At 42.1% G+C, this 72,089-nt stretch overlaps 1 protein-coding gene across 2 annotated transcripts; it reads right to left on the bottom strand.

Annotated features, from left to right (window-relative positions):
* Positions 1-14,981: 14,981 nt before the first annotated feature.
* Positions 14,982-44,996, bottom strand: TRIM42 (tripartite motif containing 42). 2 transcript variants are annotated; one of them, XM_027091704.1, is made up of 6 exons: positions 44,455-44,977; positions 38,708-39,405; positions 33,497-34,320; positions 29,974-30,198; positions 25,061-25,124; positions 24,617-24,627 (listed from the first exon to the last, which is right to left on the bottom strand). In XM_027091704.1, the coding sequence occupies exons 1-5, from the start codon at positions 44,790-44,792 to the stop codon at positions 25,104-25,106; spliced, it is 2,106 nt and encodes a 701-aa protein (XP_026947505.1). In that variant the 5' UTR covers positions 44,793-44,977; the 3' UTR covers positions 24,617-24,627; positions 25,061-25,103. The 2 variants fall into 2 exon arrangements, with proteins under 2 accessions (XP_026947504.1, XP_026947505.1); XM_027091703.1 differs by lacking the exons at positions 24,617-24,627; positions 25,061-25,124 and adding an exon at positions 14,982-15,253 and having other exon boundaries at positions 44,455-44,996.
* Between the last annotated feature and the right edge of the window lie 27,093 nt (positions 44,997-72,089).

Below are 72,089 nucleotides of genomic sequence, written 5' to 3'. Positions count from 1 at the left end.
CAACTACTGAGCCCGTGCGCCACAACTTCTGAAGCCCGCACGCCTAGAGCCCGTGCTCTGCAACAAGAGAAGGCACCGCAATGAGAAGCCCGTGCACCGCAACGAAGAGTAGCCCCTGCTCACCGCAACTAGAGAAAGCCTGTGCGCAGCAACAAAGACCCAAGGCAGCCAAAATTTAAAAAAATTAAAAAGAAATCAGCAGGTGGATTCTCACCTGCAAACCCACAGAGTGCTGGGCTGATCCCAAGGGAAGGTGCCTCATTCATTTCTCTAAAGCTTAGCCATTCAATTTTGCCCACACAAGACCTCAGCTGCTTTTAAAGTGGGAAACAAACACTTGAGTTCAGGGTGCTAATGTCCGACACTGGACATCAGTGGCTCTTCTGTCACTGGGGGACAGGGGCCCAAAGCCTCTGCTGAGATGAGACAACAGCACAGAGGAAGAGCCTGTCTAGACCTTGTCACAGGGTCTTGGTTGGTGTCTCTGGGTCCAGGTGAGGACTTGGGCCCCTCTTTCAGTGTCTTTGTCCTGAAGGCCACCTGGATGACTTCACTCACCCTCCATGCCATCCCTCGGGTATCATCTGTCTCCTCTGAGACCCTTTCCCGATTCCCAGGGCGTCTCAGCCCTCCTCCCAACACGACCCAGCCTGCCCTGCACGTGCTGTGCCTTTTTCACTAGGTTTCTCTCCTGAGGGCGGGACAGTGCCCCCCTCATCTCTGTGTCCCCAGCACCCTCCCCATCCCCCCTCCCCCTACCAACCTCTCACCTTGCAGCTTCATTCTCAGACTAGCTGTTCGTGAGAAAAGGGCGCGGGGTGAAGGCAGAGCCCTCACCTATCACAGCCTCCAGGGCAAGGCTGCGTTCTGTCTCAACCTCTCTGTGCCACTTACAAGCTGTGTGATCTCGGGCAAGTTACTTAACCTCTCTGTGGCTCAGTTTCCTCACCAGTAAAATGGAGATAATAATAGTGCCTACGTCATAGGGTTTTGTGAAAAGTAAATGAGTTCGTACATGTAAAATGCTTGGTACGGTGCCTGGAATAGAGTCATAAATGTTAGCTCTTTTGGTTATAATTACTATTATTCATTTTCAGCTCAACAACATATATATGCTCCTCATTAACCACAGGATAAACTTAAAATTTGTTTTTCATTGACCCCTCTAATCTGGCCACAAATCCCCACTTAGGCTTATCACTCATTGGAGATGAAAAACACATCCCTGTGTATTTTTCCTTCTGACGCTTCTGGTCACCAAATGTGTGAGGGTTTTCCCACACCAGGCAATTGTGCATGACACCAGCTGGGTGTCCTTTAATTCACTTCAAATCTGACATTGTCTACCTGGAGTCAGCTTCAGATCCCACCAGGGAAGGGCTTGGTCCCACAAGACTGTCCCCACTTCAGACCTGTCACAATACCCAGGTCTTTACCTGCATTTCTGAGCCACTGGCTACACATCAGCGTTCCTAAAACCCCTCCTTGGATTTGATCATTTGCTAAAACAGCTCACAGAACTCAGGGAAACAATCACCTATGTTTACTAGTTTATTATATAATAAAGGATACAGTTGAACAGCCAGAGGAAGAGATACAATAGGTGAGGTCTGGGAGGGTCCCCAGCTCAGGAGCTTCTGTCCCCATGGAGATGGGGTGCACCACGCTCCAAGCACACGGATGTATTCACTAGCCCGGAAGCTCCTAGAACCTGTACTTTTGGGATTTTTATGGGGCGTCATCATGAAGGCATGATTGATTGTTAACTCCATTTCCAGACCCTCTCCCCTCTCTGGAGGATGGAAGGTGTGGTGCTGAAAAATTGCAAGCTTCCAGTCACGGTTTGGCCTTTCTGGTGACCAACCCCCATCCAAGAGCCACGTAGGAGCCCACCCAGAGTCACCTCAATAGAACAGAAGATGCTCTCATCCCTTAGGAAATTACAAGCGTTTTAGGAGCTCTGCATCAGAAACTGGGGTCAAAGGCTAAATGTTAGAACAAAAGATTCTCCTAGAGCCCCTATTTACAAGGGTTTTAGAAGTTCTGTATCAGGAACCGAGGGCAGAGACTAATGTATATATTTCTTTTTGTTTTACACTCATGCATTTGACACACTAGTCCAGCTTCTACCTCCTTCTTTGTGCTGTTCCACTGCCTACTTCTCGTTTCTCTGTCCCTTTAATTCCCTTCAACTTCTGTGACCCCAGCGATGTTGCGTGCCTTCCATGAAACTTGGTCTGGACACAGAGCCCAGTAGGGGTGGCCTTGACTTTCTCCCACTGCTTCAGCTGTGGAAGCCCATGGAGGGCAAAGCCTGCTCTGTCTGCTCCTCTATTTGGCTGGTGCAGTACTTGGTCAATTTTTATGGAGTGAATTTGTGGTCTACTTTGGTGTTCGGAAAGAAACTTCCTAGGCCTGGTTTTATTAAGATGAAAGACTCCCTTTATCTTGATTTTCTTGGAAGGCAAAAAAAAAAAAAAAAAAAAAAAAAAATCAAAGAAATAAACCCTGAAACATCTACAGTTTTATATAAAAGGCATTATTTCTGAGCTAAATGATTTTTTTCCTAAAGGAAAATTTAGAAATTGTAGCTCCTGGTGGAATTAAAGGAATGAAAATGTAGTCATGCATAGATTCGCAGCAGCTGAAGAACTCTGGGACTCTATTTTGCTACCTTGTACACTTCGGTAAAAAATTCAAGCTTCTGGGCTCGGTTCAGCTTTGCAGTAGCCCGTGTCCCTTGGGCTTCTCCCCAAATTGCATCTTTTCCTAGATTCAGTCAATTATTTGCCTTGGAGTGCATTCGTTTTTCTGAGAACTTCTACACAAGCTGACTCTTCCGGTTGTTCACTGGCAAAGAAATCCTTTGATTTCAAACCAGAATGTCCTCACAAATCATTTGGAACCCAGGGTGACAGGGAAATGTCCCACCTTATCCCTTCCATCACGTCAGCCCTTCCTTTCCTCCCTGTTCCTTTCCTGTCACAGAGCTGTGCCTCTTTATTTTTTATTGGAGTAGAGTTGATTTACAATGTTGTGTTGGTTTCAGGTGTACAGCAAAATGATTCAATTCTATGTGTATATATTCTTTTTTCAGATTCTTTTCATTATAGGTTATCACAAGATATTGAATACTGTTCCCTGTGCTATACAGTAGGTCCTTGTTGTTTATCTATTTTATATACAGTAGTGTATATCTGCTAATCCCAAACTCCTAATTTATCCTCACCCCTCGCCAACTTTCCCCTTTGGTCGCCATAAATTTGTTTTCTATGTCTGTGAGTCTGTTTGTTTTGCAAATAAGTTCATTTGTATCATTTAAAAAATACTTTGAATTTTATTTAATTTATGTTTTTATACAGCAGGTCCTTATTAGTCATCAATTTTATACACATCAGTGTAAACATGTCAATCCCAATCACCCAATTATCACACCCCCACCCCCACCACCCCCTCGCCACTCTCCCTCCTTGGTGTCCATATGTTTGTTCTCTACATCTGTGTCTCAATTTCTGCCCTGCAAACCAGTTCATCTGTACCATTTTTCTAGGTTCCACATATATGTGTTAATATATAATATTTGTTTTTCTCTTTCTGACTTACTTCACTCTGTATGACAGTCTCTAGATCCATCCACGTCTCAACAAATGAACCAATTTAGTTCCTTTTTATGGCTGAGTAGTATTCCATGGTATATATGTACCATACCTTTATCCATTCTTCTGTTGATGGGCATGTATGTGGCTTTCATGACCTGGATATTGTAAATAGTGCTGCAATGAATATTGGGGTGCATGTGTCTTTTTGAATTATGGTTTTCTCTGGGTATATGCCCAGTAGTGGGATTGCTGGGTCATATGGTAATTTAATTTTTAGTTTTTTAAGGAACCTCCATACTGTTCTCCATAATGGTTGTATCCATTTACATTCCCACCAACAGTGCAAGAGGGCTCCCTTTTCTCCACACCCTCTCCAGCATTTGTTGTTTGTAGATTTTCTGATGATGCCCATTCTAACTGGTGTGAGGTGATACCTCATTGTAGTTTTGATTTGCATTTCTCTAATAATTAGTGATGTTGAGGAGTTTTTCATGTGCTTCTTGGCCATCTGTATATCTTCTTTGGAGAAATGTCTATTTAGGTCTTCTGCCCAATTTTGGATTGGGTTGTTTGCTTTTTTAATGTGGAGTTGTATGAGCTGTTTATATATTTTGGAGATTAATATTTTGTCCATTGATTTGTTTGCAAATATTTTCTCCCATTCTGAGGGTTGTCTTGTGGTCCTGTTTATGGTTTCCTTTGCTGTGCAAAAGCTTTGAAGTTTCATTAGGTCCCATTTACTTATTTTTGTTTTTATTTCCATTACTCTAGGAGGTGGATCAAAAAAGATCTTGCTGTGATTTATGTCAAAGCATGTTCTTCTTATGTTTTCCTCTAAGAGTTTTATAGTTTCCAGTCTTACATTTAGGTCTCTAATTCATTTTGAGTTTATTTTTGTGTATGGTGTTAGGCAGTGTTCTAATTTCATTCTTTTACATGCAGCTGTCCAGTTTTCCCAGCACCACTTATTGAAGAGACGGTCTTTTCTCCATTGCATATCCTTGCCTCCTTTGTCATAGATTAGTTGACCATAGGCGTGTGGGTATATCTCTGGGCTTTCTACCTTGTTCCACTGATCTATGTTTCTGTTTTTGTGCCAGTACCATATTGTCTTGATTACTGTAGCTTTGTAGTGTACTCTGAAGTCAGGGAGTCTGATTCCTCCAGCTCCATTTTATTCCCTCAAGACTGCTTTGGCTATTCGGATCTTTTGTGTCTCCAAACAAACTTTAAGATTTTTTGTTCTAGTTCCATAAAAAATGCCATTGGTAATTTGATAGGGATTGCACAGAGCTTGTAGATTGCTTTGGATAGTAGAGTCATTTTCACAATATTGATTCTTCCAATCCAAGAACATGGTATACCTCTCCATCTGTTGGTATCATGTTTAATTTCTTTCATCAGTGTCTTATAGTTTTCTGAATACAGGTCTTTTGTCTCCCTAGGTAGGTTTATTCCTAGGTATTTTATTCTTTTTGTTGCAATGGTAAGTGGGAGTGTTTCCTTAATCTCTCTTTCAGATTTTTCATCATTAGTGTATAGGAATGCAAGAGATTTCTGTGCATTAATTTTGTATCCTGCAACTTTACCAAATTCATTGATTAGCTCTAATAGTTTTCTGGTGACATCTTTAGGATTCTCTATGTATAGTATCATGTCATCTGCAAACAGTGACAGTGTTACTTCTTCTTTTCCAATTTGTATTCCTTTTATTTCTTCTTCTTTCCTGATTTCCATGGCTAGGACTTCCAAAACTATGTTGAATAATAGTGGTGAGAGTGGACAACGTTGTCTTTTTCCTGATCTTAGAGAAAATGCTTTCCGTTTTTCACCATTGATAATGATGCTTGCTGTGGGTTTGTTGTATATGGCCTTTATTATGTTGAGGTAGATTCCCTCTATGCCCACTTTCTGGAGAGTTTTTATCATAAATAGGTGTTGAATTTTGTCAAAAGATTTTTCTGCATCTATTGAGATGATCATATGGCTTTTATTCTTCAATTCGTTAATATGGTGTATCACATTGATTGATTTACGTATATTGAAGAATCCTTGAATCCCTGGGATAAATCCCACTTGATCATGGTGTATGAGCCTTTTAATGTGTTGTTGGATTCTGTTTGCTAGTATTCTGTTGAGGATTTTTGCGTCTATATTCATCAGTGATATTGGTCTGTAATTTTCTTTTTTTGTAGTATCTTTGTCTGGTTTTGGTATCAGAGTGATGGTGGCCTCATAGAATGAGTTTAGGAGTGTTCCTTCCTCCGCAAATTTTTGGAAGCGTTTGAGAAGGATGGGTGTTAGTTCTTCTCTAAATGTTTGATAGAATTCACCTGTGAAGCCATCTGGTCCTGGAATTTTGTTTGTTGGAAGATTTTTAATCACAGTTTCAATTTCATTACTTGTGATTGGTCTGTTCATATTTTCTATTTCCTCCTGGTTCAGTCTTGGAAGGTTATACCTTTCTAAGAATTTGTCCATTTCTTCCAGGTTGTCCATTTTATTGGTGTAGAGTTGCTTGTAGCAGTCTCTTAGGATGCTTTGTATTTCTGTGGTGTCTGTTGTAACTTCTCCTTTTTCATTTCTAATTTTATTAATTTGAGTCCTCTCCCTTTTTTTCTTGATGAGTCTGGATAATGGTTTATCAATTTTGTTTATCTTCTCAAAGAACCAGCTTTTAGTTTTATTGATCCTTGCTATTGTTTTCTTTGTTTCTATTTCATTTATTTCTGCTCTGATCTTTATGATTTCTTTCCTTCTGCTAACTTTGGGTTTTGTTTGTTCTTCTTTCTCTAGTTCCTTTAGGTGTAAGGTTAGATTGTTTATTTGAGATTTTTCTTGTTTCTTGAGGTAGACTTGTATAGCTATAAACTTCCCTCTTAGAACTGCTTTTGCTGCATCCCATAGGTTTTGGATCGTCATTTTTTCATTGTCATGTGTCTGTAGGTATTTTTTGATTTCCTCTTTTATTTCTTCAGTGATCTCTTGGTTATTTAGTAACATATTATTTAGCCTCCATGTGTTTGTGTTTTTTATGTTTTTTCCCTATAATTCATTTCTAGTCTCATGGCCTTGTGGTCATAAATGATGTTTGATATGATTTCAATTTTCTTAAATTTACTGTGGCTTGATTTGTTACCCAAGATGTGATCTATCCTGGAGAATGTTCCATGTGCACTTGAGAAGAAAGTGTAATCTGCTGTTTCTGGATAGAATGTCCTATAAATATCAATTAAATCTATCTGGTCTATTGTGCCATTTAAAGCTTCTTTTTCCTTAATTATTCTCATTTTGGATTATCTGTCTATTGGTGTGAGGTGTTAAAGTCCTCCACTATTACTGTGTTACTGTCAATTTCCTCTTTTATAACTGTTAGCAGTTGCCTTATGTATTCAGGTGCTCCTATGTTGGGTGCATATATATTTATAATTGTTATATCTTCTTCTTGGGTTGATCCCTTGATCATTATGTAGTGTCCTTCTTGTGTCTTGTAACATTCTTTATTTTAAAGTCATTTTATCTGATACAAGTATTGCTATTCCAGCTTTCTTTTGATTTCCATTTGCATGGAATATCTTTTTCCATCCCCTCACTTTCAGTCTGTATGTGTCCCTAGTTCTGAAGTGGGTCTCTTGTAGATAGCATATTGATGGGTGTTGTTTTTGTATCCATTCAGCAAGCCTGTGTCTTTTGATTGGAGCATTTAATCCATTCACGTTTAAGGTAATTATTGATTTGTATGTTCCTATGACCATTTTCTTAATTGTTTTGGGTTTGTTTTTGTAGGTTCTTTTCTTCTCTTGTGTTTCCCACTTAGAGAAGTTCCTTTACCATTTGTTGTAGAGCTGGTTTGGTGGTGCTGAATTCTCTTAGGTTTTGCTTGTCTTTTGATTTCTCCATCGAATCTGAATGAGATCCTTGCTGGGTAGAGTAATCTTGGTTGTAGGTTCTTCCCTTTCATCACTTTAAGTATATCATGCCACTCCCTTCTGGCTTGTACATTTTCTGCTGAGAAATCAGCAGTTAACCTTATGGGAGTTCCCTTGCATGTTATTTGTCATTTTTCCCTTGTTGCTTTCGATCATTTTTCTTTGTCTTTAATTTTTGCCAATTTGATTACTATGTGTCTCGGCATGTTTCTCCTTGTGCTTATCCTGTATGGGACTCTCTGTGCTTCTTGGACTTGGGTGGCTATTTCCTTTCCCATGTTAGGGAAGTTTTTGACTATAATCTCTTCAAATATTTTCTCGGGTCCTTTCTCTCTCTCTTCTCCTTCTGGGACCCCTATAATGTGAATGTTGTTGCGTTTAATATTGTCCCAGAGGTCTCTTAGGCTGTCTTCATTTGTTTTCATTCTTTTTTCTTTATTTTATTCTGCAGCAGTGAATTGCACCATTCTGTCTTCCAGGTCACGTATCCGTTCTTCTGCCTCAATTACTCTGCTATTGATTCCTTCTAGTGTAGTTTTCATTTCAGTTATTGTATTGTTCATCTCTGTTTGTTTGTTCTTTAATTCTTCTAGGTCTTTGTTAAACATTTCTTACATCTTCTCGATCTTTGCCTCCATTCTTTTTCCGAGGTCCTCAATCATCTTCACTATCATTATTCTGAATTCTTTTTCTGGAAGGTTGCCTATCTCCACTTCATTTAGTTGTTTTTCTGGGGTTTTATCTTGTTCCTTCATCTGGTACATAGCCCACTGACTTTTCATCTTGTCTATCTTTCTGTGAATGTGGTTTTTGTTCCACAGGCTGCAGGATTGTAGCTCTTCTTGCTTCTGCTGTCTGCCCTCTGGTGGATGAGGCTATCTAAGAGGCTTGTGTAAGTTTCCTGATGGGAGGGACTGATGGTGGGTAGAGCTGACTGTTGCTCTGGTGGCAGAGCTCAGTAAAACTTTACTCCACTTGACTGCTGATGGGTGGGGCTGGGTTCCCTCCCTGTTGGTTGTTTGGCCTGAGGGAACCCAACACTGGAGCCTACCTGGGCTCTTTGGTGGGGCTAATGACAGACTCTGGGAGGGCTCATGCCAAGGAGTACTTCCCAGAACTTCTGCTGCCAGTGTCCTTGTCCCCACTGTGAATCACAGCCACCTCCCGCCTCTGCAGGAGATCCTCCAACACTAGCAGGTAGGTCTGGTTCAGTCTCCCCTGAGGTCACTGCTCCTTCCCCTGGGTTCCAATGCACACACTACTTTGTGTGTGCCCTCCAAGAGCGGAGTCTCTGTTTCCCACAGTCCTGTCGAAGTCCTGCAGTCAAATCCCACTAGGCTTCAAAATCTGATTGTCTAGGAATTCCTCCTCCCTTTGCCGGACCCCCAGGTTGAGAAGCCTGATGTGGGACTGAGAACCTTCACGCCAGTGGGTGGACTTCTGTGGTATAAGTGTTCTCCAGTCTGTGAGTCACCCACCCAGCAGTTATGGGATTTGATTTTACTGTGATTGCGCCCTTTGTACCGTCTCACTGTGGCTTTTCCTTTGTCTTTGGATGTGAGGTATTTTTTTGGTGAGTTCCAGTGTCTTCCTGTTGATGACTGTCCAGCAGCTAGTTGTGATTCTGGTGTTCTCACAGAAGGAGTGAGAGCATGTCCTTCTACTCCACTATTTTGGTTCCTAATCTCTCACTGATTCTTATTGAGGCCTTTCTTATATATTTTGCCACCAGGTGACTCCTAAACTGCTTGTTCCAAGTGGAAGGTAGTGTGGGACTGTCAAATGGGGGTCACATGCATGATGCCCTGCTTTTCCAGCTTCTAGGGGATGCTCGCATTATGTGTTCTGTGACCCCCTTCCAGGCAATGGTTGTGTCACTCCAACCTCTATCTTCACATCTCCTGCTTCTCCATTTGTATCATTTTTAAAGATTTCACATACAAGTGATATCATGATATTTGTCTTTGTCTGTCTGACTTACTTCACTTAGTACAGTATGATAATCTCTAGGTCCACACTTGTTGATGCAAATGGAATTATTTTGTTCTTTTTTATGGCTGAATAATATTCCATTCCATTAATATTTGATTACATACACGCATATATAGTACATTGTGTGTGTGTGTGTGTGTGTGTGTGTGTGTGTGTGTGTGTGTAAAATTTCACTGACCTTGGAATGGATGACATGGTTCAGATGCAGTGAATGTGGAGCACTTGTGTGCATATATGTGTGTGCCCATATGTGTGTGCATGAGTGTGAGTATATTAGTGTATATGTGTGTGTGTGTGCATGACACAGCTGAGTGTGTGGGTCTGGGTGCTGCTGAGAGTTTGTACCAGGAAGACATGGCAGTGGGCAGAAACAGGGGTACTTGTGGGTAGCAGTGCTCCTGCCAATTTGGGGTTCATATTATCTCTCCGTTCCCTGCATATACGCCTTTATTTATCTCAGAGCAGAGCAACTGTTGAAATGATATCAATAATTTAAATGATATCAACATTTCCCCACATACCCTGTTTTTCATTATCTCTCAAAGCAAAAAGAGAGACATATAGCACAGGGTAAACTCAGAGTTTAACAACTCAAATCAATGAGCATTTTCTGAGGACCTGTGGTGCCCAGCTCCCCATTCATTCCTGTCTCCCTGCCCTTTTGCAAGCCATCCTTGTGGTGCCCTTTCCTCTGGCCTGTGCCTTGTCCAATTCCTGCCCATTCTTCAAAGGCTAGCTCTGGTCCTACTGCAGCCAGGAACCATCTTCCCACAACTCAGGCCACCATCTAGTGGGTCCCAAATGTTTGCTGGTCTGGGAGAGCGCTGCTCCTCATGATCACCCAGAGGCTTTTAGGAAACACCAGTGCCCAGGCCCCTGTGCTGTATAATCTGATCAGTGGCTCTGGGGCGGGCCCAGGGCATCTATATTTTTAAAACACTCCATCAGTGATTCCAATGCTCACTTGGGGTGGGGGTAGCTCCAGAGACCAAGCAATATGCCCAGTTGCTTTTCAGTTGGCCTTGTGGTTAGGAAGCAACCTGAAGGTGGGAACTAGCTTTATGTCTCTCTGGTCTCTCCTGAAGAGCCTAGCTGAGCTGGGGACAGTTGATGTCATTAGCATTCTAGCAAATCACAGAATCACATTCACTGATGACTCGAGTTTGTGCCCCTAGCCCAGGCCTATCCTTTGGGTCCTAGTCTTACAAAATTGTGCCAATTATTAAGCTCGTGTCTCCCAGCCCCTACCCTGCCTTTCTGGACTCAGTCTCTGATGCTGAGGGTGGGGCTCTGCAGATATAGCTTTTTTTTTTTTTTTTTTTTGCCAACTGTCTCCTTGTGGTTCTGCTACTAGGGGACACCAGAGGAAGACTGGATGCCTTGAAGGGGGTGAAGGCAAGAGCTCCTTTCTCTCTTGCTCCCTTTTCTGGGTGGCATCACTGCCCTTCCCAGTGATAGTCCTTCCCAGCCTGTGGCAGTTTAGCTGTTACTGTCAGTTTCCAGATCTTTTCCCCACTCTCCTAGAACTGGCCTCCTGGAACTCTCCCAGAGACACCAGCACCAGTCTGGCAGTGACCCTCGCTCAGAGATCTGGGCCCCAGCTCAGCAGGGCTCCTCCTCTGAGCCTCTGGTTCTGATAACCCCATCCTCTTCCCTTCATTTCCCCAGTCCTAGGGGTGACAGTGGCTCCTAGGGGTGATAGTTGCCACCTCTGTGTTATCCCAGTGTCCCTTTTCTGTCCTGGGTCCTCCAACATCTATTGAACCAATTCTCATATTCAGTTCTCTCTGTTAAACGGACTGGTGTGTTTTCTGTTTTCCAGACTGAATCAGGCTGATACAATAACCAGCAGCTGCTGTTTGATTCTGCTCACTAGTCCCTCAAGTATCTCCATCCATCCAAGGCAGAACTCTAACATTTCCCCAAACCGAAACTTGTCCATTCTTTCCTGTTTGGATCCATCACCCACCTGGTGCTCAATTCAGAATCTTCGACACCATCCTTGATTACTCTCTCCTGCTCACTCATACACACCCCACTGGTCCGAAAGGGCTCTTGATTCCACCTCGAATCTGTCCCCTCAGCCCAGGTAACCACACTTGGGCTAACAGTCCTCCTGCCTTTTCTCTTGGCTCCCTGCAACTCACTGCCCATACAAAACCAAAAGTAACACTACTGAAATATAAATAGGGTTGTGACATTGCCTGGCTTGCAGCTTCCTGAGATGCATGACCTCTGTGATGGCCCACAAATTCTGCCAAGGCCACTTACCCACCCTTCTCTCCTCCTTGTTTCTTGCAATGCAGCCTCTGGGACTGTGTTCCTGTTTTTCTTCCTGCCACAGGACCTTGGCACCTGCTGCAGCTCTATCAAAAATGCTTTTCTCCTCTGCTTGTCACATGACTGGTTCCTCTCCTTTCTTAAGGAGACAGGTTTAAATTCACCTCTTGGGACCCCTTCACTGACAGCCTCTGTTTTAGTCCGTTTGGTTGGCTATAACAAAGTATCATAGACTGGGTGTCTTATAACAACAGAAATTTATTTCTCACAGTTTTAGGGGCTGGAAGTCCAAGATAGGGTGCCAGCATAATCAAGTTCTGGTTGAGGACCCTCTTCTGGGGTGCGGATGGCTGTCTTCTCATTGTGGTGGAAAGAGAGTGAGCTAACTCTCTGGCTTCATCTTATAAAGGCACTAATCCCATTCTTGAGGGCCCCACTCTCATGGCCTAATTACCTCCCAAGGTAATTAGGAAACACCATCACTTTGGGGTTAGGGTTTCAGCACATGAATTTTGGAGAACACAACATTCAGGCCATTGCACCCTCTTTAGAATCGATGCCTCCCAGCTCCATGCTCCTTTCCTCCCTAGCACTTTTAATCATTTCTAGTCATCTATATACTTATAGCTTTATCTGTCTTCCTCATTAGACTATAAAATATGTGGGGCAGGGACCATGCCTGTTGAATTTCCCACTGTGTTCCTTGCACCCAAGTCTCATTACAGGTGTGTTAAATGAATGAATGAATCTAGAGTGAATATAAAAAGAAAAAGAGAAAAAGTAAGAAGAGGAGAGGTGCCAGAAAACTACCATTTTCTTAGCTATCAACTGCACTAATATACTATAAGCTCTTTTCAAGTAGACACTGCACCTAATTATCTGTTCCTATAGCCATACACTGTTGTCTAAAGAAAGACTGATAGAGATGCTGAAATACGTAGATATACAGAGAGATTATGGCTGGACAGAGTGGTGTATATAGATGAATCTCTTTGTTATATTTGGCACATAAATATATATATATATATACACACACACACACACACAAACATATATGTACTACTGTGTACATGCAGAATTACAAATCACTATATTGTATGCCTGTAACTTACATAATATTGTACATTAACTATACTTAAATTAAAAAACTTTCCTCCTTAACAGTATTTTCCACTTTGTAACATGCTTTCGGGTATATTACTCATTTGAATTTGACAACAATCCGAAGAAGCAGGGAAAGAAACATTATTCTTATTTAATTAAAGATCAGCTCTAAAATACCTAATCAAACCACATCATCATATAGACAAAGAAACTGACATCCAGGGTGAGAGAGGGACTCACTCAAGGCCATGCAACTGGTTAGTAAAGATAAAGTGCTGGTATTACACCAGATCCTTGCCTCCCTTTTTATACCACAGGAAGGGTCCTGGAAGGGTACACTCTGTGTGAATCATAACCCCAGGGAACAAATGATGTGCAAGGCTTTCTGCATCATTAAGAAATTTCACCTTGTGTTTGGAAGAACAGCTCCGCTACCGCTTAAATGGGCCTCTCAGAGAATCCCGCTAATTTCTTGGTTGCTGAATGCAAGTTTACACCTTCTCTAGAGAGGCAGGATCAGGGTGCTGGTGCTTCTCTGATTCTGGCCATCCTACTTGGCTCTGTGAGTAGGTGTGATCATTGTAATGCAAAATTCATATCATTCTTTTTTTTTTTTTAGTTTAATTTCCTTTTAGTTTATCAGTAGTAAAATCCCTGCTGGCATGTCATTTAATTTGCTCCCCGTGCTAATGATGATTTTGAAGGCTTTTACAGAAATGATTATATGGTAATACCAAATCTGATGGTGGATTCAAGCCATCATTTATAGTAATAGGATCATAACGAAGCTCCCTCGGGTATTCCTTCTTGCAGTGCTGTTTGGGGGCGGGGCAGGAATCTGCTTGGCTTCATCTCACATTATTAGAAGATCATCACTAAGGATCCTTCACAGGGAATGGGGCTTTTCTGGCTCTGATGCTCAGCCTCCGGGCAAAATAATGGGTTGCAAAGCCATGGTCCTCCGGGTGAAGCCAGATGAGCTGGCCACACCTGCCACGGGGCAGCTCATGAAAAGGATGGGATTAGAGGAGGTGGAGACCACTGACCACCGGTCCCTTTCCATGCCCACTCCCACGTCTGTGTGTAGACCCTCATGGTGCAAACTGACCTGTCGGGGATGGGTTCACAGGAGGGTGACTCTGTGTGCCTGACTTCAAGCAGTAGTTCTTCTGTCTCTGGTATTAATGTGCAATGTGAGTTTCACTGAGCCAGCCACTGGGACAGAATGAATGAGATGCCATCTCTGTCCTAAAGACTGGGGACCAATGAAAGCTCCTGAGCATCACGGGCTGGAAGAGGTGTCTCTGTGGGGGATGGGGTGGGGGAGGAGGGCTCGGGGTTTAGTGAGAACCCAGGAGAGGAAGGAGGTATCATCCCCACTTAGACCACCTGGAGAATCAGCAAAGACTTCACACAAGTGGTTGAGCTAGGTCTTGAAAGACTGGTGGTATTTTCTAGGCAGCAGTGGGGTGGGGTTCAGGAGTGGGTCGTTCCAGGCAGATGGGGCCTTTTCAAGCTTGGGTACTTCACATTGTCTGAAGGGCCTGGCCAAGTTCAGTGAGGCTGGAGCTGACACACGACTCTGCCATTCTTTCCTGCCATGCTTCAAAGAACCATAGGAGGGTGCCTCCCACCAGCCCTTCTACTGCTCTTCCTTTGTCTGGGGATCAGAAAGAGTGAGAAGAGGGAGTACTCTCCTTCTTATGGCTCTGGGGCAGACCTCAGACTATGGGGTTAAAGTTATGGGAAGGCAAGTTCAGGCTCAATAACGAGGAAGCGCATTCTAACAACGTTGGCCTTTTCATATTAAAATAGTCTGCATAGTGAGGGAATGAGCTCCCCATCAATCAGTGACTTGCCCAAACACCGACAGCTAGTTAGACCAGGGTCAACATGCATACCCAGGGAGCCTGACTTCAAAGAGAGTGCCTTTTTAATTTTTTTCAACCAACGCTACCTCGTACAAAACACCACAGAATTCTGAGCCTAGGATTAGGTCCGAGCTCATGGAAACGTAGCCACTTGCTGACTTTTGTATCTTAGTTTCTATTTAATGAGCAAACAGCAAGCCATGACATCAGGCATTTCCTTTTATTAGCTCTTAGTAGACTTCTGCTGAAATGGCTCAGATGTCCCGGGAACATGGTCTACAACCTCGTTGAAGAATGTGGGGAGAAAGATACATATACACACGTGTGTGTGTCTACATGTGTCTATTCTGTGGTATGTCTCTGAGGTTGCTGCCTGCCCTGCGGGGGGCACTCAGAAGTGTTTCTGGAGGGCAATCCGGATATTCTTCAGCAGGCCCCACTTAGCTCGGCTCTTCCCACGCCCATCCGGTGTTACCACCTGCAATCAGAAGCAGAGAGCCATGGCACCAGCCACAAGGGAAGCAGCAGCTCCCAGGAGCCCGGCCCCGGCTGCGGGCCAGGCGCTACACACATCAGAGCATTAGCTCCTCATGTCGACAGCCACATGAGGCCGGTGCCATGGACCCCATTTTACCAATGAAAAAACAAAGGCACAGAAGAACCAGGTAGCTTTCCTGAAGTCCCGCAGCTAATATGTGGTGGGGTTGGGATTTCACAGACAAGGTCCCACTTTTTAAGACAGTTCAAGGACTGACTGCTGATTACCGTGTTGTGGTTGTGACCCCAGGTGGGCTTCACCAGAGATTAGCCCCAGGGGTCCTCCTGCCAGTCCCTAGAAATTGCTTCTGTCACAGCTCTTATCATTTGTAAATTTCACTGAATGTGTTTAATTAATTTTCTTACCAGACGGTGAGCACCTTAAATGGGGTGTGGAGGCAATGACAGTCTTTCCTCTCTGTAATCCCAACAGTGGTTATGGTACAGAGAAGTTTCTTAGAAAAGTGAATGAAAGGTGAATAGAACCATTATTTGTACATCTGCCAACTGTTTCTCTTTGCAGCATCATACTATCTCTGATCACAGTGAATAGTCAATGCTCCCTAGAAAAGGCAGCTTACATTGGGTAGCAGAACCCTCCTAGAGGTCTCACCAACTCAGCTTAGATGTGGAGCTCCGTGCCTTACCTTGAAGGCGGTGGACTTCTCCACAACTATGGTCTGGCACCATTCCTATTCCTTCCTAATACACATTTACTGAGAAGGCATTTAGGGAGTGAGGTTAAGATCCAGGTATGAGAGACAGCCCACAGGATCAATCAGGATTCATGGGGCAGATGGGGCTAGTGGTGCAGTTTGGATGAGGAAGAGCAATGTTTGTACAAAGTATATGCAAAGGCTTTTATGTTTGTTTTCAAAGGGAAAGGGCAAAAAATAGACACCGTTATTATTATGCTCTCTAGTTTTACAAAATTTACTTTTAGTTTTAGAGAAAACAGGGCTTCATGCAAGATAAAGATTATGTTATACCTACAATGTTAGATTATTCATTGCTGGATAAAAATGGACATAACACATAGAGATAATCCTGATAAGGGTGGTATAAATGTGTAAGATATACACACAGAGCTATCAAGGGGCAATGAGGAAGGAATAACAGTGTTATGGTGGGTTGGGAATTGACTCATAAAAATAGGGAATTGAAGTTCTGCCTTAAAGTATAGTCAGGATCTCCAGAGATAAAGACTTGAGTGGGACATGTGAATGGGGCAGTGGGGAATGAGGTGTGTCTGTGAATCAGAGGATCAGATGAAACAGGACAGAAGAAACAGAGAACAGAACTTGAGATACTAAAGAAATTGAAATGATAGTTGGCATTCCCTCCCCTGCCCAAAAGGCTCAGATGGTTTTTCAAATGAATTCTACCAAACTTTTAAGAAAGAGTTGTTCTAGAAAATAGAAAAAGAGCAATAGTTTCCTAGTTCATTTTTCAAGCTAGTAAAATATTGATTCCAGAACCAGACAAAAGAAATATAAGCAAAATATTATAGGTCTGGTTCACGAATGATGAGAGATGCAGTACTCCAAAACAAAATATGAGCTAACGAAAACCAAGTATATTAAAAAAATAATACATCATGATCACATAGGGTTTAGTCCATGAATGCAAGTAGAGTTTAACATCAGAAAAATCAGTGTCATTAATTTCATTAATGCCTAAAGGAGAAAAGTCATATGATTATCTCAAATAATACAAAAAATTCACAAAGTTGCACAAGCTCTCAGAAATTTAGAAGTAGAAACAATTTTCCTTAACTTAATAAGGTTTATATATAAAATTTACCACTGAATTATACACTTCAAAAGAGTGAATTTCTTAGTATGTGAACTATATTTTAATGAAACTTTTATAAAAAATGAAAAGTCAGAGCACTGTTAAAAAAAACTAAATCAAAAATCATCATAGCTCAATGGAGAAACATTAAGATCAGGAATAAGACAAGGATATTAACTCTCACAGCCACCATTTTCTGTAGGACCAAAAGCCCTGGCCAAAGCTATAAGGAAAGAAAAAGAAATAATGGTTCAAGACTTGTAAGGAAAGAGGTAAAACTATCATTATTTATAGACGATAGGATCATACGCCTGGAAAAACAAGCAGAATCAACAGAGAGACTCTCAGAATAATGAGATATTATTGATATTGCTGGAATCAAGATTATCCTACAAACACAGTAGTTTTTATTCTAAACCAGCAGTACATTAGAAAGTATAATCAGATATAAAAATAACATTAATAATATCAACTAAATCTGTAAAATATCTGGTTTAACCAGGAATATATAGTACCTCTATGGGAAGATTTTAAAACTCCATACTATTCTCCATAGTGGCTGTACCAATTCACATTCCCAACGGTGCAAGAGGGTTCCCTTTTCGCCACACACTCTCCAGCATTTATTGTTTATAGATTTTTTGATGATGGCCATTCTGACTGGTGTGAAATGATATCTCATTGTAGTTTTGATTTGCATTTCTCTAATGATTAATGACGTTGAGCATTCTTTCATGTGTTTGTTGGCAATCTGTATATCTTCTTTGGGGAAATGTCTATTTAGGTCTTCTGCTTATCTTTGGATTGGGCTGTTTGTTATTTTGATATTGAGCTGCATGAGCTGCTTGTAAATTTTGGAAATTAATCCTTTGTCAGTTGCTTCATTTGCAAATATTTTCTTCCATTCTGAGGGTTGTCTTTTCATCTTGTTTATGGTTTCTTTTGCTGTGCAAAAGCTTTTAAGTTTCATTAGGTCCCATTTTGTTTATTTTTGTTTTTATTTCCATTTCTCTAGGAGGTAGGTCAAAAAGGATCTTGCTGTGATTTATGTCATAGAGTGTTCTACGTATGATTTCCTCTAAGAGTTTTAAAGTGTCTGGCCTTACATTTAGGTATTTAATCCATTTTGAGTTAATTTTTGTGTATGGTGGTAGGGAGTGTTCTAATTTCATTCTTTTACATGTAGCTGTCCAGTTTTCCCAGCACAACTTATTGAAGAGACTGTCTTTTCTCCATTGTATATCCTTGCCTCCTTTATCAAAGATAAGGTGTCCATATGTGTGTGGGTTTATCTCTGGGCTTTCTATCCTGTTCCATTGATCTATATTTCTGTTTTTGTGCCAGTACCATACTCTCTTGACTACTGTAGCTTTGTAGTATAGTCTGAAGACAGGGAGTCTGATTCCTCCAGCTCCGTTTTTCTTTCTCAAGATTGCTTTGGCTATTTGGGGTCTTTTGTGTTTCCATACAAATTGTGAGACTTTTTGTTCTAGTTCTGTGAAAAATGCCAGTGGTAGTTTGATAGGGATTGCACTGAATCTATAGATTGGTTTGGGTAGTATAGTCATTTTCACAATGTTGATTCTTCCAAGCCAGGAACATGGTATACCTTTCCATCTATTTGTATCATCTTTAATTTCTTTCATCAGTGTCTTATAATTTTCCACATACAAGTCTTTTGTCTCCTTACGTAGGTTTATTCCTAGATATTTTATTCTTTTTGTTGCAATGGTAAATGGGAGTGTTTTCTTAATTTCACTTTCAGATTTTTCATCATTAGTGTATCGGAATGCAAGAGATTTCTGTGCATTAATTTTGTATCCTGCAACTTTACCAAATTCATTGATTAGCTCTAATAGTTTTCTGGTAGCATCTTTCGGATTCTCCATGTATAGTATCATGTCATCTACAAACAGTGGCAACTTTACTTCTTTTCCGACTTGGATTCCCTTCATTTCTTTTTCTTCTCTGATTGTTGTGGGTAAACTTCCAAAACTATGCTGAATAATAGTGGTGAGAGTGGGCAACCTTGTCTTGTTCCTGATCTTAGTGGAAATGGTTTCAGTTTTTCACCATTGAGGATGATGTTGGCTGTGGGTCTGTCATATATGGTCTTTATTATGTTGAGGTAAATTTCCTCTTTGCCTACTTTCTGGAGGGTTTTTATCATATATGGGTTTTGAATTTTGTCAAAAGCTTTCTCTGGATCTATTGAGATGATCATATGATTTTTATACTTCAATTTGTTAATATGGTGTATCACATTGATTGATTTCAGTATACTGAAGAATCCTTGCATTCCTGGGATAAACCCCACTTGATCATGGTGTATGATCCTTTTAATGTGCTGTTGGATTCTGTTTGCTAGTATTTTGTTGAGGATTTTTGCATCTATGTTCATCAGTGATATTGGCCTGTAGTTTTCTTTCTTTGTGACATTTTTGTCTGGTTTTGGTATCAGGGTGATGGTGGCCTTGTAGAATGAGTTTGGGAGTGTTACTCTCTCTGCTATATTTTGGAAGAGTTTGAGAAAGTTAGGTGTTAGCTCTTCTCTAAATGTTTGATAGAATGCACTATGAAGCCATCTGCTCCTTGGCTTTTTTTCTTGGAAGATTTTTAATCGCAGTTTCAATTTCAGTGCTTGTGATTGATCTGTTCATATTTTCTATTTCTTCCTGGTTCAGTCTCGGAAGGTTGTGCATTTCTAAGAATTTGCCCATTTCTTTCAGGTTGTCCATTTTATTGGCATATAGTTGCTTGTAGTAATCTCTCATGATCCTTTGTATTTGTGCAGTGTCAGTTGTTACTTCTCCTTTTTCATTTCTAATTCTATTGATTTGAGTCTTCTCCGTTTTTTTCTTGATGAGTCTGGCTAATGTTTTATCAATTTTGTTTATCTTCTCAAAGAATCAGCTTTTAGTTTTATTGCTCTTTGCTATCATTTCCTTCATTTCTTTTTCATTTACTTCTGATCTGATCTTTATGATTTCCTTCCTTCTGCTAACTTTGGGGTTTTTTTTTTTTTTTTGTTCTTCTTTCTCTAATTGCTTTAGCTGTAAGGTTAGGTTGTTTTTTTGAGATGTTTCTTGTTTCTTAAGGTAAGATTGTATTGCTATAAACTTCCCTGATAAAACTGCTTTTGCTGCATCCCATAGGTTTTGGGTCGTCATGTTTTCATTGTCATTTGTTTCTAGGTATTTTTTGATTTCCTTTGATTTCTTCAGTAATCTCTTGGTTATTAAGTAGTGTATTGTTTAGCCTCCATGTGTTTGTATTTTTTACAGATTTTTTCCTGTAATTGATATCTAGTCTCATAGCGTTGTGGTCGGAAAAGATACTTGATATGATTTCAATTTTCTTAAATTTACCAGGGCTTGATTTATGACCCAAGATATGATCTATCCTGGAGAATGTTCCATAAGTACTTGAGAAGAAAGTGTATTCTGTTGTTTTTGGATGGAATGTCCTATAAATATCAATTAAGTGCATCTTGTTTATTATATCATTTAAAGCTTGTGTTTCCTTATTTATTTTCATTTTGGATGATCTGTCCATTGGTGAAAGTGGAGTGTTCAAGTCCCCTACTATGATTGTGTTACTGTCGATTTCCCCTTTTATGGCTGTTAGTATTTGCCTTATGTATTGAAGGTGCTCCTATGTTGGGTGCATATATTTTACAATTGTTATATCTTCTTCTTGGATTGATCCCTTGATCATTATATAGTGTCCTTCTTTGTCTCTTGTAATAGTCTTTTTTTAAAGTCTATTTTGTCTGATATGAGAATTGCTACTCCAGCTTTCTTTTGATTTCCATCTGCATGGAATATCTTTCTCCATCCCCTCTCTTTCAGTCTGTATATGTCCCTAGGTCTGAAGTGGGTCTCTTGTAGACAGCATATATTGGGTCTTGTTTTTGTATGCATTCAGGCAGTCTATGTCTTTTGGTTGGAGCATTTAATCCATTTACATTTAAGGAAATTATCAATATGTATGCTCCTATTACCATTTTCTTAATTGTTTTGGGTTTGTTATTGTCTTTTCCTTCTCTTGTGCTTCCTGCCTAGAGAAGTTCCTTTAGCATTTACTATAAAGCTGATTTGGTGGTGCTGAATTATCTTAGCTTTTGCTTGCCTGTAAAGGTTTTAGTTTCTCTGTCAAATCTGAACGAGATTCTTGCTGGATAGAGTGATCTTGGTTGTAGGTTTTTCTCCTTTATCACTTTAAATATGTCCTGCCACTCCCTTCTGGCTTGCAGAGTTTCTGCTGAAAGGTCAGCTTTAACCGTATGGTGATTCCCTTGTATGTTATTTGTTGTTTTTCCCTTGCTACTTTTAATATTTTTTTCTTTGTATTTAACTTTTGATAGTTTGCTTAATATGTGTCTTGGCGTGTTTCTCCTTGGATTTTCCTGTATGGGACTCTCTGTGCTTCCTGGACTTGATTAACTATTTCCTTTCCCATATTAGGGAAGTTTTCAATTATAATCTCTTCAAATATTTTCTCGTCCCTTTCTTTTTCTCTTCTTCTTCTGGAACCCCTATAATTCGAATGTTGATGCGTTTAGTGTTGTCCCAGATGTCTCAGAGACTGTCCTCAATTCTTTTCATTTTTTTTTCTTTATTCTGATCTGCAGTAGTTATTTCCACTATTTTATCTTCCAGGTCACTTATTAGTTCTTCTGCCTCAGTTATTATGCTATTGGTCCCTTCTAGAGAATTTTTAATTTCATTTATTGTGTTGTTCATCACTGTTTGTTTGCTCTTTAGTTCTTCTAGGTCCTTGTTGAACGTTTCTTGTATTTTCTCCATTCTATTTCCAAGATGTGGGATCATCTTTACTATCATTATTCTGAATTCTTTTTCATGTAGACTGCCCATTTCCTCTTCATTTGTTAAGTCTGGTGGGTTTTTACCTTGCTCCTTCATCTGCTGTGTGTTTCTCTGTCCTCTCATTTGGTTAACTTACGGTGTTTGGGGTCTCCCTTTCATAGGCTGCAGGTTCGTAGTTCCCATTGTTTTTAGTGTCTGCCCCCAGCGGCTAAGGTTGGTTCTGTGGGTTGTGTAGGCTTCCTGGTGGAGGGGACTTGTGCCTGTGTTCTGGTGGGTGAGGCTGTATCTTGTCTTTCTGGTGGGCAGGTCCACGTCTGGTGGTGTGTCTTAGAGTATTTGTGGGCTTATTATGATTTTAGGCAGCCTCTCTGTTAATGGGTGGATTGTGTTCCTGTCTTGCTAGTTGTTTGGCATAGGGTGTCCTGCACTAGAGCTTGCTGGTCGTTGAGTGGAGCTGGGTCTTGGCATTGAGATGGAGATCTCTGGGAGATTATCGCCATTTGATATTAAGTGGAGCTGGGAGGTCTCTGGTGGACCAATGTTCTGAACTTGGCTCTCCCACTTCAGAGGCACAGCCCTCACACCTGGCTGGAGCACCAAGAGCCTGTCATCCACATGGCTCAGAATAAAAGGGAGAAAAAGAAAGAATGAAAGAAAGAAAGAAAGAAAGAAAGAAAGAAGAATATAAAATAAAATAAAGTTATTAAATTAAAAATAATTATTAAAATAATTTTTTAAAGTAATTTTTAAAAAAAAGAAAGAAAGAAAGAAAGAAGAGAGCAACCAAACCAAAACACAAATCCACCAATGAGAACAAGTGGTAAAAACTATACTAAAAAACAAAACAAAACAGAAAAACCAAATAAACAGAAAAAAGATGGACAGACAGAACTCTAGGACAAATGGTAAAAGCAAAGCTATACAGACAAAATCACACTAAGAAGCATAAACATACACACTCACAAAAAGAGGAAAAGGGGGAAAAAAAAAGTATCGTTGCTCCCAAAGTCCACCTCCTCAATTTGGGATGATTTGTTGTCTATTCATGTATTCCACAGATGCAGGGTACATCAAGTTGATTGTGGAGATTTAATCTGCTGCTACTGAGGCTGCTGGGAGAGATTTTCCTTTCTCTTCTTTGTTCGCACAGCTCTTGGGGTTCAGCTTTGGATTTGGACCCGCCTCTGCGTGTAGGTCGCTGGAGGGCGTCTGTTCTTTGCTCAGACAGGACGGGGTTAAAGTAGCCGCTGATTCGGGGGATCCGGCTCACTCAGGCCGGGGGTGGGGAGGGGTACGGATGCGGGGCGAGCAGAGGCCGACGTGACATTACAGCAGCATGAGGCCCACCGTGCATTCTCCCGGGGAAGTTGTCCCTGGATCCCGGGACCCTGGCAGTGGCGGGCTGCACAGCCTCCCTGGAAGGGAGGTGTGGAGAGTGACCTGTGCTTGCACACAGGCTTCTTGGTGGCGGCAGCAGCAGCCTGAGCGTCCCATGCCAGTCTCTGGGGTCCGCGCTGATAGCTGCGCCTTGCGCCTGTCCCTGGAGCTCCTTTAAGCAGCACTCTTAATCCCCTCTCCTCGCGCACCAGCAAACAAAGAGGCAAGAAAAAGTCTCTTGCCTCTTAGGCAGGTCCAGACTTTTCCCCGGACTCCCTCCCAGCTAGCCGTGGTGCACTAACCCCCTGCAGGCTGTGCTCACGCCGCAAACCCCAGTTCTCTCCCTGTGCTCTGACCGAAGCCCGAGCCTCAGCTCCCAGCCCCGGCCATCCCGGCGGGTGAGCAGACAAGCCTCTCGGGCTGGTGAGTGCTGGTCAGCACTGATCCTCTGTGCGGGAATCTCTCCGCTTTGCCCTCTGCACCCCTGTTGCTGCGCTCTCCTCCACACCTCTGAAGCTTCCCCCGCTCCTCCTCCCGCAGTCTCCGCCCACGAAGGGGCTTCCTAGTGTGTGGAAACCTTTCCTCCTTCACAGCTCCCTCCCACTGGTGCAGGTCCGTCCCTATTCTTTTGTCTCCTTTTTTTCTTTTTTCTTTTGCTCTACCCAGGTACGTGGGGAGTTTCTTGCCTTTTGCGAGGTCTGAAGTCTTCTGCCAGTGTTCAGCAGGTGTTCTGTAGGAGTTGTTCCACATGTAGATGTATTTCTGATGTATTTGTGGGAAGGTGATCTCCACGTCTTACTCTTCCGCCATCTTCAGAAATTCTCCATTTTAAGGATTTTTAAAACAAAACTTCAAAAGTTCAAACCATGAAAAAAATAATTGATGACTTTGACAACATCAAAATTGAAGATTTCTGCTGTTTCATGACATACACGATGAACAAAGTTATAGACAAATGTCAGAATGGAGAAGATATTATCAATGTCTAAAGCCATTATCTAGAATATATAAGGTCATACTACAAATCACCTAGGAAAAGAAAAATGCAATAGGAAAATGGGCAAAAGATATTTAGCAGGCTATTTACAGAAGAGGAAATCCTGAAAACAACCATACGAAATGAAATTTTAAACAATAAGGAGATAGCACTTTATACCTATTGGGCTAGCAAAATAGTAAAAGCTGGATCATGTCAAATGTAGGTGGGGCTTTAGATATGGGGTCCTCATTCATTCCTTATGGAAGAGTACATGCGTGCAGTCCAATCAAGTATGCACACACTCTACCCCCCAGCAATTTCACTCATGGTGTACATCTGATAAGGGCTGAATTGTGTCCTCCCAAAATTCATGTGTTGAAGTCCTATTCCCAGTACTTCAGAATGTGACTTATTTAGAGATAGTGCCTTTAAAGAGGCGATTAAGTTAAAATGAGGTCATTATGGAGGATCCTAATCCAATCTGACTTGTCCTTATAAGAAGAGGAAGTTTGGACACACCAGAGGTGTACTCACACAAGAAAGGGCCCTGTGAGGGCACAGGGAGAAGGCAGATGTCTGCAAGCCAAGGGGAGAAGCCTCAGAAGAAAGGAGACCCACCAAAACCTTGACCTAAGACTCCTGGCCTCCAGAACTGTGAGAAAATACATTTCTGTTGTTTATGCCACTGAGTCTGCAGCATTTTGATGTGGCAGCCCTAGCAAACTAATACAATGTCCCAGAGAAAGTCCCACGTCCCTATCCCACCCACAAAATGTCAGGAATGAGGCTGTTTACTGCAGCATTATTGGAGGTCACCTGGGTGTCCATCCTGGCTGAACAGACAGGTAAAACTTGGTGAACAAACGCACACTGTAAAGGATGAGGCAGCATTAGGAGTTAGGGACTAAATGTGCCCAGTGACATGGATGGATCATTAAAAACACAGTGTTCAGGGGAAAACGGTAAGACACAGTAAGTTATGTAACAATACTAGCATTTGTGCAAATTAATAACACATTCAAAACAATACACGCCATGTAAGAACACATAAAGGCAGCAAGATGCACATAAAACATATTAGAATGGATATCTAGGGAGGGTCACAGAAGGAAACAAATACATAAACAAGAAAAGGGCCTTGCATGCACCAGTACTGGTAAAGGACCATGAATTGAGGTGTCTGACTAATTCAACCTTCTGTGTATGAGGTTAAAAATGATAGGTCCAGCTTGAGCCTGAATTAGACTCATTCCAGGGTTCTAACCTATTGGCAGGGCAAGTAGGGAGGGACCAATAGGGTTCTATTTACGTGAACGATCAAGAGGCCTTTGGGAAAAGAATGAATTCTAAGGAGATGACTGCAAACCACTCTGATTTCGTTTCAGGGCATGGAGTCACGGTGAGTATGTGGGTAGGTGAGCGGGTAGTTTTGGGGTAGTTATTCCAAATGTGGACTAGTGTTGGTCACTCAAATTCCTCTAACCCCAACCCCTGAAGATGTGTGTCTCAGCCTAAGGTGGAGTGTCTGCAGTAGGGACAGAAGAAAAACCAGAGGGGGATTTCATGAAACTGAAGTAAGATGCCCAGGAAGGCCAAGCAGCCCTGCTCTGTGGCTGGAGTTCCAGCCTGAGTGTGGCCTGAGCAGGTAGGAAGAAGTACTGCAGATGCTCAGTTTATCTGGCAGGACCACTTCCTGAGCACACGTGAGGCACTGTTGGGGGGTGGGATCCAGCATAGACTGAGAAGGAATTTGAGAGGATGGGTGGGGTGAAGGGTGGGTGCCTTTCCTGAAGAGCTATAGGGAAAGACCCAGAACAGTACCAGTGTGTGAATATTCTGGGGCCTGAATGTTTACCTCCAAGGCTGATGTAACCTGGGACATCTGGTCTACCTCAGATTGTGGTAGGCAGAATAATGGCCCCCCAAGTCCATGTCCTCCTCCCAGGAACCGGTGAACATTTTATGTTACATGGCAAAGGGGGATTAAGGTTGCTAGTCAGCTGGCTTGAAGATAGGGAGATTATCCTGAATCATCAGGTGGAACCAGTATGATCCCAAGAGTTCCTCAAAGTCGAAGAGGAGGCAGAATCGAACTAGAGAGATGATGGTGTGAGAAGGACTCAGCCTAGCGTTATTGGCTTTGGATATGGAAGAAGAGGCCATGAGCCAAGGAATGTGGGCAGCTGCGTGAAGCCGGAAAAGGGGAGGAAATGAACTTTCCCCTAGAGCCTCCGGAAAGCACACAGCCCTGCTCACACCTTAGATTTCTGATCTCCGGAATTGTTAAGTTAATAGGTAAAATTGTATTGTGTAAGCTACTAATTTGTTACAGCGGCAACAGGAAACCAGTGCGCATGTGGAAAGTTAGATATTTCATAGGAAGACTTCCTGGAAGTTAGCAGAGATTTGCAGTCAGAGGGAGACATCAAGGTGAGGAGGCTGTTTTCAAAAATGGGGGCCGTGGTCATCAGGTAAACTGAGGTTTAGATGAAAAGCAGGAGGAGGAACTGAGGTCACAGGGTATGTGATTTGCCTAAAAACACATCTCCATTCCTTCAAAAAATATCAACAAGGCACTGGGGCATTAGAAGCTCTCAGCTGGGGACTTGGGAGCCAAGAGAGGTGAGGAAGGCCGGCACGATGTCCTCGCTGAGCTTGCCGCCTAGCAGACTGGGGGCTTGGACCCAGGTACACCCGCCCAAGTCCAAAGATCTTCCCAACGCATGATCTTGCCTCGCAAGAAAAATAAAAGTGCCGCTCTCACGGCTGTTGCTCTGACAACATTCTCCCAGAGAGTGGTGCCAGGTCCCTAAGGCTGAGCCCACTCTGCCTAGACTTTGCTGCATCTGATTATCTGATTATGGTACAGGGGACGAAGAGCTCCTGCCTTAGATGAGACCTAGGTTCCCACTCAACTCCTTTGAGTTACACGAGGCCAGACTCTTTTCCTCTCTGAGCCTCAGTTTCCTCATCTGTAAAATGGAGGCAATAACTCCCTGCCTTCCGAGCGGTTGGGATGATCAGTGATAATGAATATACAGTGTCTGACACAGAGTCAGCCTTCAATAAGTGAGACCTTTAAAAAGCATTAAAGTTAATTTTCATGCTTTGTCTATTAGACTACATATAAAATCCCTTAAAAAAAAATCAAGCGACAGACTATGAAAATCAAATATAAAAGGTGTTATTTCACTTCCTTTACAAAAGGATATATGGTGGAAATATTGCATTTTGGATAAGAAATGATTCTGCTGCCTTGTTACAGCATTTTAAATGAAACCTTTCAGGAATACCTGCTTAGAACTGATGCTGAAGGAAAAATACTTCGATTTTATAGGAAGGAGCTAAAGTCATTACTTTTATGAAGCTTTATAAATGTCATTCAAACACACCATCTTCTTTTCATTTGCTATTGAAGCCTTTACTTATGCAAATCATGACAAATGTGAAGGAAAGCCAAGCTTCCCCTGGAATGCTAATATAATCACAAAGAGGGAGGAAGAATTACTTCTGAAGGAAAAATCTATATTGCAGCTCTGTGAGTCAGATGAAAATGAAGCTTCCAGAAAACCTCATTAGTTAGTGCTCTGCTCATTAAGAAATTGTGTTAAAAAGCAAAGAAGCTGGAATGAGTTTCCTTCCCTTATAGGGAGCGCAAATTCATCACATAAACACAATTTCAGGGGGATTGTTATTTCTTGATTGATGGTAAAAAACACTTAACAGCTCTCAGGCATCTTATGGTACTTTGTAATTATTAATTTTATTTATTTAGACGTTCGTTCATAGATTCATTTGTTTGGTCACGTTTTCACTCATGTATTAATTCAATAACCATTAAGAACAATTAAGCTATGTGCACAGTGCTGGTAAAGCATTGTGGCAGAAGGAAAGATGAATTAGACGTGAATCTTGTTTTCAAGGGGTTCAAAATTTAAGATGGATGACAAAATATCTACCTGAGAAAGGCTGACACACTCCTGTCTCTCCACCCCCGTCCTTGGCCCTAGCATCTAAAAATGACTTAAGATACACACACAAAAAATATTAGTAACAGCACCGAGTGCGCCCTTCATGAGGAATTAAAAAAAAAATGAGAAGGCAGATGGAATTAGATTGAAGGAAAACTCCATAGTCAAAAGGACCTGCTGTCAAACATGGTAGCAACTGTGGGTGTTCCGTGCTCTGGAGAGAAGAGTATCAACAAGAATTGGTCTATGGGGCAACTGACGGACAGGGTACCTGGCTGGGGTCTAACACGAGGAGTAACCAGGCGACTTTCTCATCCCACGTCCTTCCCGTGTGAGTGTCTGACCTTCGTGGAGGGGGAGGGGATGCCCATGGGTGCCAGGCTCCAGAAGCAGAGCATCGGGATGGAGTAGAGAGCCCCCTCCGCCTGCCTCCAGGAGACTTGCTTCTGGTATAATGACAAAGAGCATAATCCTGCCCCACTCTACATCCTGCTTCCCTTTATCACCAGAGGTAGCAACCAATCAGATTCTCTTCTGCAAACATGTGACCAGAGCCCAAGGGCGTGAAGCTAGTCAGATTGTGTTGGTCGCACAGAGCATGGACCAGGAACCTCCAAAACCACATGCAAGCTGCATTTAGGGGAGGAGAAACAATGGGCTAGCTGAAAATGGTGCAGATTTAGAGAGAAGCAGAGATGGAAGGAGGGGCTGTGGGCGACACAGAGGGAGGGAATAGAGAGAGAGGGATTGATTGAGAGATTGAGAATAAACTGATGGCTTTCCAGTTTTTTTGGGTATCAGATGTACGTCCTGGCTGGAAGGGGTCTCATGAGACTCCCTTCTCTCTCGGGCTTTTCAATAGCCGAAATGAATGGATTTATTCTCTTTACTTCTAAAGAATCCCTGATTAAGACTTAATCTACTCTGATTCCTAAGAACACCATCATGGCTGTACAGTAAGATAGCTCTAGGCAGTCTTGACATTTTTCTTCCCTTTCTCCTTTGAATATCAATAAAATTATACCCATGAATGTATTTCCCCTGGGGATATAAAGCAGAATCAACCTTGCATCACAAAAAAGATAGGAATAATCTTGTCCCTTCCATTATTTGGAGTCCATCCTGGCTTACTCACTGGCTATTCCTTAACTTTCAAATAAACAACAAATAAATTTTTTTAGTATTATAAGTATATCCTAAATACTGCATGAGACATACTAACACTAAAAATTTATTCATTGCATGTGATATACTAACACTAAAAATTTATTCACTGCATTGTATAATTATAAATTTATAATTAAATTTAGATTAATTATAATTTATATTGCTTAAATCTGATACCCTATCCTTGCTTTGATTCACCACTGACGCTAATACTTAACTCTTTTTTTGTCCTTCTCACACCACAATTATTTGTTTGCTAGACCCTGAGCTCCGTGAAGGCAAGAATTACGTCTTATTTTCCTCGGAACTCTACATACTAACACAATACCTGGCACAAATGTTTTCTGAATCAAAGCAAACTGACGATTCTCATTTGCAAAGTTGGCTGAGGCCAGAGGCCCTCCCTGTGCCCTTGAGTTAATGAGTTTTCTGGGAGTAGAGAGGGAGGTCATATGGTGGGTTCCATGACCTCATGATCAATCCTAACAGAGCTGCATCCATAGTGGATGAAGAACTTCCAACTGAGAAATAAAGTGCCTGGTACCTTGCAGATGTCACTCCACTGCCCAGGACCGTTATCGTTGACGGCTCTCACTTTAAACAGATACTCGGTGTTGGGGGTCAGGTTGTGCAGCTCCAGGTTCTGCTGCGTTATATCCCGAATTTGTGCACAGAGCTCTGCCTGCACATTGTTAGGAGGGGAATTAATGAGTTCGTAGAATTCCATCTCAAAAGAGTCCACGTCTTCTATTGGGCATGTCCAGTAAACCTAGGAAGAAATGAACATGTCAGTGGGTTACTAGCACACACCATTCAGCTTTCTTTCCCATGAAGATCTGTGTCGTGGACTCTCTGGGGTGAGTTTAAGCTGACTCATCCCCTCTAGCTGCTGAAGACTTTGAATTAGACCTTGTGCAAGAGTCCTGAAAGGCTTCGTGATGAATCCTGACGTGAGGCTTTCAATGCGTTTCAAGAACAGAAGAATGCTCCTCTGGCTTCTGCTCCTGTCACTGTGGAGGTGAACTTGTCCTCCTGACACCACTAACCAAAGTGGCTACCATTTATTGAACACATATTATGCACCAGATTCTGTGTCAGACATTGCCTGCCTCGTTTAGTCCTCACGGTTCCCTAGGAGGGAGATTTCATTATCCCATTTTACAGTGGAGGCTCAGCAGGCTTACATTCAGCGATTCCAATGGAACCACAGACTACTAAAGTTGAACAGTGTATCTAGTTCAACTCTCTGTTTCATACACAAGGAAGTAGAGTCCCAAAGAGGTGAAGTGACTTATCCAACTCATGGAGAATATATGTTCACACTCAAAGCATAAAATGTCACCTCTTGGGAAGAGGTATATTAACAAGTGTCAATTAGCAGAGTGTGCCTGGCATATAAATATTTTATAATAATTGCATTTTTAAACAGATATTGCATGGTTTATTTAAATGTTAATAAATTTAAATGTTATTGTGTATAAAGTTAATTTATAATTACTCATAAGTATATAAATTTTAAAATTTGTATTGATTTGTATAATTTATAATTTTTTTATGAATTTACACTTTTAAAACTGTACATGTACGTGACTTGTTAATAAAAATTAACTTATCTTTTCTGATTATCAAAACATACTCATTTAAAATACATACCTGGAAAATACAGAAAAATTATAAGGAAAGAAAGAAAATAAACATCTCTTTTAATCCCACAATTCAGTTAATAATTCATTATATTTCTTTCCAATTTTGGAATATACACAAGCACACAAATACATATAATTTGGATTATTATTGCTCTGATTCCTGCTTTCTTTCACTTATTACATTTTATATATGTCCCTATATCATTAAAAATTCAGCAAAGGGCTTCCCTGGTGGCGCAGTGGTTGAGAGTCCGCCTGCCGGTGCCGGGGACGCGGGTTCGTGTCCCGGTCCGGGAGGATCCCACGTGCCGCGGAGTGGCTGGGTCCGTGAGCCATGGCTGCTGAGCCTGCGCGTCCGGAGCCTGTGCTCCGCAACGGGAGAGGCCACGGCAGTGAGAGGCCCGCGTACCGCAAAAAAAAAAAAAAAAAAAAAAAAAAAAAAAAAATTCAGCAAAGCACCATTTTAATAACTGCCCTATAAGTGATTTACTCCTTCTATAGCTGAACATTTAGGTTGTTTCTAATTTTACACTCTAATAAGTAATGATGCATTGAACACTTTGGGGCATGAATCTTCATTGAATTTTTAATCACTTCCTTGGGAACGAGTTCTAGAAATAAAGTTGAGTTTTTATGAAAAAACTCTTTAGGATTTTTAAGGTACAGAGTGACAAGTATAAGGCTAACTTAAAGAATATTTCCCATGCCAAAAGAACACTGTTAGTCAACCATCACTTGAGAGAGATGCCAACACAGATTTCGTCTCCTGCATTACTGAGTACTATGATTCCTGTGTGAATTACATCCCGTGATCCTGAAATACGGATCAATGATATTTTTACATCAAATACCACTGTTTGGCAGTAGGTTTAGGTGTCTTATCTTGAGAGTCAATAACTTGACTGGATTTTTTCTGTGTAGGGTCCTTTCTTGAGCTCATCAAGGGACCATTTATAGGTGGCATAGGGTGACTGTTCTCCAAGCCCAAGTACAGAGCAGGTATCACCAGTCCTTCCCCTACAGAGCAAGATCCCGCCCACCTCCCAAGTGGTCTGAGTTGTGTGAGATGAGACCTAATGCCATCCCTGATATAATATCACATACACTGCAGGTTTTGCTGATCTATGATCATTTGGAAATGTAGGTTCAGCTGCTCCGTTGCGGGCATCTGTTATGTGAAGGGCAGAGATACTTTTGCTGTGTCTGACAGCCTATGGGAGGGTATGTTGTACATGTTCTACCTTGCAACATAAGGTCATTCTTGGGGTCAATTATAAATGCCAAGACATAGATTATAATGTCTCAGGAGAATAGAAAAGTAAGGCTTGGTCAGAGTCTGGGTTTCATTTTCTTGTTTTTAGACCCTTGATACTAAATTGTGGTCTGCAGACCGGCAGCAATGCCAACATCTGGAAGTTTGTTAGAAGCGTAGAATCTCAGGCCCCACTGAGACCCACTGAAGCAGAATCTGCATTTTAACCAGATCCTCAGGTGCATATTAATGTTTGAGAACCACTAGTTTAGGATTCAAGGATGCTAAAAGTCTTTGTGAGTGTTCTCGGATCATGGAGACAAAAGATGGGCTCTGCCACATGGAAGCAGGCAGTGGGTTGGCTTGGGAGATATCCCTGTAGGATCCCAAGAGGAGGCAAGATATGCTCTGATAGAATATCTTTTTTCCTCCCTGGACTTTAATAAAACATTCTAGAAACAATTCAATTTAGGTTCAGCTGGATTTGAAAGGAATGTTGAGAGATGCGCCATTTGTTCATGTTAGGCCTAGAAGGTCAAAGAACAGCCATGTCCCCTGAAGCTGGGTGATGGTAGCTGTAGAGGTCTGTGAGACATCCACACACCTCCAATGCCACCCCCCACCCCCTTCCCCAAAAAGCTGAATCTCGGGAGATAAGGATTGGAATTCCATTGGGGATTATCCTTCTAATCTTTCCAAATCATGAAGAGTCTGGATAGTTTCTTTAGAAGAAGTAGCAGTTTAGAGGAATCACAGCTGATAGACAACGGAGCCTGCTTTTCTAATTCCAATTTCTGTGCTCCCTCTACTGCTACACGTTCTCCTCTGGAAAATATTACCCTCTCCAAGAAGTCTCTTCAAATTACTTTGTTTCCCAAATTGTGCTCTCTTTCAATAGAGAAGCTGCCTTTGAAGTGGAGTTGGGGCTTTCAGATGTACTTCTGGCTATGAGTTAAATACATTGTTTGGTTTAAAACAATCTTGGGCTACTTAAGATTTCGGGAGCTTATCCCTTTTGAATGGACTGACCACAAAGAGTTTAGAGGGACAGATTTGAGTGACTGGACCCTAGAGGTCAAACAAGTAAGTGCAACCTTTCCTGACTACCCCACTCCATTCCATAGCCCACACCCTCCTATCTTCCCTACAGGGCCCAGAGCCTTTCTTACCTTGGCAGCTCTCGGATACACCAGAGTCTGGTAGATAAGAATTGGGCCTGGAGTCTTCAGGGAGCTATCATTGAACGAGTACCAGTTGTGGAAGCTGCTGCTGTCCTGCACAGGCTGGTTTTCTACCCCTGCACTCCAGTAAGTATAGGGGCTGTCTGTGGGCTTGGCAGGTCCAGCGGACTGGGCTCGTCCGTAGGCCTCCAGACCCATCTCGGTCTTCTCACAGTTGGGGCCATTAAAGGACAATAGGGAGGAGCTCCGCTGGCATATCTGCTGGTTGCCGAAGCTGTGGGTGCTGCAAGTGACCTTCCTGGCAATCATCGTATCTGAGTGCAGGGGGTAGGGTGATGGCAGGGAGTTCCCCGAGGAACACACCTTCTTGGGCCCTGCGGGGAAGAGTTCGTGGATGGCATTGGAGAGCTCAGCAAAGTCCAAGGGCATGCAGTTCAAGGAGTGGAACCGGAGCTGTGGGTCTGGCCTGTAGGTATTCTGGATGCCGTCCTCGATCTGGTCCACCAGAATCTTGGCCGACTGCAGGAACGCCACTTGGCCTGTCTCCTTCAGGGCTTCCTTGGAGTAGGCGATCAGGCCACCCATCTCGTTCACTTTCATGGTGGTGACGTACACATAGTGTTCAATCTCCTTCTGCCTGGACACTTCCAGGTTCTCTATCTGCTCCATGATGGTTTTCTCTTTCTCCTGGAGAATGCTACGCAGCTTGAGGAATCCATTTCTGATCTCTTTGCGCTTTACCTCCTTGTCAGCTTTGAAGCTGTTTTTTAAAATGTTGAATTCCATGAGGTCATTATCAATTTCGTATCGGACTGCAAAACAACCAAGTGAGTTACTTCGGTTAAATTTTTCATTTCTCCAGATGTCAAAGCCAGTGGCAAACTGGAGCAAACTAACTTGGGCTCCAAAGATGTGGGTGGAAAGGGAGGGAAACCACTTGTTGCTGGGCTGAAAGATGCTAGCATAGGTTTATAAAATGAATGTGGCCTCTCTCCATACACCCCTCTCTTTCTCCTTGTGTAATACTTCCCTTGGGTAGGACAGCCATCCTTCCCTGGCATACTTCTATCTAGTAATCCCTGCAGCCTTGGGTCTAAAGTTGGGAGTTCAAGGCCACCTTTGATGTTAGTTTTCACCAGACTTCACTTGTCAGCAAGTTTTACTTGAGAAGAGATGATGTCACAAAGTGATGGATTTCCCCTGTGTGAAAACTTAAGCTTTTGCAGGGGTGGGAGAAAGAACTAAATTTCTGATGACTGCTTCTAAATACTGCCTTGCCTTGTTCATCAAAACCCAGCCCTAGACAATGGTGGCAGATCAGCAAAGTTCCCCTTCACTGTGTTTGCTCTTTAACATGTTCCTTTTCTCTGCTGGGGACTTTGACTCCCTTGGGTTCAGCTGGGCTCCCTCTCTTACTTACTCCCCACTTACTTTCCAGAAAGCATCTGCTGTTACACTTCAAGGAAAACCGAGTTTATCCTGCCGCCTCTCACGTGGCATTTGGATTTTAAGTTCACTCAGTCATTCAACAAACATGTGACACCTGTTCCATGTCACATGCTTTTCTAGGCTCTAGGGATACAGATATGAGTGTGAGAGGTCACTGATGTTCCAGGCACGCATAAACCCAACGATACTGCAGTGTGGAAGATGCTGGGGCAGGATGAGCATGTGGGCCACCTCTGTCTGTGAAATGGCAACTTCACAGTTGTCATTTATAGGGTCTTAGGCAATAGGCAGTGGTTTATAGGGTCTTTATAGGCATTAGGCAGTGATTTCAAGACACGTCAACCTTCTGTGGCCTATGCTAGAGGTAAGGTCCTCCCCATGAAAGGCTGACTCTGCAGTGATTTGATGGGCTATAATCCTCTCCAAATTTTACTCAGCAGTGGGGGTGACCAAGTCATGTTTCTTAACATAGCCCTGGGTCCACAGTAAGTTGGATCTCTGTGGGTGGTGGCACAGAGATGTGCATTACAATAAGAGAAACCCTCGGGTTCTGGCAGACCATGAGAACAGGACCACAGCTGTCTCAGTTACCACCATGACTAGGATGTGTAGAAGTGCTAGAATGGTGTTTGTTGAGTGAAAGCCATTCTGTCCTGTTTTCTAACATCTTTGGGGTGAACGTCAGCAGTGTTGCTCTCTGGCCTGCTTTCTGAAGCCCCCATTTCCTCTGCTCACCTCCTCCCTCACACTGGCCCAGAAGGGATGGGGAGGCAATACAGATGGGGGCTGAACAGGAGACTGTCAGGATGTGATTGCAGTGGTGCTGAGAAATGCTCCCTGCCCTCTCCACGTGCAAGCCCTGCTGTGACTTAGGGCCCCTGAAATTCCACGTTATACATTAATTCCTTTGACTCTTCAATAGTTACTCACTGTTAGAAGAAATCTGAATAGGAAATTCCTTGCTTTATTAGGGATTAGTTAGTCTCCTTAGAGCTGAGTCTGGAGAGGTAGGATAAAAATGTCTTAGATGAGGGGGAAGATGCCCCTTACAAATAAGGCAGTTTTGCAAGAGCTGGTCTTAGAACAAAGTCAAAGCAAGGTCTCTTTCAGGCACTATATTTAAAACTAGCTACTATTTTTTTTTTTTTTTTTTTGAGGTACGTGGGCCTCTCACTGTTGCGGCCTCTCCCATTGCGGAGCACAGGCTCCGGACGCGCAGGCTCAGCGGCCATGGCTCACGGGCCCAGCCGCTCCGCGGCACGTGGGATCTTCCCTTACTGGGGCACGAACCCGCGTCCCCTGCATCGGCAGGCAGACTCTCAACCACTGCAGCACCAGGGAAGCCCAAAACTAGCTACTCTTTATTAAATGTTTATATAGATCCAATCCATACATTATCATGTATCACACATATGGATCATATCTATATATTATCATACATTACATATAACTTCAGAAGAGGAAGATGTTGTTTCCATTTATAGATGAAGACACTAAGGCTCAGAGAGGTTAAGTGACTGCCCAGTGTCACACAGCAAGTAACTAGAAGGACCCAGGGCCTGTCCCTAATTCTATTTGTCTAACTCCAGAGCCTATGTTCTTAATTGCTCCAGTTGCCCTTCTCAGTCTTCTGTGACATCAGAATCACCTGGGGTACTTAAAAAGGAATCCAGCCAAGCTCAGGCCGCGGGTTCCGCCTTAAGAAAACCCTCTAGGAACCAATGGGGGCTTCCATTGGCCTGGCAACGTGGCTCCTGTAGGCTTTCTTTAATATAGGGGCTTCCCTGGTGCTGGTCCCAAATTGAATAAGTGTCAATTGACAAACAATGTTTCTAGGCATGGAGCAATTGAGAAACCAAGTTATTCCTGAAATATTCATGCTGGTGAGAGGCCCTGGGGGACATATTTAGCAAAGTCTGCCCCGACCCACTTCTATGTCCAATGGGACCTTCCTGTGCAGCTCAGCGGAAAGCTGCCTCCTTGTCGATCTGTTCAGACCTGTTTGTATGGACACTGACATTTCTGACAGGGGAGAGGCTGGGTTGATCTGGAGCACGCTGGTCATTTGACTCTAGGCCACCACGTAGGGAAACAGACCACAGGTGTGGTGGTGGTTCCCATTGTTTTTCAATCTCTTTATCTTTAGATTCTGGTCACTGTTTAGCAGAATAGGTTGTCAAATGAATGTTGTGGAATTAACATGGACTTCGGAGTCAGAGAGACCGGCTCTGCCATTTACTAGGGGACTTGTGCCAGTTCCTTCTTGGAATCCCAGTTGTCTATCCTGGGGTTGGGGTGGAATATTAGTGCCTGTACTGTAGGATTATGGAGAGGATTAGACATAAGTCCTCTAAAAGGCCCCGGTAAAATAGGCCTCTGTTCAAGGAAGCTATTCCCAGGGGCAAAGAGCCTAAAAGGATCCCTGAGATCCTCATGTCTAAGCTGGTGGATATACACCCAGAAATTATTGGGCTCTTTGCCGAACCCTGTGAAATATCACTGTACTGGGTTCCATCACGAAAACCTGAGTCAGTTTCCCTTATAGAAACTATAACTATATTATATGTAGCCAACATAAAATAACCATGAGCAGGCGTGCAGAGGAAAAGTGAGCTGTTGACTACAACATTACTGGCTATTTCTGGGTTTTCCCATTATTATGTATTTGCTATCAGTTCCTTTACTGTGCTGCTTGCAACTTCAAGGGAAATTTAAAACTGAGGTAACTCTCAGCATCGACTTAATTCTTTTCCCCTTTAAATTGGGAAGATACTGAAGAAATCCATCTTTAGGGACAAAACACCTTAGAAAGGCTCACAGAACTTCAGGATACTACAGGGTCAATCTCTTCCTTCTCCAAAGGAGGACATGAGGCCCAAGGTCATGAAAATTATAACCAAGATTATAGAATCTTTATGTACTTATTATGGGCTAGATCGTTTTTTGCATGCTTCAGTTAGAGTATCTCATTTAATCCTCACAACCACCCAATGAGGAAAGAACAAATTGTTCAGGGAAGAACAAATCTGACGTCGTATTAGATCTGTTCCTTTTGCTTTAACCTTTGTGCTTTGTTAACATGTGGTTAGTCCTGCAGGCTCTGCACCTTTTGTAAAAGAATGTTGCCTATAGCCTGAAATATACGGGATAGCCCATTCTCAAGGCTCTCATCTTTAAAAGTCCATTCACATAGAGATAAAAAGTTGCAGAACAGAGAATAACATTTGTCTTGTTGGAGGTTTGCAGGAACATCGTGACCTGACCTATGTGGACAGCTGCAAGAACAAAGGATACAGACACCAAGAAGCTTGCAGCAACCAACCTGACCCCTCCCTCACCTTGCTTTTAAAAGTGCCTTGCTGAACCCCCTCCCAGAGCTTGGGGTTTTGGGGGACAGGAGCCACCTGTCTCCTTGCCTGACCCTGCAATAAATCTTTCTCTGGTCCAAACTCCAACCTATTGTCAGTTTGTTTGGCCCCACTGTGTGCCGGGCACACGAACTTGCATTGGGTAACACCATTATCCCCATTTTATAGATGAGAAAACCAAGGCACAGGGAGGTTAAGTGGCTGGCGGTAGTTGCCAGATGTGGATTCCAGGCCACTGACTTGCAGCCTGGCTCAGTGTCTCCCAGGGCTTGGACTGCCCCACCAGGTGGAGGTAAGGCTCTCTCTAAACAGATCCTCCCAAATCACCTTCCCCATCAGTTCCTGAGCTAGGAGTGCTGGAGGGAGAAGAGGGGACCAGGACCTGCTTTGAACTTCGCAATGGCGCTGAAGAGCGCGGCAGCCCTCTCGGAGCAGGCATCGATGAGGCTGATGGTGTCATGGTCATTGTGTAGGGCAGTCTTGCAGAAGCTGCAGAGCAACGCGTGGTCGTTCCGGCAGTACTCAATGACGCGGCTGGACGGGTGGTGGATGCAGATCTTCTCGTCCTGGTCCTCGGTGCTGGTGTCCACGAACACGTGGTCCTGCATGGCCACGTCCGAGTGGAAGGTCTTGAGGCACTCGTTGCACAGGTTGAGGCGGCAGGTGATGCAGCGCTTGTAGGCGATGCTCTGGCTGCGGCAGACCTGGCAGACGATAGGCCCGCTGGAGCGGTCGAAGCGCCACCTGAGGTAGCCATGCTGCTGCATGTAGCGCTTGGTGAGGCGTCCGCGCAGGTAGTTCTCGGGCAGCAGCATCTTGTGGCTGTAGGGCATGCAGTGTGAGCGGTTGCACACGGGGCAGATGAGGATGAAGAAGTTCTCGGTGACCTCGGCGTGCTTCTGCAGCTGCCGCAGGCACTTCTCGCACAGGCTGTGGTGGCAGGGTAGTATGAAGGAGTGCAGGCGCAGCTGGCTGCAGATGGGGCACAACAGGTGGCTGACCAGGTTGCTTTTCTCGGGCATCATCTTCACCTTATCCAGTTGCGTGTCGCTGCTCCCGATGCGCAGGGCCATCTTGGAGCTGCAAGGGGAAGCAAACACGGGACCTCAGGAGGAGAGCTCCGTTTCTCCACCTCGGAAGGAACCGGTGTGTCACTGAGCTGCTTTGTGGTGTGATGGGGAGGGGCATGGCTGTGCCAGGGTGGGGTGGGGAGCGGGTGGATGGTGCCTGGGTTCTAAACCCCCCTCCACCATCCTTTAGCTGGGCGACACCAGGTAAGTTAATTAACCTCTCTCTGCCTCTCTCCTCGTTATAAAATTAGTACTCGCCTGATAGAGTTTCTTGAGAAAATTAAAATTGATTTGAATACCTGCATGGCCTTAGAGCAGTCCCTGGAACACAGTAAGTGCGATACAACTGCTTGTTAATTTTTGAGCAAGAGAAAAACAGTCCAGAGGGGCTGGCACTGTCAGCTGGGTCTTGGGGTTCTGTTGGCCCTGGATAATATCACAGAACACCCACAGCAGACAAGGCCATTCTGGGACTGTGATGGAGCAAAACAGAAACAAGACCACTTCTTCATGTTTGAACTCAGACAAAAGCAAGAACATTGTCCAAACCACAAAAATGATCAAACATCCCCTGTCCTGGTTAAGGACAGTGACTGCTGCTTTTTCACCAGTTGCAGCATCAGGCTCAACTCTGTTCTTCCCACCTTCTAGGCAAGATTTATTAAGATACCTAATAGGAGATTTACCCCTGCGTCCTCACCTAACATGCGCCTAAATCCTGTAATAACTTAGTGATGCCTTCTTACGGAGACACCTCACACTTGCTCGTGGTGTATCTCTCAGTTGTTGCACTGGGCCAGTAAATCCAGTCTCCTCTGGGCACTGACATTACTATTGTGTGTGAGATGGAACATAGAAGAAGGTGGGCAAAGTGTTCTTCACAGGACACCAGGAGGTTAGTTGCCTGGCCAAGCCCAGCCCCCGTGTGTTCTGATCACCAGACCTCAACTATGACCTAAGGGGCTAGGTGTTAGGGGCGGGTTGCACATGGTGAAATGCACTGCTTTAGAGTTGCACTTTTGAGATAAGTTTCTTCACCTCTCTCACCCTCAGTAAATCAAAGCTCACAATACTACTTCCTTCATGAGGATTTTAAAGTCCCCATGAGATAATCCACGATAAGTGCTTAACTCCCTGGACATAGTAAGCATTCAATGAATGGCCACTATAGTGACTCCCCTCTGTTCCTAGCCAGCTCATGTCCACAGCAGGGGAAAACAGTGGTCAAGTCTATGAAAAATATGTGCTTGTACGGTGTGTGTGTGTGTGTGTGTGTGTTGAATCTTTCTCTAATATCTGAGGTTGATTTCATATATTGTAAGAACTATGGATGAAGTAAGTGCATACTTGTAAACTTTCAAGTGCATGTTCTAAGAAGCTACAATCAGGGCAAAAGCAGTTTATGAAAATAAATGAATTAGCCATGGGGATGGAGGTATAAAACATACTTATTTGGACCTAGAGTCTGTCATACAGCATGAAGTAAGTCAGAAAGAGGAAAACAAATATTGTATGTTAACACATATATATGGGATCTAAAAAAAACAATGGTTCTGAAGAACCTAGGGGCAGGACAGGAATAAAGACACAGATGTAGAGAATGGACTTGAGGACATGGGGAGGGGGAAGGGTAAGCTGGGACGAAGTGAGAGAGTGGCATGGACATATATACACTACCAAATGTAAAATAGATAGCTAGTGGGAAGCAGCTTTGTAGCACAGGGAGATCAGCTCGGTGCTTTGTGACCACCTAGAGGGGTGGGATAGGGAGGGTGGGAGGGAGACGCAAGAGGGAAGGGATGTGGGGATATATGTATATGTATAGCTGATTCACTTTGTTATACAGCAGAAACTAACACACATTGTAAAGCAATTATACTCCAATAAAGATGTTTAAAAAGAAAACATACTGATTTTGTGACTATTCCTATCCCTTCTTCTCTGTTTGTATTAGCGATGTCTAGGGGTTGCGTTTGGCATTCTGCCTGTGTTCTCTTTTGCGTTCTTGCAGTCCCTATAAGCCTCTGGATCCTTCCCCATTCCCTTGGCCAGGGACCCAGGTCTCAGAGCCCAGGCAGTCAAGGGTGATACCCGAACATGTTGGAAGGGAGTGGCACCATGGGGACAGTGCCGGTTATGGAGACGCGGGCACCTGGATAGCTCATCCCTTAGAGATCTGCATGCTGGTGTCCAAGCCTGCCAGACTCAATGTTCTCAGTTCTGCTCCTTCTCTGCTTTCCCAGCCTCTCTGCTTTCTCCTGCTCCAGCTTTGGAGGGGTCATCTGGAGGGGGGAGGGCAGATGTATACATGAGAGCTGGGTGGATTTCTCTAGTTTCATAAGGTGGGGCTATGAGAATCAGTGTGTAATATAAGGGGAGACAGCACGAGAAATCAGAAAGAAGGAGGGAGAGAGGAGGGTGCTGGGGAAAGAGAAAGACAGAACAGGGAGAAGAGACAGGTGTTAATGGCCCAGGGAGTTGGGGTGAAGGTGAAAAAGGAAGTGAGAAAAAGAGATGAGTAAAGGCAAAGGGGGATGAATGAGATCAGACTGAGGCAGGATGAGGAAAATGCTGAGAAGGAAGCAGTGACGAGGAACAGGGGAGGCGGTGGGCCAGACACCAGGAGAGAGGCCAGGTGGAAGATAAGCCTCAGCGGACCCAGCACCAACCCCCTGACACTTGCAATAGCATCTCTGAGCAACATCAAAAATCCTCAGGCTTGGACTTGGGCATTCAGTGGTCATGATTCCACGCCACAACCATCACCAAGCCCAGCAGCCTTGTCTTTTTGTTGAGATAACTGGCCTCTGCTCCTCTGTACCGTGGCAGCCTCCTCCCAAATTTAGGCCTGTTCCCCTTGTACTTGGGTTCCCATATATCACCTGGCAAGTCTTCTGGCTTCCCTTCTTTTTCCCTCCAGGCCATTCTGCACTTTAGCACCACCTGGGGGCAGGAGAGTTTTTTAAAAATTCTGATGCCCAGGACATACCTGAAGCCAATGAAATCAGAATGTCTGGGGGTGGGGGCCAGGCATCAGTAGTTTTTAAAGATCCCCAGGTGATTCTAATGCAAAACAAGGTTTGGGAGCTACTGGTCTAAGCATCTCCAAAGCACCAGTGTCATCCTTCCCCTGTTGAAATGGGCTTGGTGACTCTTCATTGCTGATGTGCAGGAAATGGGGCAGTTGAGAGGAGAGAGGGGTGTGAGAGTTACTTTCTGCACCTTAGAACTTCTGCACTTGAATCCAGAACCCCTGGGTTCTCTGTTCATGCAAACACCATGCGAGGTCCATGAACTGAGAGTAATTTTTATTAACCAGCTACAAAGGGCTGAACTGTGAGAGAGATCATATCCTTCCCCTGAATTCACGGAGCGTTTGCTCACAAAATTGTTTTTCCAGCCTCGAAAGGCTTCCAACCTGCCTCTCATCTTTCCGCCTCTCCAAGTGCTGTCATCTTAGAATGCTGAGTTTTGGTCTTTCCCCTCTAAGAAGTCTGCCTCTGCTATTCCAGATGCCCCTCATGTGTGACATGAAGAGACCGCCCTGGTCAGGGCAGGAAGAGGCTATGCAGTGCCTGACACAGAGGGTTAATGCCCTAAGTGAGAAATTGTGACCCTCAGTGCCATGACTTCTGGGTAGGAACAAAGAGAAGGCTGGCAGGAGCTCATGGCCACCTGGGGTACTTACACAGGCCATAGGGGTCGAAAGCGGCCTGTGGAAGTTACTCTTTTCCAATGAGTGTTGCAGATATCAAGCGTTCAGAGGAGGAAGGGCAATTTATATTTTTATATCACATAACAGATTTCAAAGCAATATTAAGCCCCTGAATCATCGCAGGTACCATACTGTCTATTTTGCAGGACAGCATTTTAATTTAAGCATACAGACTCTAGGTTCAAATTCTGACTGCATCTTACTAGTTGTGTGATCTTGGGCCACTGAACCTCTCAAATGCTCAGTTTCTTCACTGGTGTGATGGGCATGAGGTAGGGGTTACCTGGGGTCACGCACGTGGTTCCCGGCAAGTTGCTTACACACTAAGTATTAGCTATTAGTATTTTGTAGAGGTGAGAGTGGTGGGGTTCCGGAGAGCTCAGCACTCACTCACACAGCTGAGGGAGCTTGGGTTTGGAACTCAGGTCTATACTGATTAGTGACTGTTTAGGACACGTACACTTAATTGCTACAAAGTGTAGTTTTTTTTTTTTCTTGCAGTTGAGGTAAATTTTATTGCTACATTTTGAAACACAAAAAATATTTAAAATAATAGCACCATTGAATATACGTTTTTACTGTTACATCAAGTGCAAAACAGACTTTATAGTATTTTTAGCTCTTTTTTTCTTCTAGTTTTATTGAGATGTAATTGACATATAGCACTGTATAAGTTTAAGGTGTACAACATAATGATTTGATTTACAAATACCACACAGTGATTATCACAGTAAGTTTAATGAACATCTATCAACTCGTACAGATACAAAATTAAAGAAATAGAAAAAAATAAAAAATTAAAAAAAATTTTCTTGGGCTAAGAACTCAGGATTTATTCTCTTAACTTTCATATGTAACTGACAGCAGCGTTCATTATATATATCCTGTGGTACATCACATCCCTAGTAACCTATCTATCATAACTGGAAGTCTGTGCCTTTTGGCTGACCTCATCCAATGCCCCACCCCTACCCCCTGCCTCTGGTAATCACACATCTGATCTTTTCCTATGAGTTTTTTTGTTTTTGAAGAGTAATTGACCTACAGCACTATGTTAGTTCCCGTTACACAACGTGTAGTGAGTTGCTATTTCTATACATTTCAAAAAGAATATCGCGATGTCTAGTTACCAACTCTCACCATACAATGACTGTGTGATATATTTGCACCAAGACATATTGTAACGAGAGTTAATTGCTCCCAAGTTCCTGGCCTCCCTTTTTCAGATAAAGAGGTGGAATTGGGGCGGGGCTGCTGACCTGCCCTGTCCCCACAGCTGGCAGGGGCCCCCCGCCCCCAGTTTTCCTGAGCCCCGGCGGCCCGCGTCGGGCGCGCGGCACTTACAAGGTAGGGATGCTGGGGAGGCGGCTCCTGCGGAACGTGATGGCGGCATAGCGGCAGCAGCGGCTCTCATAGTACTGGCACTTGCGGTTGCTGCTGGTTGTACAGCAACACTTACAGTCGGGGTCATTGGCCCAGGAGCAGCAGCAGAAGTGGCAGTTGGGGCTCTCGGAGAAGGTGCAGTGGCAGCATTGGCAGTCGCGCTCATCCTTGTAAGGACAGGGAAAGCAGGTGCAGTTCCGCTCCGAGGTGAAGAGGAACTGGAAGCACAGACAGGAGCATAAGCGGGGACACCTCTGCCATGTGAAACATGGAGCGCAAAGACACGTGGCAGTCTCCATGGCGCCTACACGATTGCCACCCGCTCCCTGGAGCTCTTGGTGCCTCCTCTACCAGGATCCTGCTGTCCGTTCTCCCGTGGAGGGGTCCCTCCTCCCCTGGATGAGGCAGTCAGCTTGGAGGTTTCAAGAGGTTGGCTGTCGTGAGGCCTTCACAGGCGGTGTCCCTGCTAGGAATCTCACGGGCTGGCATTTACATAGATCAGTTCCAGGCCATTTGCTTATGTCACAATCCCTGTCTCCCCACCATATCTCACCACACAGGATAAGAGGGAGGGTGGGATCTGGGGGGTAGTGGCAGGTGGGCTGACAGATACTCCCTGTTTCCAGAGGACCAGCTCCAGAGGAGTGTCAATGAAGAGAGCATCCTGTCCTGTATCACACTTTGGGTTATTGGCTGGATTTCCGAAGCTATTTCTCTTTGCTTGGTCCTTTTCCTGCAACTTGGGCAAGTTGACTTCAGGGTATGTCTTCATGGGCTGAAAGCCTGGGTATGATGCATTGGAAAATACAGACTGACATGATATTCCTCTCCTTGGGCTTTTTTTTGTATTGATAGAACCTTTATTTGATGAACAAAGTGCAGTGTTTACAAACAATAATACCACATATAAAGGGAATCACCATTTGGAGAAAGAATTAAAGGAAAAACAGATATAGGTTCTTTAAAGCACTTCTGTCAGTAGTGATTGAGTTTGTCAGTTGCTGCATAGTCACTGCTGATTTTTATGAGGCTTCAGGCGTTAGTCACTGTGAATATTTCTTGGCATTTTTTGCAGCCTCATGGGGTTAGACTGAGCCTCAAGCTCTGTTTCCTACGCCCCTGCACTCTTCCCCAGTTCTATCTCACTGTATCCCTTTTATTAAGAGGCTGGAACTCTACATGAGACTCTTTATCTCTTCTTTTAGTATATGCTCAGCATCTCTAGAAATGACCTTCTATTTTAGGAGAGAATTTTGCTTTCCACTTTATGCAGCTTGCAAAGATCGAAAGAGCAGAAATTTCATTATCATACCATATATATAATATGAACACTGTCTTATTTTTTCCAGAAAGAAGCAGAGGTGGGAGCTGAATTTGGCTGTAGGAATTTATTGCATAATATATTCTCTCTTCCTATGATTATCAACTTTATAATAAGAAAGAACATTCACTGAGTGCTAACTGTTCCAGCCACACTTTGATTTTAGATTCCTACAGATGAGAATTTTGGATCATAGGCTATATACTTTATTTATGTATTTATTTATAATTACTAAATTGCTTACTTAAATGAATGTGACAGTTCATACTGACAGCAGTGGTGTATGAGAGACACTTTTTCCACACATGCTTTCTCAAACAGAGTTTTATCAATATTCCTATCTGTTCTCTAGACACAGAGGTTTGAGTTTCACTCCTGAATTTATTTTCATCATTGGTCTGTGCAAGACTTCCTCTTTTTAAAAGAAAAATAAAATTTTTATTAAGATATAATTCACTATTTAAAAAAATTATTTATTTTAATTAATTAATTTTTAAAATTTTGGCTGTGTTGGGTCTTTGTTGCTGCGCGAGAGCTTTTCTCTAGTTGCAGCGAGCGGGGGTACTCTTCGTTGCGGTGCGCAGGCTTCTCATTGAGGTGGCTTCTCTTGTTGCACAGCTTGTGGGCTTGTGGGCTTCAGTAGCTGTGGCTCTCGGGCTCTAGAGCACAGGCTCAGTAGCTGTGGCACACGGGCTTAGCTGCTCTGCGGTATGTGGGATCTTCCTGCACCAGGGCTCGAACCCGTGTCCCCTGCATTGGCAGGTGGATTCTTAACCACTGCACCACCAGGGAAGTCCCATAATTCATTGACTATTAAACCCACTGTTTTAAAGTGAACAGTTCAATGGTTTTTAATATATTATATAATATATTATAATATTAATTATAATATATTATTAATATATTATATATATTATATTTTAATATAATATATTATATATAAAATATATTGTGAATATATTTTAATATATTCACAATTCACAAGATTGTGTAACTATCACCAAGATTTATTTCCAGAACATTTTCATCACCCCAAAAATACACACTGTACTCATTAGCTATCATTCTCTATACAGAGACTGTGCCCCATCCCCACAGTCTCTGGCAGATATTAATCTATTTTCTGTGTCTATAGATTTGTCTATTCTGGACATTTCATATAAATGGAATCATATAATATGTGGTCGTTTGAATCTGGTTTCTTTCATTTAACTTAATGTTTTCAAGGTTCACGCATGTATCGATATTTCCCTTTTTTATGACTGAATAATACCTTTATAATAATACATTTGGATTGTTTCCACTTTTTGGCCAATATGAATAATGTTACTGTGAACATTTGTGTACAAGTTTTTGTATGAACATGTGTTTTCATTTCTCTTGAGTGTATACCTAGCAGTGGAATTGCTGGGTTATATGGTAACTCTATGTTTAACTTTTTGAGGAAATTCCAAACTGTTTCCAAAACAGCTGCACCATCTTACATTTTTACATTCCCACCAACAATATTATGAGGGTTACAATTCCTCTACATCCTTACCAAAACTTGTTATCATTTTTAAAAAATAATAATTATTATAGTCATCATGGTGGGTATGAAGTGGAATCTCATTGTGGTTTAGACTTGAATTTCCCTGATGACTAATGATGTTGAGAACATTTTGATGTGCTTATTGGCCATTTGTATATCTTCTTTGGAGAAATGTCTACTCAAATCCTTTGTCCATTTTATTTTATTTATTTTTTAAATTAATTAATTAATTAATTTTTGGCTGCATTGGGTCTTCGTTGCTGCACATGGGCTTTCTCTAGTTGCGGTGAGTGGGCTCTAGTTCGTTGCAGTGCGTGGGCTTCTCATTGCAGTGGCTTCTCTTGTTGTGGAGCATGGGCTCTAGGCACATGGGCTTCAGTAGTTGTGGCTCGTGGGCTCTAGGGCACAGGCTCCATAGTTGTGGTGCATGGGCTTATTTGCTCCGCGGCACGTGGGATCTTCCCTGACCAGGGCTCGAACCTGTGTCCCCTGCACAGGCAGGCAGATTCTTAACCACTTTGCCACGAGGGAAGTCCCCCTTTGCCCATTTCAAAATTGAGTTGTCTTTTTTATTGTTGAGTTGTAACAGAGTTCTTTGAATAATATAGATACTACACCATTACCAGATATATGATTTGTAAATATTTTTTTCCATTCTGTTTTTAGTGTTTTCACTTTTTTTCACAGTGTCCTTTTTAAAAATTGTTTTCTTTTTTTGCGGTACGCAGGCCTCTCACTGTTGTGGCCTCTTCCGTTGCAGAGCACAGGCTCTGGACGCGCAGGCTTGGTGGCCATGGCTCACAGGCCCAGCTGCTCCACGGCATGTGAGATCCTCCCAGACCGGGGCACGAACCCATGTCCCCTGCATTGGCAGGTGGACTCCCAACCACCGCACCACCAGGGAAGCCAAAAAAAATTTTTATTGGAGTATAGTTGATTTACAATATTGTGTTAGTTTCAGGTGTACAGCAAGTTCATAGTGTCCTTTGAAGGACAAAAGCTTTAATTTTGATGAAGTCTAATTTATCTATATTTTTGTTGTTATTGCTTGCTCTTTTGGTGTCATTTACGAAACCTTTGCCTAATGCAAGATCATGAAGATTTATACCTATGTTCTCTCTTAACACTTTATAGTTTGAGCTATTACACTTAGATCTTTGATCCATTTTGAATTAATTTTTAAATTTGATTTGAGAAAATCCATTGACCACAGATGTACAGTTTACTACTGGACTCTATTCTATTCCTTTGATGTATATGTCTATCCTTATGTTGACCACACTGTTTTGACATTGCAGCTTTGTAGTAGGTTTTAAAATTGGGAAATGTGAGCTCTCCACATTCTTTTTTCTTGTAAAGATTATCTTGGATCTTCTGAACCTCATGTATTTCAGTATAAATTTTAGGATCAGCTTTTCTATTTTTTCACAAGAGGCCATTAGAATCTTGACAGGGATTGCATTTAATCTTTAGATGACTCTGGGGAGTACTGCCATCTTAACAATATTAAGTTTTCCAATCCTTGAACACAGGATGCTCTTCCATTTATTTAGGTCTTTTAAGATTTCTGTCAACAATGTTTTTTAGTTTTCAGTGTACAAATCTGGCACTTATATGGTTAAGTTTATTCCTAAGTATCTTTTTTGGATACTACTGTAAATGAAATTGTTTCTTAATTTTATTTTTGTACCGTTCATTGTTAGTGCATAGAAATATAACTGATTTTTCTATATTGGTCTTGTATCCCGCAATGTTGATGAATTCGTTATTAGCTCTAATCTTTAAAAACATTTTTAAAATTTTTTTAAACTTCATGCCATCTGTGAATAGAGATACTTTTAAATGATGTTTTTGAATATGACACCAAAAGCATAGGCAACAAAAGCACAAATAGATGAGTGGGACTACATCAAACTAAAAACTTCTGCACAGCAAAGGGAATAATCAATAGCATGAAGAGGCAACCTATGAAATGGGAGAAAATATTTGCAAACCATATATTTGATAAGGGGTTAATTTCTAAAATATATGAAGAACTCATACAACTCAAGAACAAAAAAAAGACCCAGATCGTCCAACTAAAAAGTGGGCAAAAGACCCTAATGAACGTTCTTTTTCCAAAGAAGACATACAGACAGTCAACAGGTACATAAAAAGGTGCTCGACATCACTGATCGTCAGGTAAATGCCAATTAAATCCACAATGAGATATCACCTCAGGAAGTGGAGAAAAGGGAAGCCTTGTGCACTGTTGGTGGGACTGTGAAATGTTACAGCCACTGTCAAAACAGTATGGCAGTTTCTCAAAATATTAAAAATAGAACTAACATATGATCCAGAAATCCCACTTCTGGTTATATAGCTAAAGGAAAAGAAATCAGTATCTTGAAGAGATGTCTGCCCTCCTATGTTCATTGCAGCATTAGTCACAATAGTCAAGATATGGAAAAAACTTAAGTGTTCACTGAAAAAAGTGGAAAAAGAAAATGTGATCCGCACACACACACTCGTACTGGAATATTCAGTCATAAAAAAGGAAATCCTGCCATTTGTGCGACAACATGGGTGAGCCTGCAGGATATTATGCTATGTGAAATAAGTCAGGCAGAGAAAGACAATTATTGCATTATCTCACTTATATGTGGATTCTGAAAAAAGAAGTCAAACTCATAGAAACAGAGAGTAGAATGGTGGTTTCCATGAGGGTTGGGGGATATGGACAGATGTTGGTTAGGGAGTACAACCTCCATTTATAAGGTGTATAAGTTCTAGGGATCTTATGTACAGCATGGTGAATAGAGTTAATATTATAGACTTGAAATTCGCTAAAAGAGTAGATCTTAAGCATTCTCACCATACCAAAGGTTATGGATGTATTAATTAACTTGATTGTAGTAATCGTTTCACAGTTTATATGTATATCAAGTCATCAAGTTGCATACTTTAAATATATACAATTTTACCTCTTAATTATTCCTCATGTAAAGCTGGGGAAAAAAAAATCAACATACAAAAATCAATGACCAAATGTCATGAAGAACCTAGGGGTAAGACAGGAATAAAGACACAGACTTACTGGAGAATGGACTTGAGGATGTGGGGAGGGGGAAGGGTGAGCTGTGATGAAGCGCAAGAGAGGCATGGACATATACACTACCAAACGTAAAATAGATAGCTAGTGGGAATCAGCTGCATAGCACAGGGAGATCAGCTCGGTGCTTTGTGACCGCCTGGAGGGGTGGGATAGGGAAGGTGGGAGGGAGGGAGACACAAGAGGGAAGAGATTTGGGAACATATGTATATGTATAACTGATTCACTTTGTTATACAGCAGAAACTAACACACCATTGTAAAGCAATTATACCCCAATAAAGATGTTAAAAAAAATCAATGACCATATACACAAACAAAAACAGAAGATGTAAAAGGAAAAAATACCCATTTACATTCACAAACAAAACAAAAGCAAAAACCAAAGTATATAGGTATAAACTTGACCAGAAAAGTTCAAAATCTATATCAGGAAAGCTCTAAAATACCCTTGAAAGACTTAAATGTAGACTTGAGCAAATGGAAATATGTACCATATTTATGGATAGGAAAACTCAACATCTTAAAGATGTCAGTCTCCCTAAATTAACACATTCAATGCAATTCTGATAAAAATAGAATTTTTTTCTGATGCTAGAAATGTTGATTACAATGTTTACTTAAAGAACAAATAAGCAAGAATAGTCAGGAAAATTCTGATGGAGAATAGAAATAAGGGGTGTACTTGTACTAAATATTTTTTAAAAATTTAATGCCTCTATAATTAAACAGCATTGGTGTTGGTGAAGAAATAGACTGACACTGAAAGATAAATAGAAAAATACAAATAGACCAAATTGCATATGGAAATTTAATATGTATATAAAGGCAGCATCTCAGGTCAATGGGGAAAAAACAAGGTACTTAAGCTATGTGGTTAGGAGGACTAGACAGTCTTCTGTAAAAAAATAAAATTTAATCCATTCTTCACACCAAGATAAATGCTGAGTGGATAAGAGATTTAAATGTGGTGAAAAACTAAATCATATAAATAATAAAAGGAAACATGGATTAATGGCTTTGTAACTTGGGAGTGGGGAAAACCTTCCTAATTATGACAAAAATGCAAAAGCAATAAAGGAGAAGACTGATACATTTGATTATGTAAATAAAAATATTTTAAAGGACTGAAACAAAACACAAACAAAAAAGTGAAACAAAACCCTCACAAAAGTACCCAACCCACCCACCATTAACAAAGTAGAAAGACAATGAAAAATTGAAAGCAATGTGTAAACTATGGGCAAAGATTTGATATCTTTAACATCTAAGGAGCTTCTAAATATTGTAGATGGAAAAGATCAGGTTTCCTTCAGAAAAATGAGCTAAAAATATGAAGTTTAGAGTAAAAATGTTATTAGCCTTTAATCAATATAAAGGTTCTTACCTTTGTTCATCATAAGTGAAATGCAAAATAAATCAACACTGAGATACCATTTTCCACCCATCGGATTACCAAAATTGCAAAAAATTGAGAACATACTCTCTTGGCAAAGCTCTAGATGAACAGAAGTTCTCATATATTATTGGTGAGAATGTTACAAATGGCACAAACACTAGGGAGGGGAATTTGACATAATTCTCGAAATCTCATCTACCTGTTAACTCAGCAATTCCAGTTCTAAGACTTTCTCCCAAAGATATACTGACAAAAATACAGTAAAGATTCATTCATGGTGTTATTTATTACAGCACTATTTGTAATAGCACAAGACTAGAAACAATCCAAATGTCCATCATCGAGGAATTGATAAACTGAAGTACATCCACACAGTGGTATCTGATGCAGTTATATAAAAGAATGAGAAAAGACCTCTGTTGATTGTTTGAAAATGATTTCCAAGGTATTCTTCTCAATGCAAAAAGGTGTAGAAATGTGCATATCATATCCTACCATTCATCTCAGAAAAGGTCTTAAGTCATTGGTTTATCCTGACATATGAGATAGAAGGATAAACCAAAAATTTAGATTTATGAGGGAGTGCAAGAACAAGGTTCAGGGGAAAATATATCTTAATTTATAGAACTGATTTAGAAACCACTTAAATATTTTAAATAATTATAGCACAAAATTAAACTAAAAAGAGCAATCCTAATACTAAAAGCAAAATGAAAAAATGAGCCTGTGACTTGAGTTGGTGGCATAGCCATACAAAGAGGAATTACCTTGTTAGTTTATTTTTTTATTAAATTTTTTTTTAACATATTTATTGGAGTATAATTGCTTTACAATGGTGTGTTAGTTTCTGCTTTCTAACAAAGTGAATCAGTTATCCATATACATACATCCCCGTATCTCCTCCCTCTTGCGTCTCCCTCCCTCCCACCCTTCCTATCCCTCCCCTCTTGGTGGTCACAGAGCACTGAGCTGATCTCCCTGTGCTATGCGGCTGCTTCCCTGTGCTATACTAGCTATACTAGCTATCTATTTTACATTTGGTAGTATATATAAGTCCATGCCACTCTCTCACTTTGTCCCAGCTTATCCTTCCTCCTCCTCGTGTCCTCAAGTCCATTCTCTAAGTTAGTTTAAAACACGGTAATTTGATTGTACATTCCCAGTGGGGTTTACCCCTAAGTAGAAGCAAAACAAAGCAAAGAGAAATCTTATGTTCCTTCAGTAATCATATTGTTAATGGTAGTGTTGGTATTGTTATTCTGAAAGGGTTAAGAAGAACAGCATGCCAGCAGGGCAGGGGAAGGAGTGACAGCTCAGGTATAAAGGAATGAGACCAAATGAGTGGGTATAGTGATGCTGTGGTGCACCGTCCAGGTATCCTTGTTAAGTCTGAGATACTCACTCCTCTTGTTGTCTGGAGTGTTGGCTGCTCGCAGCGCACACCTGAATCTTTCTCTGGAAATTGCTTTCAGTGAAGGAGAGCTGCCTTGCTAAAGATTACACCCCTATTCAGGGAGCAGTCCTGCCTAAATTGGGACCACTTTAAAGGGCCATCCCAGCTACTGAGGAAGTCCTATTAGAATGGCTGAGGAGTCCAGTTGTAACTATATTACAGTTTAGCTCTTCCCGCTGCACAATCCTGTTTTCTTCACTCCCTAAGAACCCTCCCCAATAAACCACTTGTGCATAAATCTCCACCTAGTAGTTTGTTTCTTGGGAAACCTGGCCCAAGAGATGGGTATGGGAGTCATTCTGGCTTATAAGCCCCATCCCCATATAAGCCAATATGTTTTGTTTCCTCCCAGGGGAATAACTTCCAGGGGTCCTAGCAAGGGGCATGCACAGTTACAAGAATGCACTGCATTCAGAGAAGCTCAAACTATGGATTTCCCCTAGGTATTTATTTATAGTTAATTCATAGTCCTCCAGGCAAGGTGTAGTTTACTAACTAGAAGTCATTTCGTAAGCAAGGTTGCCTGGTAACATAGATGACTTCCACCTTTATTATGTTTCCAGGGGAACAGAGCTAGGAAGTTAACTCAAGGTCATTTTTTTCATAGAGAAAGAGAAAGAGTTTGTTAACCCTTCATTCATTTAAAAACCTATGAATTCATAAAGATAACCAAAATAAAATAAAAATCCCAATGATCCTCTCTTAGAGGATACTAGGAAACTAACTTGTTACTTTGAAACCTTGTAATAAAGGGAGAGAATTTATTTAGACTGTCGTATGAACTATGCTTCAGGATAATGAGTTGATAAAGGGAATTTTCTCTTTATAGAAGTATCCCAGCTAATAAATGAAGAGGGATGGAATTGAATTATTATCCATTGCAACTCCTACTGAAAGATGAATCTAGACAATATCACCAGGGACTGCTAATAGATGACTATATTAAACAGTAAATGTAGGGACTTCCCTGGTGGCACAGTGGTTAAAATTCCCCCTGCCAATGCAGGGGACTCGGGTTCTAGTCCTGGTTCGGGAAGATCCCACATGCCACGGAGCAACAAAGCCCGTGTGCCACAACTACCGAGCCTGTGTGTCACAACTACTGAAGCCCACGCACCTAGAGCCCATGCTCTGCAACAAAAGGCACTGCAATGAGATGCCCGCGAAATGCAATGAAGAGTAGCCCCTGCCCGCCGCAAATAGAGAAAGCCCTCGCACAGCAACAGAGACCCAACGACCCAGGAACTACTAATAGAGCCAAACCAGAGATCACCAGACATTGTTGGGTCATTATTTAAAAAAAAAAAAACCTCATTATTTAAAAAAAAAAAAGACAAAAACTCTACCTGTGCATTTTTGTGTACTATGTGTATATGAGAAGGAGACCAGAGGGGTGTTGACATGGGTTCCTTGGGGTCGGGGGAGTGGGAAAGTGTTTGGGTGGATGGTGGAGAGATGAGACTGCCGAAAAACGCTGGTAAAAATATGAGGAAGCTATGACGTGGCCCCTGTCACTGGCAGGTGGGCTCTATAGCACGAGCATGGGTTGTGGGATCAGGCTGCGTTCCGGTTCAGCTTTGCCCCTTACCAGGGTGTCAACGTGGAGAGTTCAACAGTGTTCATGGAGCACTTCCTGTGTGCCTGGCTGGCCTAAGAGCTGGTGATACAGCAGTAAAGATGCAGTTCCTGTCCCTTGGAAGCTGTCATGCTAATGAGGGAAGGAGAAAGGTCGACATGTATAAGTTGCACAGGGTGCAATGGGCATATTGCTTACCTTTTATGAACCTCAGTTTCCTTATTCATAAAATGAGTTACGACATCTGCTTCACAGGGTAACTATGAGGTTTAAATAGGTACAACATGAGTCTCACTGCACCATCTTGGGCCACAGTCTTCTGCAACCTGCTGGTATTTCCTCCAGGGGCGGGAAGATGAGCACTGAGAGTGGGTAAGGTGGGGCAGGGGCTTCGGTCAGGGAAAGTCAGTCTGAGAGCTTAAGACAGAAGAGTGAGGTAGAACTGTATGATGGTTTCTTGAGAACACAGAAAAAAGGAGCCAAATGAGTGCATTTATCCTTCACTTGAAATCATTCACTTCATGCTTACTACCTTATACAGCAGTGAACACAATAGACCAAGATCTGTGCCCCTTCAGAGGTAATTATCCAAAAAGCAGAGACAGACAATAGACATTAAAAGGAATAAATGAGTAAATTCTGTGATACATTAAAGTTCTATGGGAAAGAGGAAAAGCAGAGCAGGGGAAGTGTATTAGTTAGCTAGGGCTGCTGAACAAAATATCACAGACTGGGTGGCATAAACAGCAGAAATGTATTGTCTCACAGGTCTGGAGGCTGGAGGTCTGGGATCAAGACCAGGCTCCCCTGCAGGCTCTAGGGGAGGATTTGTACCAGGCACCTCTCCTAGCTTCTGGTAGTTCCCTGGTAGTTCCTGTGGCATCTTAACTTCAGTCTTCACGTGACATTCTCCCTCTCTGCATGTGTCTCAATGTCCAAATTTTACCTTTTTATAAGGAGACCAGTCACATTAGACTGAGGCCACCCTATTCCAGTATGACCTCATCCTAACTAATTACACTGACAATGACCCTATTTCTAAATAAGATCAGATTTGGAGTTATTGGGGGTTGGGATTTTAACATGGATTTACAGAACAGGAAGGGAGATTGACGTGTCCAAGGGGTTGAGCAGCCTGCAGTGTTAAATAGGGAACCTTGTTGAGAGGGGGACACTGGAGAGAAGGTTTGAAGGAGGTAGGGAGTGAGCCATGTAGATATCTGGAGAAAAGAAGGGTGTCCCAAGTAGAGGGGACAACCAGTGCAAAGGCACCTTGGCAGGAAGGTGCTTGAGACTTTCCAGGAGCAGCAGGAAGGCAGAATGGCTGCAGCAGAGAGTATGTGGAGTGAACCAGGAGATGAAGTCAGATGGGATCAGGCCCAGATCATGCAGCCCTTGGAGGCCCGTGAAGGACTTTGGCTTTTATCAGATATCGGTGGTTCTGGGCAGAGTGGCTATGTTGATAGGACACTGTGGATGGGTGGGGAAGTGGTTAGGAAGTCGTGGCTGTGACCCAGGTGGGAGATGACTGAGATAAGACTGGCATCCTCTACACCCACCCCACTGTTCTCCATTCCCCATCACTCATCTTAATCTCTATCGGTTCTTTAATCCTTGAAGAATGTGAGCTGGTAGTGGCTTAAAGAAATGTTTTGAATGGTTGTCCAATGAATCCTAGGTTTTGGAGGCAGTGCCTTGGGGCCATGTGAGGGTGCAGGAAATCCTAAATGGAGGAACTCCAAGGTATTCCCACCCATTCCCCCTGCCTCTGCTTCATTGCCCACTTTATCCAGAAAATTCAATATCTATGGTTTGTATAGAGGGGCTCATTAAAGAGTTTTATTTAAAAGCAAGAAGATTCCTGCTTCTTAAAAATTACCCATTGTCTTACAGCATTTCTCCTGTCTGAGATATTTTAAAACCCTCTAACTCCAAAGAAATGAATCTCTAATGGTGGAATTTTAGATCATGGTTCTGCTTGTTTTGCTACAAATAGATTTTTTTACTTCATCAAATAATAATGATGATGACAATGATAACTAATATTAATTGAGGGCTAAACTTGCCCGTGTTTAGGATCCTGCCTAGGATTATAAAGAATGAAGCTATTCATAGTCATAGATTCGTGAAGTCATTCATGTTGGAGCCTGGAGAGCTCATAACAATATTCTAGTTCCAACCCTCTCTTTTTATTTACAAATAACTGAGAGAAATGTTGACTTGGTCGAGGTCATCCAAGAACAGCTGGGTCTAGAATCCAAGCGACCTATATCCCAGGTCCCCAATTTTCCCATCACATCCTGCTGGAAGGCAGGTGTCCTCAGACTAGGATAAGGAGTGCCATATCACAGCTGTTGAAACAAAGGGTAGACAGGAAATGAGTGCTGAAGACATTTGGTGTGACATTTACCGTCCCTGGGAGTTCAGGTTTATAAGCTCCACCACATTTAAGAGCCTTTTAAAATCTCTAATTGCTCATTTATCTGATGTTACAAAAACAGTCTCCACAGATACAAACTGGTAGGTAAACAGCTTGTTGAGAATTTATTTAAAGTGATAAACTAACATAATGCATCTTCTCTTCAGAGAATTGTCAAAAGCACAGGATTGTACCACAGTTTGTAGTAATATTTCTTCTGGAATCATTATTGGCTGTGGCCTCCTAATTTGCTGGGAGAATATTTCATTTCTTGATCCACGAGCTACTGCACTGTAAATAAACCTGCCAGTTCCCGTGGGGACAGGTGGATCAGAGTAACCTGGTGAAGGTTAAAGAGGATAATTTGGGGGTTGGCCAGATCTGGGTGTGAGTTCTGTCTGCCCCTTAGATCTGTCTTACTTGGGGTAAGCACTTTAGTTCTCAATGCCTCATTTTTCTCTTTGGTTAAATGGGAATTATAATATCTACCTCATAGGCAGGTTGTGGGAATTAAGGGAGTAAAGGCTATAGGGCATCCTCTGCCATGCCTGGCTCTAGTAGGTGCTAAATAGTGATCCACTCTATTGGGAGGCAGAATAGAGATGTGACTTGAAGGCCAAGTGTAGTCCTTGGACCAGCAGCCTCAGCACACTTCCAGTTGGGGGCTTTGGAGTCAGTCTGGTTGGGTTCAAGTTCCAGTGTGGTTACTAATTAGCTACGTGGCTTCGGATAAAATCACTTTCTCAAAGTTGCTGTTTGTTCATCTGTGAAATGGGAAGGATACCATAGGAAGACCCAATTTATGGGTCATTTTTATATATCAGTGAGATGCTGCAGAGTCTCTCGCCATGTCTGGCATGTGAGAAATCACTTTTAGGATTTTCTAGAGCCTGCCGTCCATAAGCAGCAAGCCTGTGGTAAATAAAAGTAATATGACAATTTGGGATAAGGAAAGCTATTTCCATGCACCTGCTTCCAACCAAGGTATTAGATGTCCAGACCACAACCTACCACCTGTTTGTCTCAGTACTAAATCTTATTAGCGGTTAGCACACTTAGGGAGCAGAAGAGGGGAGGGGAGAAGAGGGCTGGCAGCTGGCTCGAGCATCTGATAAGAGGGTCATACCAGCAGGATTGGAACAGACCTGACGGTCATCTGCTCCAGCCACTGTTGATACAGCAACACTCCACCAGCAACCTCGACTCAGGCATCCTCAGCCTTTCCTCGTACTTCTCTGGTGTTGGGAAGCTTCTTCCTTCTGTCTGAGGAAGCCCATTTCAGTTCAATTTGGGAGATCTCTAGTTCTTGGGAAGCTCTTGAGTCAATATGCAGTAAGACTCAAGGAAACAGAGTCAGTTTGGAACTGCTCAAGACTGAATATTTGTGTGCCCGCCAAAGTTCATGTGTGGAAACCTAATCTCCAGTGGGATGGTATTTGGAAATGGGGTCTTTGGGAGGTGATTAGATCATGAGAGTGGAGCTCTCATGAGTGGGATTAGTGGCCTTAAAAAAGAGACCCAGGGCTTCCCTGGTGGCGCAGTGGTTGAGAGTCCGCCTGCCGATGCAGGGGACACGGGTTCGTGCTCCGGTCCAGGAAGATCCCACATGCCGTGGAGCGGCTGGGCCCGTGAGCCATGGCCGCTGGGCCTGTGCGTCCGGAGCCTGTGCTCCGCAACGGGAGAGGCCACAACAGTGAGAGGCCCGTGTACTGCAAAAAGAGACCCAAAGATTTCTTTGCCCCTTCTGCCATGTGGGGACCCAGCAAGAAGACTTCCATCAATAAACCAGGAATGAGTCCTCACCAGATCCCAAATCTGTACCTTGATTTTGAACTTCCCAGCCTCCAGAACTGTGACAAGATAAATTTTTTTTGTTTAAGCCACTCTGCCAGTGGCAGTGTGAATGGACTAAGACAGGAGCTATATCTCAGGGTTGGGAACAAGGTTCTTCAACGTATTACTTTCTTCTTATGAAATCATTTTGGTTGATTTTTATTCATTAACCAATTTGGGGGACATTTATACTCCCAAATGGTAGACACATTTTTTTTTCTATGACATATTCACATGTTTAATTCGCAGTAAAAGATTTTTGAATTCCACAGGAAAATAAGTAGTTTCCTGATTGGATTAAGTAAACAACCTATTTAATTTGTATTAGCTCCAAGCTACATTCAAAACCTCATATGTCTCTTGTGCTAATTATATGACAGGGAACATTAGCCTTATTATTCAGAACTCTCATTTTATGACTGCCCTGAGTTAGCTTAACAGTAACTGGTCAATGTCATCTGCTTGAACAATCTGAATCCTTGCCCCCCAGCGAATCCTGTCTTCACTGGGTAGAAAGGGTTCAGTAGTTGGGTTCCAGCCATCAACACTCCCTGTAGCAACCAAATTTCCCCTCAATAGTTAGGATTAATCATCCCAGGCAGAAGAGTAATCCACTTCTTTGCTTGTTGAATCACTAGCACGCAGAGTCCAACTTGACCAGTTCTCAATCTTGACTTTCAATTCAAAGGACTTCCAGTGGCAAGTCATCCAGTGGCAAGACTTCCCTCTTGGATCTAAAACTTGTAAAACTAGTAGAGCCCAAAGGTATAGAGACAGCAAGTAAAAATTCTGCAAGTGGATTGTCAGGTGTAATCATGAGAAGGGCTACTGCAATTTTCACCTTGTGATTCTCAGACACAGGTACACTAGCTCTAGGGAAAACTACCACATATTGGATATAGGTTCAAAAACACCCTTTAGGAGGGTACCCCAATCTTGCAAGGTATTGTTTCCCAACTGGCTCTGTGCTGAGTCCTCAGAAGGCTGTTCTCTGATTCTATGAGTCCAGTTGCTTCTAGGTGATGGGGTAGATGGTAGGACGGGTTGGAATTCCATGAGTGTGAGCCAGTGCTGTACTTCTTTTGCCGTGAAAATGAGTTATTTGGTCAGAAGCAGTGTTGTGAGGGGTAATGAGACAGTGAATAAACATTTAAGTTCACGGATGGCTGTGCGCTCAGTAGGGCTGGTCCATATTCAGTAGAAGGACCTATTTCAGTGAAGTCAGACCGTTGCTCCTCTAGGATGGAAGGGCGGCACGGTAATCACTGTACCACCAGGTGACTGGATGGCTCCCCAGGGAGTGGTGCCAGGTTGGGCTTCCAGCATTGATCTCTGCTATTGGCAGGCCACCACTCAGCAGTGGTTAGGCAGGTTAGAATTGGTGGGGGAGGTCCATTTTGAGCTCACCTATAGTCTCCATCCCTGTCACTACATTCAGGAGCTCGTTGAGCAAGCACTGTGGTGACTGGGGCAAGAGGTTGACTGACATCAACAGATTCTATTTTGTCCCCCTGATAATAACAACCTCCTTTGAATGAGCAATCAGATAGATACACATATCCAGATGTTATGTCCATTTTTAGAGGTCCATCCACACACTTTCCCTCCAGACTTCCTGGTCACCAATTCTTTTCTTTCAAAACACTGACCTTATAGCCAAACCTTTAGCCACTGTCTCTGAATCAATGTAGGCTCTAACCTTCTGTGAGTTGATTCATCAGGCTTCATCCTGCCCAACCTAGAGTACTTGCAGCTATCTAGATACATTAATTCTTCAGTAGGTTGTCAACCTTTTTCAATCCGAGGCATGCTGTGATCAATTATCCATTGCCCAAAGTCCCATGGAGTCAAAACTTTGATAGCGACTGTATCTAAGTTTCCCAGCATGCTGGTTACACCAGCCTTGTTCCTGGTGATTAACTTCTACCACCTGGTCTCTCTGCTATTTCCAGATCCCATTATTTCCATTAAAATAATGGAGCCATTAAAATGGCGATGGTATTGCACGTCTTATGTTAACTTTATTCCTGAAAGAATAAGTTTGTTGACTGCACTGTAACTGAAAATTTAAATTTCATTTTCCATTTGTTTTCTGCTGAACTTGATTTTAGTATATTGAATTCGTATGCTATGAACTTGCTAAATTCACTTATTAATCCTAATAATTTCATTGTAGATTTCTTAAGATTTTCTACACCATCATGTCATCTGTGCATAAATACTTTACTTTTTCCTTTCCATATTTTTTCTTACTTATTGTAATGGCTGGGAATTCCAGTTCAATGCTGAACAGAGGTGGTGATAGTGGACATGCTTGCTTTGTTCCCAATCATAGGGGAAAATTATTCTATCTTTTATCCTTGAGAGTGATGTTGACTGTAGTTTTATTGATATTGATTGTAGTTTTAAAATTATATTCCTTTTATAAATTCCTTCTGTTCATAGTTTTAAAATTATTAATGGATGTTACTTTATCAAATAATTTTCTGCTTTTATTGAGACAATCAAATGGTATTTTAAAAAATGTTCTTAATTCACAAATGAGACCATCTATCCTTTGAGTTTTCAATGCAGGAAATTTTTTTTTTTTAATACAGATTCAATGTCTCTGATAGTTACAGGGCTATCTATATTATATATTAAGTCTTGTCAGTTTTGGTAGGCTGTGTTTCTAAAGGAACTTATCTACGTTTTTAACTTGTTGAATATATTGGCATAATATTCATAATCTCTTATTATTTAGTATTTACAAGATTTGTGGTGATGTTTGCGCTTCAATTTCTGAAATTGGCATTTTGTATTTGTTTCTATTTTTTCTTGTCATTCTTACTAGGGATTTTTAAATTTATTAATAAAAAACCCTTGGTTTTATTGATGTTACTCACGATTTGTTTTCAATTTTATTCATTTCTATTCTTATTTTTTATTGTATAGTGGTCAAGAATGTATAAGATTTCAATTTTTTGAAATGTCTTAAGCCTTATATGATCCAACATAAGGTCTAGATTGGAGAACATCCCATGTTCATTCTTCAGTTGTCTATAAATATTAATTAGTCCAAGGCACTTGATAATGTTCTTATCATCTGGATTTTTAGTGATTTTTTTGACTAGTTCTTCTCTAAATTACTCAGGTGTGTTGAAAATTTCCAACTATGATTGTGGTTTTATCTGTTTATTTCTTTAGTTCTGTCAGATTTTGCTTTATTTTGGAAGCTCAGATATTAGGCACATACACATATATTAGTGCCTAATGAATTGGTTCTTTTAGCTCTCTTTTTTCTGTAATAGGTATATTTATTTATTTATTTTTATTTTTGGCTGTGTTGGGTCTTTGTTGCCGCGTGTGGGCTTTCTCTAGCTGCGCAGTGAGCGGGGGCTACTCTTTGTTGTGGTGCGTGGCCTTCTCATTGCAGTGGCTTCTCTTGCTGCTGAGCACAGGCTCTAGGCACGCGAGCTTCAGTAGTTGCAACCTGTGGGCTCATTGGTTGTGGCTCACAGGCTTAGTTGCTCTGCGGCACGTGCGATCTTCCCGGACCAGGGCTCAAACCTGTGTCCCTTGCATTGGCAGGTGAATTCTTAACCAGTGCGCCACCAGGGAGGTCCCTGTAATAGGTATTTTAAAAAATATGATTCCGTCATATTAATTAACCACCAATTTTTAAATGTTCAGTATTTGATGTCTTTTTCAGGTCAGTATTTGAGTATTTTTTTGCTTTTAACTTATTTTTCCTTTATATTTAAAGTTCATCTCATGTTGACAGCATATATTTGGTTCTTGCTTTTTTATTCAGTCTGACAACCTCTGACTTTTTAAAAATTGAGGTATAGTTGATGTTTAATGTTATGTAAGTTACAGGCATACAATATAGTGATTCACAATTTTAAAGGTTATACTCCATTTATAGTTATTATAAAATATTTGCTATATTCCCTGTGCTGTACAATATATCCTTGTAGCTTATTTTATACCTAATAGTTAGTACCTCTTAATCCTCTACCCCTATATAGCCCCTCCCCCCTTCCCTTTCCCACTGGTAACCACTAGTTTGTTCTCTATTTTTGAGGCTGCTTCTTTTTTGTTATATTCACTAGTTTGTTGTATTTTCTTAGTCCATTTATATTTAATGCAATTATTGAAGTTGGATTTAATTGTTGTATCTTATTGTTTTCTATTTGCCCCATCTGTTGTTTTTATCCTTTGTTCTCTCTTTCTTATCTTTTTTTGGGTTAATCAAATAGTTTTTAGTATTATACTTAAGTTCTTTAGTAAGATTATTATAACAGTTTTGTTCTATTTTACCCCCAGTCCTTTGTGCTATTCTTTCTTTTTTTTTTTTTTTTTGTGGTACACGGGCCTCTCTCTGTTGTGGCCTCTCCCGTTGCGGAGCACAGGCTCTGGATGCACAGGCTCAGCGGCCACGGCTCACGGGCCCAGCTGCTCCGTGGCATGTGGGATCCTCCCGGACCGGGGCACGAACCCGTGTCCCCTGCAACGGCAGGCGGACTCTCAACCACTGCGCCACCAGGGAAGCCCTATTCTTATATATTATATTTACATATGTTAAAAGCCTGGAAAACAGTGTTATATTTTTGGTTTTAGTCATGTGTCTTTTAAAGGAATTAAGATTTGTATAATATCTTGTATTTACACACATCTTTACTTCAGTTCTCTTCAGCCTTTCTGTGTAGATTTGAATTTCTATCTGACATCAGTTCCTTTTAGTCGGAAGAACTTCATTTAGCATTTCTTGAAGTATTATTCTTATGACAGCAAATGTTCTCAATCTTAGTTTATCTAAAAATGTCTTTATTCACTTTTATTTTGGGGGGGAATATTTTCCACAGGCTATAGAATTCTGAGTTTTTCCTTTCACCACTTTAAAGATACCACTTTTTTGTACTTTGATCTTGGTTGTTTTTAAAGAGAACTGGCCATTATTCATATATTTTCCCCCTTAATCTAGTGTGTTGTTTTCTGTGACTGCTTTTGAGATTTTCACCTATCTTTGGAATTCAGCAGTTTGACCATGGCATGCCTAGCTCTGATTTTCTTAGTATTTGTTTTGTTTTGGTTTCTCTGAGCCTCAGGTTCTATAAATTGATGTTAACCAAATTTGAAATAAAAGTTCTGCCATCATTTTTCCAAATGTCCTTTTCTTCCCCATTGTCCCTCTCCTCTCCTTCTGGGACTGCAGTTGCTTGTTATTGTCCCATAGGACACTGTGACCCTTTCATTAAAAAAAATTCCTTGTTCTCCATGCTCTTCACATTGGAAAACTGATACTGATCTCTTTCAAGTTCAGTGACTCTTTCTTCTGTTATTCCCAATTTGCCGTTAAGCCTATCCAGAAAAGTTTCATGTCAGATATTATACTTTTTAGTTTTTAATTTTCTATTTGGTTCTTTTACATAGTTTCCATTTCTCTGCAGAGGATACTCCTCTGTCCATCTATTTTTATATTTACCTTTAAGTGTTTGAAAATATAATAATGGCTTTAAAGTCCTTAACCGGTAATTCCAGGGTCATCTCAGAGTCAGATGATATTGACTGATTTTTTTTTCTTAGTTATGGTTCACATTTTCCTGTTTCCTCATATTGTCTGGTAAGATATAATTGTATATTGAACATTATGGACGACACGATTGAAACTCTAGATTTTCTTATTTTCCTCCAAAGATTGGTGATTTTCATTTTAGGAAGGAGTTTTCTTGGTTGCTCTCAAACTCCAAACTCTGTCTCTTCTATGATGGGCAATAGCTGAAATATGCATTCAGCTCTTTCTGCCTTTTTTTTTTATTTTTTTTTATGCGGTACGCGGGCCTCTCACTGCTCTGGCCTCTCCCGTTGCGGAGCACAGGCTCCAGACGTGCAGGCTCAGCGGCCATGGCTCACGGGCCCAGCCGCTCCACGGCATGTGGGATCTTCCCGGACTGGGGCACGAACCCGTGTCCCCTGCATTGGCAGGTGGACTCTCAACCACTGCGCCACCAGGGAAGCCCCTCTTTCTGCCTTTTGACGGTTGCTTTCTGCCAAGGCTCCAGGTATTTTCTTCCATGTGTGTGTAATTCACGGGTCAGCTGAGGATTTGGGTTGGCTTTACATGCAGATTGTAGGCTTTACCTCCGTAGCCCCCTGAATCTCCAGCCACCCCGGTGGCCATGTATTCCATCCTCTGAGTCCTTAAAGCTGCAGAACTGTGGATGTTTGCTTGACTTCCAGCCCCACTTTGTATGGATTGGGGAAAGCCTGCTGATGAAAATCTGCATGAACTAATATCCAGCGCTGCCCCCTTTTATCAAGCTCCTCCAGTGTCTACCTGGTTTTGATTGCTCTTTAATGCTTCCAGGTAGATTAGATTTTCCCCAAGTTTGTCCAGAGTTTATAACTGATACCTGTGGGAACGTTTATCTGATATAAGCTACTCTTGTTACAGAAGCAGAATTCCTGTACCTTAAACTTTTAATTTTACCATAAAATATATACTTGCACACAAATTCACCAAGTTTTTCAGTACGGCCATGCCATTTTTCTTCGAGTATGTATCTTTTTTTGAGTACGTATGTCCACAGTTTCTAATTTGGATTTCTTCAGGAGGAGTAGGACAAGAACTTAAAGACACTTGTAAAGGACAAAGCCTGTCTTGGTGGTCTTAGGCTCAAACGGACAATTATACTCACCCGACTTCAGCAGGCACAGTTGACTTCAGCTTCAACCAGAAGGATATAGGGCAGTAAATACAGCAAGACAGCATCAGGTACACTCTTTCTGTGGTGTTCTCATAACAGTCAAAAGTCTATTTTTTAGAGCTTTGAAGGACAGCTCAGGTACTATGAAGGAGACCAGAATTGTGGGTATGAAAGTGAGACTGTATTTTCTAATTATGGACATGACAATATCTCCCATCCTATATGCTCTCCTTAAAATGTGAAACTGTGAGTTCTTTCACCTGGTGGTAGAGAGTTTATCCCCTTCCTTTGGACCTACTTTAGAACAATTTTGGAAAAAAATGAGGATTATCTGCCCCTCAAATATTTGCTAGAATTCATTAGTAAAATCATCCGACTGTAGTATTTTGGGCAGATGTGAGATCTTGATGGGATAGCTCTTTGACATATTTTTTAGTTTCTACCATGGTTTTCTCCTTAATTTGGCAGTTTTGGTAATTTATATTTTCTTTTAAAAATCATATATTCCAGGCTTCCCTGGTGGCGCGGGTGTTGAGAGTCCGCCTGCCGATGCAGGGGACAGGGGTTCGTGCCCCGGTCTGGGAAGATCCCACATGCCGCAGAGTGGCTGGGCCCGTGAGCCATGGCCGCTGAGCCTGTGCATCTGGAGCCTGTGCTCCGCAATGGGAGAGGCCACAGCAGTGAGAGGCCCGCGTACCGCAAAAAAAAAAAAAAAAAAATCATATATTCCATTCGTATTTTCAAAGTTACTAATACGGTGTTGGGTAAAATGTTTCTTATATATCTTTGAATTTTTGCAGGCATATTTGTTTTCTTTATTCATTTATAACTTTGCACTTTCTTTCATTCTTGATTAGGCTACCTAATAACGTATTAGTTGTGTTGATTTTTTTCTCTAAAGAACCTGATCTTAAAATCTTTAATTCTATTAATTTTTGATCACAAGTTCATTGTTTTTCCTTGAACTTCTTTTTTTTTCTTTCCCTTTTAACTTTCTATGTTGAATGCTTATTTAATTTATATTCATTCTTGTTTATTTTTGTGTTTAAGTGTTTAAAGTTATGAATCTCCCTGTGGGTACAATTAGAATGTATCCCAGTTCTAATTTGTGATGTTATTATTTTATTTTTTAGATATTTGACAATTGCAATTTATCTATTATCTTTGACCCAATAGTTAACTGAGTGATGTTTTCCCCCTAATTTCCAAGTGTTTGGCATGTCTATGTTTTTGCTTGCTATTTATTTATTGTTTTATTGTATTGCAACCTTAGAATATAGTCTGCATTATAACAGCTTCTTGGAATTTATGCCTAAAAGATGGTAATTTTTATAAATGCACCATAGCAACTTGGAAAAACTTAAATTTAATTATATAGTTCATATATTTTATATCCTTATTTATCTTCATATACTCGATCATTGGAGATCTAAAGAGGTATGTTAAAACCTTCTATTAGTCTTATATTTTTGTCAGTTTCTCTCTGTATTTCCTGTGGTTTTACTTTACAAATGTTGATGCTTTGTTATTTGATTCCCAGCGGCTCATGACAGTATTATCTGCACTGTGGATTGTAGCCTTCATCATTATGAAGTGACTGCTTCTGCCCTCACACAATGCTTTTGACCTTGAATTCAACTTTGTCTAATAGCAGAGTCACAATTTCTGCCTCTTCTCCATTCAGGCTTCTGCCCCAGGTTAGGAAGCTGGTTTGGAGACAAGAGAAGTGGTGTGGCTGCCCGTCTCTCTCTGTCTGCCCTGCCTGTATTGTTTCTCTCTATGGTGGAAGAACAGCCTCCCACAGAGGGCCCTGTTTCTCCTCTGGCCCACCCAAGCGCAATGTCTCCATCTCTCCTAGGTGAGAGCTCTTCAGGCCCCTCTCCCTGATCTTTTCAAGTTTCCTAAGCACTGGAGGTTCACTGGTGAATAAGAAACAGACCCTGGGTCTTAAGGCCTCTCACTCTAGTGGAGACATTCAGAGGGAAAAGTCACACTGGAGAATAGCAAGGGTTACAATTGATGCAGCCTCTGCTCTATGTGGGTGGATGCTGTAGGACTCAGACACCCCAATCCAGTCCTCCTGAGGAGGTCACACAGGTGACATAGAGCCTACATAGAAGATAGCCAGGCAAATGGCAAAGAATATGCGGGCATTCAAGACAGAGAGGATGCCATGATCAAAGGCATGGAGATGGGTATTTATATACATACATCACAAAGAAGGTGGTTGAGTTTCAAAGGAGTGAAATAATTAGCCCAAGGTAACAGTTAGTAGGTAATAGAATCAAGATTGTGAACCAGGTCTTTCTGACTCCAAAGTCTGTGCTCCGCCCACTCCCTTGTGCCACTTGCCCAAATGCCATTTTGCCCTCAGTGATGTCCCATTTCCTCATCCTCTTCATTCGGGGAATTCCCTGGCGGTCCAGTGGGTAGGACTCTGTGATCTCACTGCCGATTGGGAAACTAAGATCCCGCAAGAAGCGTGGCACGGCCAAAAAAAAAAAAAAGAAAAAAGAAAAAAGACTAATTACTAATTATCATACTTTCTAGTGACAAAGTGACAAAGCTTTCACAAAGAAGAGCAAATGGCTGACAACGGTTTAAAGTCTGAGCTATTTTCTCTCCAAAGAGATCTGTATTTTAATGAGATTAAAGTCAGAAGCTAAAAGAATGCAACTCCAGCAGTGGAATTCCATTCCTTGTTTAGAGAAGGGAGCCTTTCAGAGCCTGAGAACTTTCACCTCTGGAGCTGAACCGAAGGCTGAACTCACTCTCAGCATCCCTCTTTTCTTTGGTTTTCTATTTTGTTTTCCTTTGTTCACATGAATTCCCAATTCTTTTGTACAGGGGAGTCCTAACCCATCGCTTCTGTGATTGAATCCACGCAAGAGCCCTGGACCTCTGGGAGGAAAGTGCTAAGAGGAGACACAGGCTTCAGTGGGTGAGAGCCAAACTTTGCTCGGTTTACAGTTTTCTAAAGCTGTCCCGTCTTATGTATAGGTTCTTCCTTCATTTCCAGGTCTTGTGAGTACTCCTCTTTCTTGGAGTCCAGGGCCTTCTTAGTCTGAAAGGTGTTTTGAGTTGTCAAGGATGCTTAACTCACCAGTGACAGGAGGAAGCCAGCTTCTTCCTGAATCGACCTCAGGCTCTGCATGAGTTTCTTCCATAAATTCATGCTTCTCCTTTTATCCCACACCCTCACACCCCTTTGGGGTGGGAGGCACTCTGAGGCCCTGAATCTGATTGTTCCCTGCTCTAGGGGTGCATCTGCAATGGGGAGGTGGGAGTGATACCTACCAGGGTTCTTGGCTTTCAACAGAGATTGATAAGAAGCCAGATAAGAAATTCAGGCAAGTCTCTTTTGGGGCTTCTGTGGCTGCAGAAGGGAGTGAAAACAAGTAACAGGTTCCCTTGATTGATCCCCAAGCGGGGCGAGCTGTTTCCTCATATGGGTGAGGGTGGGGGTGTGTCCATGGGTTGGGCTGGAGGCGTGGCTTAGGTGGTTTGCCCACCCCTTTGGTGGTGTTGAGTGCAAGGGGCATGGGCAAGTACACTGCTTTTGCTCCTGACACCCTGTTTTCTCTTCCAGCTCTTCAGAAGTGGCAGTGGGATTTTTTGGTCTTTTTGTATCTTCTTGTCCATAATTTGTCCCAACTGTGCATGCATGCAGTTATTTTTAGTCCCTTATAGTTTCTTTGTATTTTGTTCCTCGAGGAGACATTTGTCCAGCTGCAAGCACTGCAGTAAAGGGTCCCAGGTCCCAGGTCCCAGCCTGTCTCAGGATGGGGGGGCCTTCCCTTAAGCTTTGTCTCTTCTCTCTTTAGGGACACAGGTGGCCTTGTCAAGAGTCTGGCCAGTGAGAGCCTTCTTGCTCACAGGCATGTCATTCTGTGGCTCAGCCTTTCCTGAGCTCTGCTCTTTCAACATTGATAGGCAGTTGCATATTTACACTGGAGATTCCAAATGCCAGTGGTTGTTGTTTTGAAACCCAAGGATTTCCTAACACTTGACATCAATTATTCTTGACCTTCCTTCAGTGTCCCTTCATTCAATCAGTCCAACAGACACCACACACACTATCTTGGGAAGTTAGAGTATGGCCAGGATGTGCTAGCTACTCTAGGAAATGTAGAAATGCAGGCTGTTTGTCTCTCACTCAGTTTACACTTTTATCTTCACTGAATGTATTTTTCAAACTTAAAATCAGGGTACATGGTGGGGCACTCAGGATTTTTTGTTTGGTTTGGTTTTGAAGTAACAGAATACCCAATCAAAACCTGCTTAAGCAGAAAAGAGGAAATTTCGGCTCATTTAACTGAACCATCCAGAATTATAGATGCTTTCAGGCACAGCTGGATTTAAAGATTCAAACAGTCTTATATCAGGACTCAATTTCTCTCCACATCTCATCTCTGCCTTTCTGTCTTGGCTACATTCTCAGGTGCCATATGGTAACATGATGGTGGCAACAGGTCTCAAACTCTTTACTCCTTACAGTTTAAATCCAGAAATGAAGACACTTGTCTCTCTCCCAGAAGCCACAGCAACATCTTATTGGCTCTGGTTGGGTCATGTGACCATGCCTACGCCAATTGCTGTGGCCAGCGAAATGCAGTGTGCTTAGATCCAAGTTATCTGTTCACCCCTGGAGTTGGGCATGGGCTGAACCCATCAGGAGCACATGGACTGAGTGTGGGAGGGGGTGGTTCCCCAGAGAAAGACAAGGAATAGTTACCAGCATGGCAAACGGATGGTAGGGAGCAAAAACTAGATATTCACCACACCTGCTCTGGCCAAGAATTTTTGAACTTCCAGACATAAAATCAGTTTGACAGAAGTAATATGATGCCAGTGTATTGTCATTTCTGGGACATATTTTTTGTGCAAAGACAAACTTGTCACAGAATATCAGTGATTTATGGTCACTGAACTGTTACCTCAATCCCTATGGTCTTTATAATTATTTGGTAATATCTCCCAGGGGAAACCAACAAAGAGAAAACAGTGTGTCTCACCCAGTCTAGATATTGTTGGCAGTTTTAATAGAGATCGTTTTGAAAATCTATTTATTATATGTGCCGAGAACCTATAAATTGCTCTCAACTTTTCCAGAGAAGTGTGAAGTGTGAAGTGCTGTGAAGGCTGCCAACAAAATGTCAAGTCGGCCAGATCTTTGGAAAAGATGTTATTGTTTCCCATTAGCTTTCATTCCATCTGAATCTGAGCAGTTGACCTGAGGAAGGAAATAGGAGAGAATAAAGGTATGAAATGTTGAGTAAGCCCTTTACTAATGATTTCAGTGGGAGAGATGCCACCTTTATCATTGTAATTATAAGGGAAACACCCATAGTTTCAAAGACATTGGAGTGTCTCTGCTTGCAGAGCAGAACATTATAGTGGGAGAAAGAGACCTCAGCACAAATCCTGGTGGGGGGCATCTTTTATAAGTAAACTCAAGCTAACCGAGTGATTCCCCAAAGTTCATCAGGTTTTCAAGAAGGCAACCAAAATTATTAATCATTGCACGTATCTTAGAATGAGCACAGAACAACGAATTTATTCCAGGATGGTGACCTCATAGTGGTGGGGACACAGAACCATGCTGCATAGACCAGAAAGCAGGACAGTGGAGGACTGGATACAGGTGAGTGGAAGCCATTCAATTCAGGAGTCTCCCTGAGAAACTTCCACTCCACTAGAGGAATGGTCTCCCTGCCGGCGAGGGGAAGTATTTGGGCAAACTCATTAAAGACAAAACCATGGTAAGTTCCTAGAGAATAGTAGGCCCATAAACTTTGAGGGGCTTGTCTCTTGGGGCCTTGAGTGGTAAAACCCCTAGCCTGGAAGGTTTTTATTTTTCATTTTGTTTTTATAAATTAAATTAACATGATGTATTACTTTTTGGAAGGATTTTGTGCCAAAAGGCCAGTGGTCTTTCCTATGGTCCTGAGGTCTTCTAAAGGATGATCTTAGGGACTTAGATGGCCAAGAAAAAAAGTTAAAAGCAGAAGATGCTAGGGGCCTTATGTAATCTAGAGCTGTAAGGCCCGATGTACTAGTTAAGTTTTATCTCTCCTTTCCCCCTTCTCTCATGTCTCATGTGCTTATATGTAAAGGTCAGCGCACCTTCTGCCTGGAAAGGGCCTCATCTAGAAAAGGCCTGGATGGTAACCTGAGAAGGTCAGCTCTACACTTGGTGTTAGAAATTCCTTTCCAGCTATTTTTGGGGTGCCTTCCTTTGCGAATACCTTTCCTCCTCTTTGGAGAGGTGAGACCTTAAAAGGA

Source organism: Aethalodelphis obliquidens, unplaced genomic scaffold, assembly GCF_003676395.1.
Source record: "Aethalodelphis obliquidens isolate GAN/ISIS:26980383/991018 unplaced genomic scaffold, ASM367639v1 scaffold72, whole genome shotgun sequence".
In the NCBI taxonomy this organism is placed as follows: Eukaryota; Metazoa; Chordata; class Mammalia; order Artiodactyla; family Delphinidae; genus Aethalodelphis; species Aethalodelphis obliquidens.
This window is presented reverse-complemented; position numbering and strand designations above follow the sequence as displayed.

What these genes read in the sequence shown, in the direction of transcription:
- TRIM42 (XM_027091703.1), bottom strand. Translation starts at nt 44,792, where the DNA reads ATGGAGACTGCCACGTGTCTTTGCGCTCCATGTTTCACATGGCAGAGG. An exon ending in CTCCCCAGCATCCCTACCTT is followed by an intron (nt 39,406 to 44,454) that starts GTAAGTGCCGCG and finishes TTCCCCTTGCAG; the next exon opens with CTCCAAGATGGCCCTGCGCA. An exon ending in AGTGGAGTGACATCTGCAAG is followed by an intron (nt 15,254 to 29,973) that starts GTACCAGGCACT and finishes TTCTGATTGCAG; the next exon opens with GTGGTAACACCGGATGGGCG.